Below are 72,089 nucleotides of genomic sequence, written 5' to 3'. Positions count from 1 at the left end.
GATCTGTATTTAGATTTTCCATGGCAAATCTTCAGTCTTAAGATTCTGTCCTTCTCCAACTCCACATGCTTTTTGACATCTGGCTCCATCATCAAGTGTTGCATGTTTAAAGAATGCAATTTTCCTAGTCTAACAAAAGCAGAATTACCAATATGTGTATGAACAAGTGTGTGTGTGTATGAATGTGTGTGTGCATGTACTCCAGGAATGTTCCCTGTAAAAGTATCCTAATGGATCCTTATTTAAACCCTTTTCCCCATAGTTAGCAAACCAGGCTCTTAGAATTGTATTCACTGTTAAAGAGGAAATCCAGTGTTATTCTGGTGAGCTAGATCTTAGGTAGCTCTGTTTCTATTTAGGGTATTCTGGTTATGAGTTTATCTTGGATGGTAAAGTCTTTCTACAATACAGAAAGGCTAAGAGAAAAGACAGCCAAATGTAAAATAGTGAGATGAAGACATTCCTCCATATTAGATAAAAAAGAAAAGAAACCTCAAAATGGTTTAAAGACCTAAATGTGAGAATAGAAACCAAAAAACTAGAAGAGAACATAGGCAGAACACCCTGAAATAAATCATGGCAATATTTTTTGGATTAGTCACCTAAGGCTAAAGAAATAAAAGCAAAAATAAACAAAAAGGACCTAATTAAGCTTAAAGGCTTTCGCATAGCAAAGGAAGCCATTATCAAAATGAAAAGACATCCTACTAAATAGAATAAAATATTTGCAAATGATATGACCATGACTGACAAGGAGTTAATGTACAAAATATACAAACAGCTTATACAGCTCAATATCAAAAAGACCAAACAATCCTGTCAAAAAATTGGCAGAAGACCCGAATAGACATTTCCCAAAGAAGGCATATAGATGACTAACAAGACATATAGATGACTAACATATAGATGAAAAAATGCTCAGTATCACTAATTATTAGAGAAATTCAAGTCAAAACAACAATAAGGTATCACCTAACACAGGTCAGAATAGCTGTCATCAAAAAATCTGCAAATAAAAGATGTTGGAGAGGATATGGAGAAAAGGGAACCCTCATACATTGTAAATGGGAATGTAAATTGGTGCAATCACTGAGGAAAACAGTAGGGAGTTTCCTCAAACTAAAATTTGAACTACCATGTGATATAGCAATTCCACTCTTGGGTATACATATGGAAAAAAATGAAAACACTAATCTGAAAAGATACTTTTACCCCAGTGTTCATAGCATATAATATTTACAATAGTTTTCATGGAAGCAATCCATCAACAGACAATTGGATTAAGAAGATGTATATACTATGAAATGTTGTTGTTGCTTACTCAAGTGGTGTCTGACTTTTTTGCAACTCCATGGACTGTAGCCCACCAGGCTCCTTTATCTATGGGATTTTCCAGGCAATAATATTGGGGTGGGTTTCCATTTTCTTCTCCAAGGGATCTTCCCGACCCAGGTATCAAACCCAAATCTCCTGCATTTACACGGGTTCTTTTACTGCAGAACAACCAGGGAAGCCCGCAATGGAATATTACTCAGCCATAAAAAGGAATTAAATTCTGTCATTTGAAGCAACATGGATGGATCTAGATGGTACTATGCTTACTGAAATGTCAGACAGAGTATGACAAGTAATGCACAGTATTTATTGTGGAATCTAAAAAGTAATATATATGAATGCATATGTAGAACAGAAACAGATTCATGGACAAGAAAAACAAAGTTATGGTAACCAAACGGTAGAGGGAAGTGGGAGAGAAAAATTAAGGATATGGGATTAACAGATAAAAGCTACTATGTATAAAAGAGATAAGCAACAATGATACTGTAGAGGATAAGGAATTATGGCCATTATCTTGTAAAAACCTATAATGGAATATAACCTATAAAATGCTGAATCCTATGCTGTACACCTGAGACTAATATAATTTTGTAAATCAACTATATTTCACTTTTAAAAAGAGAGAAAGAAGGTATAAACTTGTGAGATAAGCTATTCTTCTGTCACAAAATTTTAATGCTTCCATGTTGAGTGTCTGAAAAGGTAATAAAACTCCTTGATTCTGGAGCAGTAGACTCACACCAGTTCTACATCTTCAGAGCTAGCTCAAAGCATCTTGAGGCTTCCCTTACTCAGAATGTGCAGCCAAGCTCTCCACGAAAAGGCTGCACATTGCACTTTTTCCACCAATATGTCTTGACACAATGATAAGACAAAAGGCAACCTTGATGTGAAAATCTAGTTATATTCCTGGTCTATTTCTATTAAATCATTTAAATTTCTAATGTAAATATTCAATGTATGTAGGTACAGTATGTAATGTTTGAGGCAGTGATGGAGAATATGGGTAATATGTGAATGTCTGACAATTTAGACCAACAGACAAATATTCACACAGAGCTCATCAGATTTTAGAATACACATTATTAAAAGGTTCTTATTTCTATGAAACCTCAACAAGATTCTATATTACTCTTGTTATGTAGAATTCTTTGTTCCTCAGTTCTTTGTTATGAAATTCTTTATATATATCCAACATGAACAAATGCATAAATAGCCAGACAAAATTATTACATGCACTATAATTCTGAAAATTAGTTTAAATGCTTTTATAAAGAATAATTTTAAAAGATACCCAGATGTCAAATAATAATTTGACTCCCTCCCTCAAAAATCCCCCAGAGAATATACTGTCTCATATATTACTCATAAACTCAGTGAAAAAAGTTCTTATTCACAATAGCAATGAATATGAAAATAACCAGTTTTACCCTTAAGAAGCTGCTCAGACATGGGAAGGGCACAAAATGTATGCCCAACCAACAGAGACTGAGCCAGAACTGTGTCTGAGTGTCTCCTGTGGTGTACAGGTCAGCAGTGGCTGGCCGCAGGGCAGGGGCTCTGGGTGCAACAGACCCGGGTTTGGCATAGCCCTCTTGGAGGAGGTTGCCATTAACCCCACCATAGAACTACCAGAAATTACACAGGACTGGGGAAACAGACTCTTGGAGGGCACAAACAGAACCCTGTGCACAACAGGACCCAGGAGAAAGGAGCAGTGACCCCAAAACAGACTAACCCAGACATGCCCATGAGTGTCCAGGAGTCTCTGGAAGAGCCCTGCTGCAGGGTTGGGGGCACTGAGTGCAGCCTGGGACCTTTTGAAGGAGGTCACCATTACCTTCATTACCCCCACCATAGTTTGGCCTAAGGTCAAGCAACAGTGAAGGAACACAGCCCTGCCCATCAACAGAAAATTGGATTAAAGATTTACTGAACATGGCCCTGCCCATCAGAACAAGACCCAGTTTCCCCCTCAGTCAGTCTCTCTCAACAGGAAGCTTCCATAAGTATCTTATCCCTATCCATCAGAGGGCAGACAGAATGAAAACCACAATCACAGAAAATTAACCAAACTGATCACATGGACCACAGCCTTGTCTAAGTCAATGAACCACATTGTGTAGGGCCACCCAAGACTGACGGGTCATGACAGAGAGTTCTGACAAAACATGGTCCACTGGAGGAGGGAATGGCAAACTACTTCAGTATTCTTACCTTGAGAACCTCATGAACAGTATGAATGTATGAATGAAGGGGAAATGTATGACACTGAATGATGAACTGCCCAGGTCGGTAGGTACCCAATATGCTACTGGAGAAGAGTGGAGAAATAACTCCAGAAAGAATGAAGAGATGGAGCCACAGCAAAAACAACACCCAGTTGTGGATGTGACAGGTGGTGAAAGTAAAGTCTGATGCTGTAAAGAGCCGTATTGCATTGAAACCTGGAATGTTAGGTCCATGAATCAAGGCAAATTGGAAGTGGTGAAACAGGAAATGTCAAGAGTGAACCTCAACATTTTAGGAATCAGCAAACTAAAATGGACTGGAATGAGTGGATTCAACTCAGATGACCATTATATCTACTACTGTAGGCAAGAATCCCTTAGAAGAAATGGAGTAGCCATCATAATCAACAAATAGTCTTAAATGCAGTACTTGGGTCCAATCTTAAAAAAGACAGAATGATCTCTGTTCGTTTCCAAGGCAAACCATTCAATATCATAGTAATCCAAGCCTATGCCACAGTCAGTAATGCTGAAGAAGCTGAAGTTCAATGATTTTATGAAGACCTACAAGACCTTCTACAACTAACATCCAAAAAAGATGTCCTCTTCATTATAGGGGATTGGAATGCAAATGTAGGAAGTCAAGAGCTACCTGGAGTAACAGGCAAATTTGGCCTTGGAGTACAAATCGAAGCAGGTCAAAGGCTAACAGAGTTTTGCTAAGAGAACTCACTGATCATAGCAAACACCCTCTTCCAACAACACAAAAGAAGACTCTACACATAGAAAGCACCAGATGGTCAATACTGAAATCAGACTGATTATATTCTTTGCAGCCAAAGATGGAGAAGCTCTATAGAGAGAGCAGAAACAAGACTTGGAGCTGACTGTGGCTCAGATCATGAACTCCTTATTGCCAAATCAGACTTTAATTTAAGAAAGTAGGGAAAACCACTAGACCATTCAGGTAGGACCTAAATTAAATCCCTTATGATTAAACAGTGGAACTGATAAATAGATTCAAGGTATTAGATCTGATAGATAGAGTGCCTGAAGAATTTTGGATAGAGCTTCATGACATTGTACAGGAAGCAGTGATCAAGACCATTCCCAAGAAAAAGAAATGCAAAAAGGCAAAGTGGTTGTCTGACGAGGCCTTACAAACAGTTGAGAAGAGAAGAGAAGCTAAAGGCAAAGGAGAGAAGGAAAGACATACCCATCTGAATGCAGAGTTCCAAAGAATAGCAAGGACAGATAAGAAAGCCTTGCTCAGTGATCAATGCAAAGAAATAGAGGAAAACAATAGAGAAAAGACTAGAGATCTCAGGCACAATAAAGGACAGAAATGGTATGGGCCTAACAGAAGCAGAAGATATTAAGAAGAGGTGGTAAGAATACACAGAAGAACTATATAACAAAAATCTCCATGACCCAGATAACCACCATGGCGTTATCACCTAGAGCTTGAATGCGAAGTCAAGTGGGCCTTAGGAAGCATCACTACGAACAAAGATAGTGGGGGTGATGGAATTCCAGTTGAGCTATTTCAAGTCCTAAAAGATGATGCTGTGAAAGTGCTGCCCTAAATATGCCAACAAACCTGGTAACTGAGCAGTGGCCACAGGACTGTAAAAGGTCAGTTTTCATTCCAATCCCAAAGAAAGGCAATGCCAAAGAATGCTCAAACTACTGCACAGTTGCATTCATCTCACATGCTAGCAAAGTAATGCTCAAGATTCTCCAAGCCAGGCTTCAACAGTATGAGAACTGAGAATTTCTAGATGTTCAAGCTGGATTTAGAAAAGGCAGAGGAATCAGAGATCAAATTGCCAACATCTGCTGGACCATCAAAAAAGCAGGAGAGTTCCAGAAAAACATCTACTTTTGTTTTATTGACTACTCCTAAGCCTTTGATTGTGTGAATCACAACAAACTATGGGAAATTCTGAAAGAGATGGGAATACCAGACCACCTGACCTGCCTCCTGAGAAATCTGTATGCAGGTCAAGAAGCAACAGCTAGAATTGGACATGGAACAACAGACTGGTTCCAAATCAGGAAAGGCATACATCAAGGCTGTATCTTGTCACCCTGCATATTTAACTTATATTCAGAGTACATCATGAGAAATGCTGGGCTGGATGAAGTACAAGATGGAATCAAGATTGCTGGGAGAAATATCAATAACCTCAGATATGCAGATGACACCACCCATATGGCAGAAAGTGAGGAAGAACTAAAGAGCCTCTTGATGAAAGTGAAAGAGGAGAGTCAGAAAGTTGGCTTAAAACTCAACATTCAGAAAACTAAGATCATGGCATCTGGTCCCATCACTTCATGGCAAATACATGGGGAAACAATGGAAACAGTGAGAGACTTTATTTTGGGGGGCTCCAGAATCACTGCAATGGTAACTGCAGCCATGAAATTCAAATGCATGAAATTCAAAGCTTTTGTTTCCTTGGAAGAAAAGCTATTATCAACCTAGATCGCATATTAAGATGCAGAGACATTACTTAGCCAACAAAGGTCCGTCTAGTCAAAGCTATGGTTTTCCCAGTAGTCATGTATAGGTATGAGAGCTGGACTATAAAGAAAGCTGAGCACCGAAGAATTGATACTTTTAAACTGTGGTGTTGGAGAAAACTCTTGAGAGTCCCTTGGACTACACGGAGATCCAACCAGTCCATCCTAAAGGAAATCAGTCCTGAATATTCATTGGAAGGACTGATTCTGAAACTGAAGCTCCAATACTTTGGCCACCTTATGCAAAGAACCAGTTCGTTGGAAAAGACCCTGATGCTGGGAAAGATTGAAGGTGGGAGGAGAAGGGGACGGCAGAGGATGAGATGGTTGGATGGCATCACCAACGTGATGGACATGAGTTTGAGTGGGCCCCAGGAGTTGGTGATGGACATGGAAGCCTGGGGTGCGGCAGTCCATGGGGTTGCAATGAATTGGACATGACTGAGTGACTGAACTGAACTGAATTGAACCCTTAAGGAGACACATACCAATTTTGAGAAAACTATACTTTGGTCGGGGCTTTCCAGGTAGCTCAAGTGGTAAAGAATCCTCCTGCCAATGTAGAAGATGCAGGTTCCATCCCTGGGTCAGGAAGATCCCCTAGAGAAGAAAATGGCAACATGCTCCAGTATTCTTGCCTGGGAAATCCCATGCGCAGAGAAGCGTGGCGGGCTACAGTCCATGGGGTCCCAAAGAGTCTTTCATACACGGCTGAGCAACTGAGCAGAGCACACAAACTTCAGTAGAGTATTTACAGGAAAATTTCAATAAGAAATAAAATGTTCTTATTTGAAAAGGTGTCAGTAATCCCCCCAATTTATAAAGTGCTCTTATTAACAAAATCTCAGTGAAACTCTTTAAGCCAAAAGACAAAACTATATAATTTAGCTGGAAGAACCATATTTGCATCCATTCTTTAGAAGCATATACAGAGGTTGGCACCATTGCTCTTTGCTGCAGTTGTGGTGGGGGCATGGCTTCATTCTCAAAGGGGATTGTCTCAGACAATTAAGCAGGATCGGAAACTACCTAATAAAATAAAGTTCAATTCCAGGAAGGCAGGCAGAATTGGTGGTAAAGGAAAGAGTGGGAGATATCAAGTCCCAAGGGGCATGGCAGAACCCCCCAAATCCTAAAACGTAAGTAGGAAATAATATTTGTACGTAGAAAAGGATCTGTGGAAATTGTCTAAAATAGATACAGCTTCTTGTCACTCAGCTAATCAGGATGGAGCTTGTGATGGCTTGGCAGAGATATCTAGGAATGAGCAGGAAAAATGAGAAATCTGGGACTGAGAAGAGAGGGGGTGACTATGATTTGTTAAAACACATTAATAAAGCCATGTTAATTTCAGAAGCATGAAACAACTACAAAGACAGAATGATTCCAGTAAAGATAAATATGAAACAGAAGAAGCGTCACAATGTAGCCTCATTCAAAAGTGTTGAAAGGAATAGTTAGTGATTTCTATCTCACAGTTCATCATAAAATAAAATACATGTCAAGGGGCAAAAGAATTAATTACGTTTAAAAACAAATGAAGCAAACAAGAAAAAGAAATAGAAGTATACTAATTCTAACGCATACATACAGAGTGCCTCCTGTATAGCTTTGCTATTCTTACTGCTGGGGATACAACAGCAAACAAAACTGATGAAAGTCCTTGACTTCATGAAGCTTAAACTGTGATGGAGAGATGCATGCATTAAATGAATAGATAAGCAGAATCAAAGCTACATCCAGAGGGGCAAAGGTGAAAGAACTTTACAGGCAGAGGGTGTAGCAAGTGCAAAGGCCCTGTGACGAGCATTCCTGGTGGGCTGGGGACAGAAAGGTGTTTGGTGTGGCTGGAGTGAAAAAGTAAGGGGCAGGATGGTGGGAGATGAGATCACAGGCACAGAATGACATGGTATCAGGGTGGACTGTAGGACATGGGGGCCACTGTGAGGACACGAGTCTTTATTTTGAGTAAAACTGGAAATCACTGAAGGGTTTAAAGTAGAAGAGCGGGCTCATTTGAACTTATATTTTAAAAGATTATTTTTTTAAAGATTTTTCTGTCTACTGAAGTGAGAATAAACCAGAAAGAAGCAAGAATGGGGATTATTTAGAGAAATTTAGGTGAGAGACGGTGGTAAGAAGTATTCAGATTATGAATGCATTTTAAAGAAAGAGCCAAGAGGGTTTGAGAACAAACTCCATGATGATTTCCAGTTTTTGGCTGGAGCAGCTGGAAAGATGAGATGTCATTTACTGAGATGGGAAATCTGTGGGAGGACCATTTGGGGACATGATTAGTAGTTCTCTTATGGACGTGTTATTTTGAGATTCTGATTAGAAGTCCAACTAGAGATATCAAGTGGGATATTAGCTATAATTTGCAGTTTTGGAAAGAGGTTCTGGATTGGAGATACAAGTATTAGAGTTTTCAGAATATAGATACAGATATAGAAAAAGGTTTAAAAGTCTTGAGCTGCGAGTAAAGATGAGAAGAGAACCAAGGGATGAGCCTTGGAGCAGAAATTGAGGAAATGAGGAGAAATCAACCAAGGAGGCTGAAAAAAGCCACAGTGAAGTAGGAGGAAAATCAGGAAAGTGTAATGTTATTGAAGCCCAAAGCAAAAAAAAAAAAAAAAAGTGTTTATAGGAGGAGAGGTCAGTTAACCTCAATGCCCTGGAGAGGTCAAATGAGGTGAAACCAGAGAATTGTATGTTGCATTTTGAAGACTGGAAGATATGGTTATAGATGGAAGGGCTGTTTTGGTGAAACACAATTGGAGTGGGTTCCAGAGAGGATAGACTAATAGGGATTGAAGACAATGCACTTAATTAACTTTTTGAGGAGTTTTGCTCTATAGGAGAAAAGAAAAGAATAATATCTGTAGTGAGATATGGATTTAGGAGAGAAATTTTTATTTCCTTGCTTGATTTTTAAGAGAGAAATTACATTTGTCTGCCACTGAGAATTAAACAGTGGAGGGAAAAAATTGATGCTGCAGGGGAAAGAAGAAAAATTGCTGAGACAATGAACCTGAGTAGATGAAAGTAGATTCTACTGTACAAGTGGAGGGGGTTGACCTTCATCAGGTGTGAGACATTCATCAATATTCACATGAGGGAGTGTGGGCATGTGGGCACAGATATGGTTAAAGTGCTGGATGTGGTGTAGGGTATGACGAGTAATATTTAACTAGTTATGGTAGAGAGTTTTTGATTATATTTACCAACAGTTCTTCCCAACCCTGTATTCACATGCAGATTCTCACATCAAGAAGTGGAATCTCTTTTCCTTCTCTTGAACCCTCCCGTCCTTGGGCTTTGACCAATAGAATACTGTGGGAGTGACATTCTGGGCTTTCCAAACCTGAGCCTTAAGAAGTTGCCATCTTCTGCTTCCTTCTTCTTAGAACCCACAGCCACACACTAAGGAAACGTAAGACACCAGATGCTCACGGTTCATATGGAGAACCATGGAAGCTGAGAGGCCATCACAGTTCTCAATTAAATCACCCTCAGCTGCTATGCATGGAGCAGAACTGCCCAGCTGAGTCCCAACCAAGGTCCCATCCACCAGTTGTGAGAAATAATGAATCATTTTAAGCCAATAATTTTGGAGACTTAAATTACTATTGGAGTATGATAGCTGTTCAGTGTTATGTTAGTTTCTTCTGTACAACCAAGTGAATCAGCCATGTATATATATATAGCCATACATACACGCACACACACACACACATATATGTATATATATCCCCTCCCTCCCACCCCTCCTCCATCCCACTTCTCTAGCTTGTCACAGAGCACTGAGCTAAGCTCCCTGTGCTATACAGCAGCTTCCCACTAGCTATCTATTTTATACATGGTAGTGTATATATGTCAATGATGCTGCTGCTGCATTGTCAGCATGTCCCGTCAGCCATGTCCGACTCTGTGCGACCCCATAGACGGCAGCCCAGCAGGCTCCTCCATCCATGGGATTTCCCAGGCACTGGAGTGGGTGCCATTGCCTTCTCTGATGTCAATGCTACTCGCCCCCAAAGTAAGGAAGAAATAGTTCATTGAAGCATCTGTAGAATTTTTTAAAAATTCATTTGAAAGCGGGGATGGAAAAGGTATAGGAGTAAGAAGAGGAGAGAAAAAGACTTGAAAAGTCAAAGAGGAGGAGACTGAGATTTAGGAGAGAAACAGGGTGACTGGAAGCACAAAGGTGAATTTAAAGGGAAAACAGTGTGTCTGTGAGTTTTTCTCGAGCCACATTCATTTGCTCTGGTGCAGCATGGTATCTGGGGAGGGCTGGATTTCAGCTGGGCTGGATCAGTGCAGTGACAGATGAATTTGGAAGGATATTGAAGAGATGCAAGAATATTGTAATGAATGACCATGGAATTCCATCTCACTGGCAAATAAATCATTTTCAAACCACCTCTCTGCTGATTAAAAGAAACAACACACTTTATCAGTCTGCATAGAGCTCCTGGGAAAGAATCCATACCTGTGTTTCTATGGCTCCTCACACAATAGTACTTCTCTTTCTTAAAAGGAAGCCAGGAAACTGAAAGTAGAACATTTATTTTCTGCAATAATTTTTACCAGCTATGGATCATAAACTATTAGAAGACAAGCCTTGTACAGAACTTTAAAAAAAATCTGTAATTAAGCATAGCATAGTATAAAGCAAGATCATCAAGAAAAAATTATTTAAATTAATGAGTGAATAAATACGTCATTTACCTCTATTTGGGTTTTGTAAATAATTGTTCAGTAGGCAGGAAAGATGTAATTGAATGTCAATGAATCCAGTTGTGTGTGCAAGCTACTTAGAGTGCCTGATCTATCTCGGGCACAGTGTGAATGATTTTTCTGGTAATGCTCACATTCTCATGAATTGAAGGAAAATTTAACTTCTGCTAAAGACTTTTGACCTTTTATCCAATCATTTTCATCTACATTTATAAAATTCCAAATCGAACAAGGCTTTCCTAATACAGATTAACAGCCTGACATTCAAGCTTCTCTCCAAATCCCATTATATTGATTCAAGAAACTGTGCAAAAAGTTCACTTTTAGATCCATACCTTTATATTTGCTGCAATTTATTTACACTTTGTCCAGTAGTCTTGTGTGGATGTAAGAGTTGTACCCTGAAGAAGGCTGAGCACAGAAGAATTGATGCTTTTGAACTGTGGTGTTGGAGAAGACTCTTCAGAGTCCCTTGGACTGTGAGGAGATCAAACCAACCAGTCAATCCTAAAGGAAATCAACCCAGAATATTCACTGGAAGGACTGATGCTGAAGCTGAAGCCCCAATACTTTGGCTACTCAATGGGAAGAGCGAACTCATTAGAAAAGACCCTGATGCTGGGAAGATTGAGGGCAGGAGAAGAAGGGGAAGACAAAGGATGAGATGGTTGGATGGCATCAACGACTGAATGGACATGAGTCTGAGCAAACTCCAAGAGATGGTGAAGGACAGGGAAGCCTGGCGTGCTGCAGTCCATGGTGTTGCAGAGTTGGGTGCGGCAACAACAAATTTGTACTTTAGTCCTAAAAGCGCTTGGGCGTTTGGGTGAATCATGACAATGGATAAGCTGTTGGTCATACATCTTCCTTGGAAATGTTTTCTCTTATGCAGTAGTAAAGTCTGCCCTATTTTGAAGTGTTAAGACATGTTGACTTAGAACACTTCTTTTTTCTGGTATGAATGGATATAGACTTTTCCATTTTGTTCCAGAAAATGAGTAAAAGTCTACTAATGTGTCTTCACTTCAGGAAGATTGCAATTTCAGGACCTAGCCAAGAGGGCAATTAAGATTCCAGAGATAAAAAGTATTTAATCTGCAGAAGATAGGTGATTGATGTCCTAGTTCTGATATTGGACTTCGTTGTCCATTAATGCTTACTTTCTACAGAGAATTGCTGTTATCAAGCTTTTCAGTTATTTTCTCAGAAGAGTATTACTTACATATACTATCAGGGGGTAGGAAGAGTTCATTGTACAGCTACTAACATATAAAATGTTACTTAGTCCACTGGTTCCAAAATCTGGTCATATGAAGTACCACCTAAGCTGTTGTAAAATAAAAATTCCTGGATACTCCCTCCAAAGATTCTACTCCACGAGGACTGGAGAGAGACTCAATTGGAATGATTTATAACAAGCTCCTCAAGTGATTCTTCTCTAGCTAGTCTGGCACCATTTCACTGAAAGGTCTTTAAAAATCACTGATTTATTCAACTGGAATATATGTCAGATGCCTGTTTGTGTGACTCTATAAAGGGTGACAGGTAGTAAAATATGTCCCTTTCTCTGCACGAAGGTGGATGCATTTATGACCCTGCTGTCACCTATAAAACAACTGATACTTTTAATCCAGCGTTCACTTTACAAATATGCGTGACCAGCCTGTGCAGTCATTGGGTTTGTATTTACCTCACCTGAGATGAACTCTTCAATAACGCAAGGGTTTTACTCAGAAATAATTCTCAGTCATATACTGTTGTTCAGTAGCGAAGCCATATCCAACTCTTTGCAACCCCATGGACAGCAGCATGCCAGGCTTCCCTGCCCTTCACTATCTCCCAGAGTTTGTTCAGTCTTATGTCCATTGAGTTAGTGATGCCATCCAATGATCTCCTCCCCACTGCTCTGTTGTATTTCCTTTCCCAACTGTCATTCTCTATGGTGCATGCTACTTCTTCGATACCCAACCCTATGATTCTAAGTTGGATGGTCACATCCCTCAAAGAAGGGTATTTCTTCCAGTTGTAGGAAAACCATATGCATATGTTGAAAGCCACATTCAATGTTTTACTGTAATTTTTAATTGGGAAAAAATATTGGTTTTATAATATAACCTACAGAAAATAAGACTCAACTAAACTTGTATAGTGAAGATCCACAGAAGTTAATGGATTCCTCTGTGCATCATCCTCCAGAATAATGTATCTTAATTGGCAGGGGCTGCAAAAGCATTTCCATCCTGTAGGTACCAAAAAGAATATATCACAAAACACTGACCAGCCCTGTTTATATTAAGTGTATGTGCAATGTCATGAAGTGTGTGTGTGTGTGTGTGTGTGTGTGTGTGTGTGTTCAGTCGTGTAGACTCTTTTGTGACCTCATGGACTGTATTCCATCAGGCTCCTCTGTCCATGGGATTTCCAGGTAAGAATACTGGAGTGGGCTGCCATTTCCTACTCCAGGGGATCTCCCTGACCCAAGGATCGAACCCATGTCTCCTGCTTGACAAGCGTATTTATCAAAGCAACACCTGAAAAGCCCCTTGTTTATGCGATAGGATTGCTCAAACTGTTAAATCTAAGGCACCAGGGCCTTTTACTTTTTCAGCTGCTCTCTCTGATTCACTTCTTGCCTTCATATCATCATTTTCCAACTCCAATAGCCCTTTTTCACTTTTTTGCTACTTCTACCCAGATTCTAATGATACACTACTTTGCCCACGTTCCAAAATTCTCGGGATGATTAAGATTAAGGCCCTGCTGCCCAGAAGGAATTGGCACTTGAGCTCTGCATATTGACTTTCAAATTAATGAGATAATTGTACAGCTCTCCATTTCCCAGTCCCAGAATAGTCACAGACTGTATGCTGAAGCCATTTGCCCTGAAGCTTAATCCATAAATTTGTAGTAAAAATGAAATAAGGATCCAGTGAATTATGTGCAATGTCAAACACCTCTTACATTTGGCATTTGGAAAATGTTAAACCACTGTAAAATAACTGAATTTCACTTGACAAGCATTTTCATTACTATGATCATTTGGTAAAAAACGTCTCAAAGCTGGGCAGGGAAATTTAATGCTAAGAAGGCAACACACACACACACACACACACACTTCATATGTATTTAAGTCTCAACTACCAAAATGTCCCTTCCCCTTTTCTTTTCTATTTCAGCAGCAAAGATAAATGATTCTGAGAAAAATGTATGGCACGTTTCCAAGTCTAAATGTTCTTCTTTCTGGATTGGCCAATACCAACTTCTATTTTTCTAGCAGGAAAGGTGCCAAGGCAAATAAGCAGCATACCCAACACTAGAAGCTAGACCCTTCTTCATTTAGGAAATAATGTGGATTCCAACATGTGCCAGGCATGCAGGTGAGGGGTACGCCTGCTCTGACCTCCATGTGTTCATTATCCATGTGATGGAGGTGAATGACTAACAAGGTTGCTACAAGAGGGAACATAGAAATAAGCATAGATTCTTCTTGAGTTGAATAAAAGGGACTTCCTAGAAGAGGTGACCTCTAATGTGACCTCTGAGCTGTATGTAGGAGGAGTAGTATAGAAGAGCAGAAAGATATTTCCAGCATGAGGAGTACTTCCTCAGACTCAGAGGCAAGGAAGTGCATTCTTTTGGGGGAATTGTAGGACCTCCTCACGCTGGAGCACAAGACAGGGCTGGCAGGGAACAGGGAGAGATGAGACTGTTGGTGAGGGGTCTCCGATCTTGTCAAATTTAGAAATTTGGACATTATTCTGAAGGCAGTTGAAGCCTCACTGTAGGGATTTTGGCAGACTGATAGTACTATACAGGCTCCCAGGTGGCACTGATGGTAAAAAACCCGCTTGCCAATGCAGGAGACACAGGAGAAGCCATTCCATCCCTGGGTGGAGAAGATTCCCCTGGAGGAGGGCACAGTTACCCACTCCAGTACTCTTGCCTGGAGAATCCCATGGACAGAGGAGGCTGATGGGCTACAGTCCATGGGGTCGCAAAGAGTTAGACACAACTAAGCGACTAAGTGTGCGCTCACGAACGCACACATGCAATAGTACTATAGTCTGTATTTTAGGAGTAATGATCAGACTGTAGTGTGAATACTGGATTGGACAAAGAGACAGAAAGGAAGTCAAGGCCATGTTTGCCCTATGATGCACAAAAGGTCTTGGTGAAAATTTTAAAAAGGCACCCCTTCTTGTTGGAACATAACATACATACGGAGTTTATCAGAACAAGACTCTGTACTCCCATTTGCCAGAAAATTATTGACAGATATAGAAATCCCTATGACATGCTATGACACCCTTGTGCAAGGCACAGCCTGACGAACTGGCCCTTATCACACATTGTTTCCAGGGAACCCGGACCGGAAGTATGATTAACTTTGTCTACCAGTTGAAAATGGACAAGCAACTTTCATAAGTTATTTTTCTTACTCTTCCTGATAAGCCTGTGAGGATTAGAAAAGGTGGTATTTTCATCCTCTTACTTAGGTGATACATTAACAATTGGGCTGAGGAAGCCTGGGTGATTATTTTAGATTTTCTTTCTCTCTCAGATCTTCACCAGGGAAAAAGAACTCTACAGTGAGATTCTTCTGTTGTATGGCCAATTGGTACCTTCTTTTTCTAACTACTCCCAAAGGGAGTATACAAAATACAAAATAGTGGAATTGAAATCCTGTGGTTATTCAAAAAAAACATAACATGTAAGACTGTGTAAGTTATAATTGCCTGGGAGGAAAATTCTGGGTTAGGCAGACATCACTGTATTTATTCATGTCTGAGAGTCTGATTATGTCTCATACAGCATTTCCAAGCTGATTCTGAATGATGACCATGTACAGTACCAAAAGTTCCTCAAAATACCCAATCAGTGTCATCATTGCTTCCAGATGAAAGATGTTCCTGTGAACAATGCTGAAAACTTAAAGGCAAAGATCAAGGCAACACATGCACTGATTTTGGTGCATTTAGTGGTTTCTGTGCTCACCTTCTCCACTGAAATGGTAGATTTTCAACAATGAAATTTTTATATGAATTTAATTTTTAAAAATATTTTACCTAAAGATAAAAAGTGAACTTTCATCATTTTTCAACAAATTAATTACTCAGTAACATCTTGCTATCTCAAGAGATATGAAAGTAGGTTTATAATGGCCTAAATACCAGAATTCTCTGAGTTTCTGTTAATTGAACACACAGCTGTGAACTTTATACCATAATTTAAAACAGGCTGGAAGATACTATAACTTTACATAGATTATCATTTAAGTATTTCTAACGCCAGCCTTAGATTTCAAATGCTTTGAATTTTGCAATACACCACAGTTTTGCAATAAAATGTTCAGAGACAAGTAATTAAAAAATTTTTTTTTCTGTCTGAGGAAAAGGATGGGACATTTTTTTAGAGCTGAGTTGTAATTGTTTGATTTTTTTTTTTTTATTACAAGTGAGTGAAAATCCAAACCAAACTGGTTTGGATTAAAATAGAATTTATTGCCTCACCTAACCCAAAAGTTCAAGAATAAATCTAGTTTTGGTCAGAGCTTGACCAGACTCAAATGATATCATCAGGGGATGGTTTTTCTCTGCAGTTCACGGCTGTGCCTTCTACTTACTGTAGACAAGGTTGACTCCATGGTTGGAAGTTGGCAGCCATGGCTCTGGTTCTTCACACTTCCAGGGTCTCACCATGTAGGGGAGAGGGTCTGCTTCTCTGAGAGCTGAAGCAAAAAGCTGAGCTGCAGCTATGATTGGCTGCCGTGGATCCTACATCCTCGGATATTCACTATGGTCAGAGAAGGGGAGGAAGGCACTCTTCATGCCTCCCATGCTCTGGGTTTAATTCAAATACACCATTTCTGGGGGCTGGGGGAGGATTCGTTTTACCTGAGGCAAATGGTCTAAAAAGGCAGAGGGGTGGTTCTGCCAGAGCAAAAAGGAGGTGCCATTGTTGCTTTTGCTTTGATGTCCTGGTAGATTTTAAGTTGCATATGGTAAGGACCTTATCAACTTTTGCTCACTAGTTTATTAACAGCACATAGCACAGTGTCTGTGCACAGTGGGAATTCAATAAGTATATACTAATTAGATAAAGACAACAGTGACACGTTCTCGCTTCCACTAGGATGAATAAAGATGGGCTCCTGTAAGGACTGGGAAGTCCTGATGGCTCAGCGGATAAAGAATCCGCCTGCAATGCAAGAGTCACAGGAGACATGGGTTTGATCCCTGGGTAGAGGAGATCCTCTGGAGGAGAAAATGGCAACCCACTCCAGTATTCTTGCCTGAAAATATCCCATGGACAGAGGAGTCTGGTGGGGTGCAGTCTATAGGGTCACAAAGAGTCAGACACAACTGAGCGACTAAGCACGCACTGTAAGGTTTCTGCTGGTCTATAGCATTTTACATTCTTCATGCTTCCTCCTTCCTAAGACCCATCCTTCCTTGATTCTGATGGTTCTAACTGTTCAGAGTTGGCTCCTGACAACTGTGCATCCCCCAAGCTTCCCCGTGGGTAGCTCCCAGCCTGCCACTCCTGTTGCCACAGTGGTTGCCTTGACCTTTATTATCCATCACCTGTGAGAGATAATAATCTCCTTAGTAGCTTCCCTGCCTCTAGTCCTGCTCCTCTCTTCATCTACATTGTTTCAGAAGAATTTGCTTAAAGAACAATTTGAATATTACTTATCGGGAGTCACTTCCTTGCCCCAAGTGAAATCCAAACTCATTAGTACTCAAGGAAGATCCTGAACCTATTTTTAGTATTTATTTTCCTCTCCTGTTTGTTCTCAGGAACCCTCTAAATGCCTTAAGAGGAAAGATTATGTCTAATTCATTGTCTTATTTTATTTGATTACTTGCCTTTCTAGATCCTATATTCATGGTTTTGAATATAATAAATGATCAATAACTAAAAACTAATGAATAAATAAAATAAAAGACACAAAGCTCAATGAATGTACAATGTTATTTCTGGAATTTCATCTTTTGAGGATAATAGCAAATATATATCAAGTGAGTAGAAAGCTCTTTTATCTATAGTTCACTGAAGCTGGTTCAGGATAAAAATTTGCATTTTACTTCTTGGTAGATCTCAGAGATGGTTCCCTAAAATTGGCTTGAACTGCATAATATTTGTATAATGGGAAGAAGAGAGTATTTCCATCTTGGCCTTGAAAATGTTTTTCTTCTCAATTATGGCATCTGATCACATCTATAGCACAGGTTTTCATCTGATAACTATAAAGAAATCATTTCTGGGCAACTCACAGATAAAGATCAAAGTTGTTCAATAAATATGAAATGCTCAACCTGAATAATTGTGATAGAAATTCAAATTTAGATAGCAAGAAATTAGTATTTTATTTTTTTATTTATCAGATTGTGCATGTGTGCTCAGTCACTTCAGTCATGTCTGACTGCGATCCCATGGATCCCAGGCTCCTCTGTCTGTGGGATTCTCCAGGCAAGAATACTGGAATGGGTTGCCATGCTCTCCTCTAAGGGCTCTTCTTGACCCAGGGATAGAACCCGTGTCTCTTAGGTCTCCTGCACTGTCAGACATGTTCTTTACCACTAGCACCATCTGGGAAACCCTGAATTTATCACATTAGCTAAATATTAAAAGTTTGTTACTGGCCAATTTGACAGAGAAGCGAGCCAATTTGACAGAGTTCTCATAGTCTAGGTGGAATGGCAATCCAGCAGTCAGGTAGCCACATTACAAATTCATATTCCTTTAATGCATCTGTTTCAGTTCTAGTAATTTATTTTACACATATTCTACATAGTTTCATGAAAGCTATATGTGCAGGTATATACAATTCATCATTATTATTAGTGATTAATTCTAAAAAAAGAATTGGAAGCAATCCTATTACCTATCATCTAGGAACTGGAAAGTATTGCTCAGGCATGCAGTAGACGAGAATATTCAGAGTCAAATTTACAAAAATTAAATAGGTATATGTGTGTAAAGGTGGAAATCTGGGTAAATGTGGAAAAATTCTTCAAAAATATTAGATGAAATGAAACTATGTGCAAAATAGTACATAAAATATGAGCCCGTTTTTCTTTCTTTCTTTTTTTTTTTTTTACAAATAAACACGATTTTAGTAGCAATGCTAGAGACGGGAATGGGACCAGTAAGTAGAGGGGAAGACTCGTATATCCTTCTACTTGAATTTTCATCATATACAGTCACTGGTTTTACAATATGTACGTACAGTGTGGGGGGCGGGGGGAAAGGCACATACAAACACTCAAATGTAAAAAAAAAAAAAAAAGAATTCTTTAGTATTGCACACTTTAGTATTTTTTCATTCATTTATTCACTAAAGTGTTCAAAAACGATCTCTTGAGTGTTATTGTGGTCCAGACACTGTACACGCAAGGTGGACATGCAAGGTTCTTGTTTCCTTTTTCAAAATATGGAACTCAAAAATCATGTTGCACATAGGCCCCTGCCCACAAATACAGGTACTTTGCTTTTAATAAACATGTTAAAATACTATCTTAAATGACCAGAAGGCTCCTGCGGTATCCTGTGGGGATATTTCTACTCACATGTACAAAAAGCATGCTAATTCAATTGGCCATTTTCAGCTTTGTGCCCCGGGCTTCCCTTTGGTTTAGATGAAGAGCACTTTGTTTTTCTTGAAACATAAAATAATTTAAAACAGATTTTTGAGCGTAGGTTAGCTCCTTAAACAGTACAGCCTGAGGAAGCAGAACTCTGCTGCCCTCTGACTGATGACGCTGCTGTAGGTTATGCTGTGCCTTATGGAGACAGGGGGCAGTTTCCCTCAAAGCTCAGGTGGACAGGAAACAAGAGCAGTCCATTTGCATTGGACTTAATTTTGAGAACCAAGCTCAACTTTTTCTGGCAATGTAATGTCAACCATTACATTCTCCCGGAATCAAGATTGCTGGAGAAATATCAATAATCTCAGATATGCAGATGACACTACCCTTATGGCAGAAAGTGAAAAGGAACTCAAAAGCCTCTTGATGAAAGTGAAAGTGGAGAGTGAAAAAGTTGGCTTAAAGCTCAACATTCAGAAAACAAAGATCATGGCATCCAGTCCCACCATTTCATGGGAAAGAGATGGGGAAACAGTGGAAACAGTGTCAGACTTTATTTCTGGGGGCTCCAAAATCACTGCAGATGGTGACTGCAGCCATGAAATTAAAAGACGCTTACTCCTCGGAAGGAAAGTTATGACCAGCTTAGATAGCATATTCAAAAGCAGAGACATTACTTTGCCAACAAAGGTCCGTCTAGTCAAGGCTATGGTTTTTCCTGTGGTCATGTATGGATGTGAGAGTTGGACTGTGAAGAAGGCTGAGCGCCGAAGAATTGATGCTTTTGAACTGTGGTGTTGGAGAAGACTCTTGAGAGTCCCTTGGACTGCAAGGAGATCCAACCAGTCCATTCTGAAGGAGATCATCCCTGGGATTTCTTTGGAAGGAATGATGCTAAAGCTGAAACTCCAGTACTTTGGCCACCTCATGAAAAGAGCTGACTCATTGGAAAAGACTCTGATGCTGGGAGGGATCGGGGTCAGGAGGAGAAGGGGATGCCAGAGGATGAGATGGCTGGATGGCATCACTGACTCGATGGACATGAGTCTGAGTGAACTCCGGGAGTTGGTGATGGACAGGGAGGCCTGGTGTGCTGCGATTCATGGGGTCGCAAAGAGTTGGACACAACTGAGCGACTGAACTGAACTGAACTGAATGTCAACCATGCCACTGTGGGGCCTCCTCACACATTCATGTGTGCTTAGTCATGTCCAGCTCTTTGCGACCCCATGGACTGTAGTTCACCAGGTTCCCCTGTTCAAGAAATTTTCCGGTCAAGAATACTGGAGTGGTTGCCATTTCCTCCTCCAGGAATCTTCCTGACCTAGGACTTGTTTCACTTGCATCTCCTGCATTGGCAGGCAGACTCTTTAACATGGCAGCCTCGGGAAGCCCGTCTCACACACTCCAGTTTTCATCAAAAGAACACCAGAGATGGTCGACATTTTTTGTCCAAAATAAATTTTATTAGGGTAGATCTTGCCAGGACTTTTAAAAAATAATTAATTCTTTTCTTTAATATTCTTCAAGATGTTTATATAGCACTGACTGAACGAAAAATACATGCTTTATTCCTTAAAAGAGCAAAATACATAAAAGTACACCAATTTAATTAGAGCAGAAATGGAAATTCTCCTTACACAGCATTCATTTAATGTATTTTTGCCAGAATGAAGGAGTCCATGGCACGGAGCCCAGGCCACAGGCTAATGGTGGCCTTTGTATGGATCTGTAAGTACTGTGGCCTTAAAATGCTACATTAAGACAAAAGAGGTTTAAATACTAGCAAATATTTAATGTTTATACTTTATATATCAATATTACTAGGTAACCAGAAAACATCCGAGTTTTGCCTCGTGTCTCAGGTACATCCCAAATATTCCCTATTTCCTGACTTCAAGGGTGTCAGTGGCCGTGGTATCTTCCCACGGGCAGGGTTGGACCAGTGTGGATGGCTAATACAAGCTCCCTTGCCTGTGAGCAATATGTGAGCCAAAGAAGAACAACAATCCAATTTGTGCAAATTCCATACGCCCTGTTGTAGAGTTCTGAGTAATCTGTCTTTTTCAGATGCTTGAGTAATAGATATTAAAGATCATTACCTATTTCCAATACCTTGTACATGTTGTAAATAGGAATGCAAGTGTTTTTTTAATCTAAACTTGATACACCCTGATCCTGCAGAGTGGTGTACGTTAATGTTTCCTGTGAGGGCACCAGTTCAAATTTTCTGTCTTGTTTTACCAATACGCACATTTCTGTTTTTGTTATGTCATGTGTACTAATTTGCATTCAGAAAATATAGTGTAACCAAAAAGGGGGAATTATTGAATATCTTAGCTTATTTTATTTTGTACAGAAATTATTGATCATATAGCCTGTTAAAATAGTAACCTGTAGAAGCGCTGTGTACTTTAAAGCATACCTCTATTTTATGCCTCTGAGCACCTAAGATTTTCTTCAGTCCACTTATTTTTTAACAAAAATTCTCTGAAATGTCTGATTGTAATAGCTGATTTCTTCTCGCCCCTCAAATCTTAAGTCCAAACTTACAGTGAACCAATATTTTGTGTATGAAGAATGTTCTCTGTTTAAATTGGGTCTTCATCAGTCAGTGCAAGATTAAACAGTTCTAAAAATACCATATTCCCCTTGAACTACTAGAATTTCCACTAGAGGAAAATAGGGCATTTGCATGAAATATATTTAAATGCAACTTCCACAGTACTGTGAAGAAAAATAATTGGAAATAAAGTTGTATTTATTTTTTTATAGGTAGTTTGCCTTTCTGGTTGTGAAGCATGTTATTCTAAATGAAAGTATCCAAAAATACGAAGGAATAATATTACTGATGCCAACTATTACAGGATATATAAATACTTGAGTAAATCCTTATGAGAAGGAAAAACGCTTTCAAATCCTCAGCTTTTCGGAACAGAAAGAATGTTGATTCTGGCGCTGAGTGTAAACCACCTATGTATCACTTTTCACGAGCTACTAAAGATGAAACCAAAGGGCAAAAATGTATACTGAAATTCCCTGTTGAGAAGATGGGGAAAAAAGAAGAACCCCAAATAATGGAAACATTGTCTGCATGTTTAATAATTCCAGACTATGCCAGCCAAGAAAAGAGAATTAGAAATACTCAATCACATTCACTTCTTACATTTCATTTATTGTCTGTTTTGAAAAACACTTGGCAGCTGGATCTACATTTTATCCATGTGATTGACAGTATGAATTTGCCTGAGGGCAGCTTGAGTGAAATGAAAAAATAAACAAAAAACATTTTCTTTTTTTTCTGAAGACTTCTTTCCTTGTACCATATCACTAGAGAGAAGAGGAAAAAGATTAATGGCAAATCTCACTGTGCTTGTTCTTGAATACATATCCTTTTCAACTGCAAAGCCAGATTGCAACCAGCATAAAATGTTGTTAGTACAAATGACTGATTTTGGTTTTTTAAATAAAAAATTAGAAGGTTTTTCATATATTTATCTTTAGATATTGTATTTGCTTGACTCCTGTTAACGTACTGCTTGTTTCTAAGAAATATTGTCTCATTCCTTGTAGAACATAAGTGCTTCAACTAAATCTTTAGGTACCATCCATTCAGTTATCATGTGTGGTTTACAGATACTGCTTTTGCAAGGAGCTCTTCTCATCCATTTCTAGAAAACTATTTTATTTCATAGGTATTTAATGCTAAGAAAATTATAGTAAGTCTACCAACAGAAATATTATTCAATTACTGAAAAGTGGCTTTCCCTGGTGGCTCAGACGGTAAAGCGTCTGCCTACAATGCAGGAGACCCGGGGTTCAATCCCTGGGTCAGGAAGATCCCCTGGAGAAGGAAATGGCAACCCACTCCAGTATTCTTGCCTGGAAAATTCCATGGACGGAGGAGCTTGGTTGGCTACTATCCATAGGGTCGCAAAGCGTTGGACATGACTGAGCGACTTCACTATGCTTAAAAATAGTTTTTGATATTATGAAATAATGTCTTTTCCCTAAAATGATTCTTATGTCAAGCAGAAAGCAGAATAAATTATTTTAAATGTAGTATGAAGCTAATTATATACAAAATACACACAAAGACAAGAAAGAAATATTTCAAAATATAAATATCAGTTGCTATACATGTGGAACTATGACAAATTTGTGCATGTAGGACTTCCCAGTAGTTCAGTGGGAAAAGAATCTGCCTGCAATGCAGGAGATGAGGGTTCAATCCCTGGATCAGAAAGATCCCCTGGAGAAGGATATAGCAACTCACTCCAATATTCTTGCTGGGAAAATCTCATGGACAGAGGAGCTGGGCCAGCTACAGTATATCCATAGGATGGCGAAGAGTCAGACACCACTGAGCAACTGAGCACACACACACACACACACTTGACAAATTGATTTCATCTTTTTATCCATGAATCCTCAAACCCTCTTCTCTTCCTGTGTTACTATTTTTTTGTCCCAACCAAAGTATCTGACTTGTTTTCCAGTCAAAAACACGCCCTAGAATTTTTTTCTCCCTCAATCATGTTAAACCCCATCACTCCCTCCCAGTAACTTTACTTTCTACATATTTCTGCCGTCTTGTTCTTTCCCTCTCAATCTCTGCTGTCACTTTACTAGATCTCACCATGTCTGGTCTGTGTTGTGAGCCAGCCTCCTATCTTGTCTCCCTACCTCTAGTCTTGGGTCCTTTAGAAAGGATTCTCTTAATATAATGTAAAAAAAATTATTTCAGATGAAGATACAATGACCTAACTCTTCTTAGGTGGTGTTCTGTTGCCTATGGAATCAAGTCCTTTAGTGCAGCATAAAATAATCTTCCTATGACTCTGCCCTGACCTCCCTCCTCAACCCCATCTTTCTCTCCCCATATTTTACTGTGTACATTATGCAAATTCATTCTTTAAGGGTTTACTCAGGCTATGTCTCCTGTTTAAAATGCCCTGTATAAAACTCACTCCCTACTATGACATACTGGAGAAGGAAATGGCAACCCACTCCAGTAATCTTGCCTGGAGGATCCCGTGGACAGAGGAGCCTGGCAGGCTACAGTCCATGGGGTCACAAAGAGTAAGACACAGCTGAGTGCCTAAGCGTGCACTATGACATACAACTAAGGTAGCTCCCCCTTCCTGGAGTAACATTCTTTTTGGGACAAAATTGACTAAATATCTCTCCCATTACCTCTGGTGATTTTCAGTTCAGTTCAGTTCATTTCAGTCGCTCAGTCGTGTCCGACTCTTTGTGACCCCATGAATCGCAGCACACCAGGCCTCCCTGTCCATCACCAACTCCCGGAGTTCACTCAGACTCAAGTCCATCGAGTCAGAGATGCCATCCAGCCATCTCATCCTCTGGCGTCCCCTTCTCCTCCTGCCCTTAATCCCTCCCAACATCAGAGTCTTTGCCAATGAGTCAGCTCTTCGCATGAGGTGGCCAAAGTACTGGAGTTTCAGCTTTAGCATCATTCCCTCCAAAGCAATCCCAGGGATGATCTCCTTCAGAACGGACTGGTTGGATCTCCTTGCAGTCCAAGGGACTCTCAAGAGTCTTCTCCAACACCACAGTTCAAAAGCATCAATTCTTCGGCGCTCAGCCTTCTTCACAGTCCAACTCTCACATCCATACATGACCACAGGAAAAACCATAGCCTTGACTAGACGGACCTTTGTTGGCAAAGTAATGTCTCTGCTTTTGAATATGCTATGTAGGTTGGTCAAGATTCTCAGTTAGCCTGTACCTTATTATACTGATTTAATATACTTAGATATTTGCTTCTTCCACTACACTATAAACTTTTGAAGAGCAGAAGCTGTGAATAATTCGTAATTCCTTTACTCTCGTGCTTAGTATGGGTCTGGAAGCACTCAGTAAACATCTGAGGAAAGAAACTGAACTTTCAGTCACTTAAAATTAGGTTTAAATTCAATAGCTTGCTCAGAAAAGTAATGCTCAAGGATATTAAGAACAAGTCAAATTAATGTTGCATACTGCAAGGGATAGTGTTGTTGTTAACTTGGTACAATTACTAAAATCACAAAGAACTAGTTAATCTTTTGATGTCTTTGCCTTTTATTCTACCCTAGAAAAATTAGGTATTGACGTTTCAAAGAGATGTGAGTGTGAAGGAGTGTGTTCTTCTTTAAAGCTGCAGAATGAAACAGTAGGCAACAATAATATTTCACAAATGAAGTGGGCACAAAGTCAAACATTGTCTCAGTTCTATGTAGTTTCTGTGGCTTGGAAACTTCTTTTACAGGCATCGTATTTTTCCTAACACTTACCTAAGAGGACATACCTAAGGTTTGGAAATCAGTAGAGAACATCCATTCCTGAGACATTTCCAGTACTTTGTGGTTCTGGTCAAGATGGTCAAAAGCAGTGTGCCGTATATTCTGTTGGTCTGGTACCAGGATTAGCAAAAGAAGATCTCCCAAGATCCAGGCTCAGATTCCAATTAACCACAGGCTCTAGGCAACACCCATGAGTGTTAGGGCTTCAGCTTCCATCTCTGTGACATGTCAGAATCAATTCTGCTCTGTGAAGAAGAGGTCTGCTATCTCACATAGCGTGTCTGCCGGACCACTGCTTTCCCTGACCAGTTCAGTCTCAGAAACTAACTTGCAGAAGTATGGATCAGAAAGCTCTATCTTTCTGCATTCTATCCCCATGGACAGAGGAGCCTGGCAGACTAAAGACCTTAGGGCACCAAGAGGTGGACACAACTGAAGCTACTTAGCACACATGCATGCATTAGTTTTCTGGGATACTTGTCAGAAATTAGACCTAACACTTCAGTTTTTTTAAGCATGACTAATATTTGAGTCAAAGGTTTCACCTGAGTTTTACCTAGCCCCTGCTGTCTATACGATAAAAGTTATCAGGGCTTGTAACTTCACTTCTTTTACCTTCTGAGGAACAATTTGATGGCTTTTATTCTCCTTTTCTCATAAGCCAAATACTAGACATCTGTTGCTCACACATATTATTTAAATATACAATGGCATCCAATGTTAACAGCTGGAGAAGTGTCTCTGAAAGGTAATGAAAGCATTTGGATACTCTTCAAAGAATTAGGTAAGAACATAACAATTAACTCTTGGCCCCAAACTCCAGGACTTCATGAATATTTATCAGAAGTAAGAATCTAACAAAAATGGCTTAAATGCATTTAACTTGCTGTAATATTATCTGGGGTTAAGAGAATCAAATGAAGCTTTCATTATATTTTAAAGTAAGTATAAATGGTATGTGATTATAAAATGAGGAAAATATTGCCAATGATTATCTGTGAGGAAAGTACTAACCTGGAAAATATTTGGTGGTTCTAATCAGTCATGCATAACTTATGGAGAAAGACATAGAAGAGGAAGAAATTTATTTTAAATAGCAAAATCCAGTTCCATGGATCGATTACCACTGTTATATATTGGGGAGTTCCAATAAGTGTTTAATATAATTAGATAACAAGTGTTTACTGGATCTATCTAATGGCCTACTTTGCCATTTGGAGAATATTTCAGCTATTCAGAAATTCCCGATTATAGAAATTCTTAGAAATTTTAGCAGAGAATAGCTATCATAAAGTGAAGCTAGTAGTCAAATGTATTTAACATTCTGTAACTTAACCCCTGATACTTTCAGAAAATTAAGAAACCAAAATGTCCGATCAATCTATATCATATTAATGTGCTTAGTCACTCAGTCATGTCTGACTCTTTGTGACCTCATGGACTATAGCCTGCAAGGCTCCTCTGTTCATGGGGTTTCTCCAGGCAAGAATACTGGAGTGGATTGCCATTCCTTTCTCTAGGGGATCTTCCCAACCCAAGGATCAAACCCAGGTCTCCTTTACTATCTGAGCCACCAGGGAAGCCCAATTATATTAACAGAATCAGTCTATTCAAATAGTGGTGTAGTAAAGCTATTTAGAGGAAAACAGTTTTTGTCTTTAAAATTGAAACACACTAAGCATTGATGTGAATTATGTCATGCTATGAGACTCAAACAACTTAGGTCAATGTCGCTGGATGGTATGTTTCTGGCTTGCTAGAAGCCTATCATCTCTCCTCCCTATTTTGAATAATGAGTTATGGAGGTCTTTATAAGGTGCAATTGTCATGCACCTATTGAAGGATTCAGGCACTAGGATAGAAGAGAAAATTACATAATGTAAGGCCCACATTTTACAGTGAATAGATGGGTGGGAAAAATCTGAAAAGAGATAACACGGCACCTTTGATCAGGGGTTGGCCAACGTTTCTACAAAAGCCAGATAGAAAATATTTCTGGTTTTGTGTGCCGTCACTTTCTCTGTCTCGTAACTACTCAACTCTGCTATTGTAGCAAGAAAACAGACATAAACAAACTTTAAATGAATAACATGGCTATACTCTAATTTTACTTTACTTCTGGACACTGATATTTGATTTTCATACAATTTTCTTGAGTCATGAAATGTTCTTTTTTCAACTTGCTTTCAGCTATTAAAAAACATAAAATCATTCTTAGCCTGTGTACCATGCAAAAACAGGCAGCAGACCAGACTTGGCCTGCAGGCTCTTAGATGGATGGATGACTTTTTGTCTGGATGGAAAAAGAAGGTGAGGAACCAGAGCTGATGCTTGGGGAGTCTCCATTAGCCACATCTCAGCGCCTGTGGTGAATGCAGCCGGGAAGATCACACCCAGTTCTCTTTGGACCATCACTCAAGGACACTGTGGGTACAGGGTAGCGGCAAGCATTAAAAAGAAAAAAATCTTTTGAACTATAAAGACAGTTTTGGTTTTTAGGTCTTCATAGTTAATGTCTGTCTTCTCTGAAACTCAGGAAAGTAAGGGCTCTGTCAATCATTTCCCTACTCTAGGCCAGTGCTTATCATGATGTTTTATGGCATGATGCCACATAGCAACAACCCTTATATATTAGGTGATCTGAAACGAATGGACCAGAAAGCTCAAAGGGGTCCTGGGAAGGACATATTCAGTCTATTCCAAACGAATCAATTCAGCTACTTTCTGATACAGATTCCGATGTGGAAAACAAAATAAAATAATATAAAGTAAGAGCTGTAGCAGAAACTCTTACTTGTTTATTTAACTAGCTAAAAAGTCACATAACATCTTTGAGTGAACTTGACAGCTAACTAAGAGGTCAAAAATGCATTTCTTGAATGCAGTCTATGTATTTTTAATAGAACTTCGTAAAGTTGCTGAGTCTATACACATTTTTCTGTAAACTTTAGCTGATCTATAAAGGACAACAGCACAGTGAGGCTAATGAAGTGTGCCTGCTTCAGCTGGAGGGCAGACGCTCACCTCATTCTCTGCCACTGAATCAAATCAGGAGCAGATGGTAATTGGGACCAGATGAAGTTTCAAAGGGAAGAGATGTGGGACATTCCAAAGTGCACACTGAACTTTTTTCCACAAAGACTAATGTCAATTAGAAAGACATCGTATTCACTGAACTTACCTCGAAAGTGAAGCAATTCATTTTTATAGACTGACATCATTCAGTATTTGGGGAAATTTAATAGCAATCAGCAACTTCATAGGTACTTTTTTTTTTTTTTTGGTTGATTTTCATATGATCCATTTTACCAGAATGGATACAAAAGTATAGTCCTTTTGTATTTTGCTTTTATTTTTTTTTACTCCAATTAATCTTTTAGTTTCAGGAGAAACTAGTTAACCCAGCAAAATAAAATGTTCTGAAAAGTGTAAACAATGAAGCTTACTTAAAATTCTGTTATATATTCTATTTGCCCTGTTATACAATCCCAGCACATTCTTTACACTCAAATATTTAAGTTATTTTATTTAAGTTATATTTATATTAAGTTATTTAAATATTTAACTTATACTGCTCTCAACTTTAGTATGATCCAGAAACTCACTTTTTTTAAAATTTTAATGTTTACCAGAAGGACTTATAGCCACATGAAAATGTATTATTAATTTATTGATCCCCTGTGGTGGTAGCTATCCCCACACCAATCTGGTAGTGTCTGTGACCACCAGTAATTGGCCAGTCAGGGAGAGCGTGCTTGCCACGGGCCAATCACATTGTACAGAAACCACTCAGGACTATATTTATAAAGTGATACAGAATGTCAGGAAAAGCCAGTCCTGACCAGGAAGTAGCCACATTGTAAGTATTTAGGGGGCAGGTTCGGAGAAGGCGATGGCACCCCACTCCAGTACTCTTGCCTGGAAAATCCTATGGACAGAGGAGCCCAGTAGGCTGCAGTCCATGGGGTCTCTCAGAGTCAAACAGGACTGAGCGACTTCACTTTCACTTTTCAACAACCCACTCCAGTATTCATGCCTGGAGAATCCCAGGGACAGGGGAGCCTGGTGGGCTGCTGTCTATGGGGTCGCACAGAGTCGGACACGAGTGAAGTGACTTAGCAGCAGCAGGGGGCAGGTTGGATGGGGTAAAAGAGAATGCCAATGTCACTAACCTCCTCAATAAGGTTTGGGCATTACCCTTAAAATGGTGCTTTCCTGGTGGTTCTGACGGTAAAGACTCTGTCTGTAGTGAGACCTGGGTTTGATCCCTGGGTCAGGAAGATCCCCTGGAGAAGGAAATGACAACCCACTCTAGTATCCTTGCCTGGAGAATCCTATGGACGGAGGAGCCTGGCGGGCTACAGGCCATGGGGTTGCCAAGAGTTGGACGTCACTGAGCGACTAACACAGCATGGTGATCTAGCCAGTAGACTCCCCACTTCTCATGAAACACATCTTCTGCTTTCTGAGCTTGGTGCTTTTGCTCCCGCCACCCTGTCATCAACCTCTGCCTGAAGTATGCCTCACATACTTATCTTCTTTCAATTTAGAACCTGAATCTGTGCTAGCTGTCTTCCAAAGGTCCACAGCAGTTATTAGTTTAACACGGAGGTTGCAAATTTAGTTACAGGGAGATGATGGGATAGGGTTGGATGACTCTGCTTCATTTTTATACTGCTGTCTCCTTTCTAACTGACTCATGTGTGCCATATGGCGATGTGGGCCCAGTGTTGCCATGAGTTCCAATTTTTAAAAGATTTGGCAATGTAAACATGAAAATTTCTAAGTGTTCGCCCTAATAAATTCAAGTGATCAGATATCTGCCTGGCACACCCTGAGACTGAGTATGATTAGACTGAAAACTCTTCTTTAACTATCATTTGACGATCACTACATAAGCATCATAAATTTTTCTTTAGGTAGGTTTTAGTTTTATAATATTTAGTTTCCTTTATTTTATCCAAATAGAATCAGACTCCTTCAGATGAGATTATCTCATACACATTTTCACTTCAGAACCAAAAAGATGATTTACATATAAAAGCGATTTATATATGATCATTTGATTGCTAGTCTAATTAAATTTTAAAAGTGAAAATTAAGGTACCACAGAAAGTTATAAGGAACATAACTGAAATGAAATTCTAGCAATTTCTTAATAAAAATATATTTCAAGAGAGACATCTGCTTTTGGCCCAAGAGAAGTCTTTGTTGTAAGGCTCAGATGTGCTATGAGATCTGAAAACCTTTTGTAAATTACAAAGGTGTCTAGAGATATTAACTGTGCTATTGTTAAGGAAAAGTATATAGAAGCGTTTGTACTTCTGTAATACTGCAATTGATGGTTGACCATTGTATTTACTCATCCATTACTAACGGTGGATCATTGCATCTATTACTGGTTTATAGTTTGTAGTTTAACACATAGAAATCTTTTAGTAAAATCATTTTATCCCTCTGAAATATCTTCCCCATGTATTAAATTCCTTTCAAAACAATCCTATTTTTTAGATTTGAGGAAGTCCATATGTTTGAGCAGGACAGAAACAAATTGATAATCCCAGGGCTTCCCTAATAGCTCAGTTGGTAAAGAATCCAGCTGTAATGCAGGAGACCCCGGTTCGATTCCTGAGTCAGGAAAATCCCCTGGAGAAAGGAAAGGCTGCCACTCCAGTATTCTTGGGCTTCCTTTGTGACTCAGCTGGTAAAGAATCCGCCTGCAATGTGGGAGACCTGGATTTGATCGCTGGGTTGGGGAGATCCCCTGGAGAAGGAAAAGGCTACCCACTCCAGTAATCTGGCCTAGAGAATTCCATGGATTATTCCCATGGGGTCACAAAGAGTCAGACACAACTGAGCAACTTTCACTTTCAAGAACTTGCAAAGCAGAGCTATTTTTTGTTTGTTCTGGTGGTATAAGCTCTCTTGAGACAAGTTTTTTAAGTAAAAAGTTGTAGCAAGTGAATAACTTCTTAAGAGAAATAATGTCATTGAACAAAAATCGAAATTCTTACTCTAATAAAGATCAAAATAATACATAAAATAGAGGTTCTCTTTATATCTTCATTGAGAAGTTTTATGGTCCCAAATTTTGAAAAATAAAAGAGAATATGAAATGTTACCATTTTTATCTCAAGAAGCAAGAATTCTTCCTGACCTGTTTGGAATGTCAAAGAGGGAATTCAGTTTGCGGTGATAGGAAATTTATAAGATCAATTTCCAGTATGCATTACATTTTTAGAGGACATCATGTTCCATTTTTTTCCTTTTCCCCCTACAGGGTGCCTTCTTATGTTTGAAAGGGGTGCACTTAGAGTGACCTGAGGTTAACCCAAGCCTCTCTTTTCACATTCCTACTTGGGTTCCAAATGAAAGGCTTGCTTCTGCCATTGGCATCCAGGCACACCAATGCTGACTGCCAAATCCTAGTGAGAAATGGCAAGCAGATTAAAAAGAAAGTGGCACGAAACCCTTCCGTTGGTAACCAGGAGTAGAGTCAACAGTGAAAGGAAGTGTGGCTGGGAGCAGCCTGGTGGCTGGCCAAGGAAAGAAAGGACCGAGAGACTCAGTGCCTCTTTGACATGTGGTCAGTCATACAGTCTCATCTGTGAGGCTCTCCCTTTCCCCTACTCCACCCCCTCAGCATTTTCCAGTGGATTTTAAATGTGAAAAATACTTACGCAAACCAAAATGGAGTTTTGATCAATACTTTGCGTTTGATACACCAATTTGTTTAACTCTCAGAGTTACCTGCATTTCATGCCTGAAATAAAGAGATTAAAAAAGGAATGATTTTGGTTCAAGAAAAAATTCAGGAGAGAGTGAATCCTTCAGTTGAGAATTCTTCTGATGAAGACTAGCTTAATTGAAAGCTATTTGTGATGTTTATTAGCTTGCTGGTGGCACATATGAGCTGCCAGTATCTGAGGAATAGTTTGCTATAACCTTGAGAATGTGGGGACTTTGGGCACTTGTTCCTTCTGTAACTGATCATCTGGCTCTGAGGTTTTCACCTTGGCCTCTGGCTCTCACCTCAGTTGCCCTCTAAGTTCCTCCTGGGGAGCCCATAAAACTTCTAAAGGTCAAAAGAAGTGAGCAAGAAAAATGGATGCTTGGAATAGTCTAAGCAGAGGCAGGTAAAAGAAAATAGTGGGTTCAAAAGTTTGTAAGAAGCTACTGGTTGCTAGAGCCTAGAGATGGGAGCGGACCAGGTCAAGAAAGACTTTGCAAATGAGTTAAAGGAACTGTACTTATCCCCAGGACCATGGTGGCCCAGATGGTAAAGAATCTGCCTGCAACGCAGGGAGACTGGGGTTTGATCCCTGGGTCAGGAAGATCCCCTGGATAAGGGAATACAACCCACTCCAGTATTCTTGCCTAGAGAATTCCATAGACAGTGGGGCTGGCAGGCTACAGTCCATGGGATTGCAAATAGTAGGACATGACTGAGTGACTTTCACTTTTCACTTCCAGGGCCAGGGAAGGATGTTGATCAGGGGAGTACATGACTGGGTTTTCCTATGCCAGGCGTTGGATTTTCTAGAAAGCCAGTTAATCTCAAATTAGTTTTAACTGTAAAATGAGGTTTAAACAATGTTAAATTACCATCACAGAATATAGTACACAGAGTACATGAAGGTAGCAGAAAGGTATCTTTCTAGATCCCTGGTGCGACCCCATATGCACATATACATCTGGTCTGTCTTCATATGGAGACCTGCCTTCAAAGATGTAAGCATAAAATCAGTATTCTTCATTTGTCTTTCAGAACCACCAGGGATCAGGTGGCCAATCTGAAGAAAATGAGGGGAGTTGAGTGGGTCCCTTACAATAGGGAGAACAGAAAGGTGATTAAAGAGTGCAGAAGCACATTTAGTTTGATACAATCAAGCAAAAAAAAATATTAAATGCCTATTTTATTCTTGACACAATTACAATGCTAAAACTAACAAAAAGTAAAAAAGTCAGTCACAGTCGACCATGGACATACCACTACACAGTTGCTAGTCAATATGATGAGTGTTATAAACATGCCAAGAAAAGTTATGAAATCTAAATATATGTCTAAACTTATTTTCCAAAATACAGATGGTAGTATTGTTCATTATTAAGAAAAAGAAAAACAAACACAAACGTTTGTAAAACTGGCCAAGAATAAAGGGAAGGAAATAAAATTTTTTTAAATTTATTTACTAAATTTCCTTCCCTTCATTGATTCAATCAATTACTCACACATTTATTAATTTAATTAAGCCCTTAATCAGTTGAACAGTAAAATTTGTTTAATACTAAATACACTAGACACAGTGGTAAGTGCTAGTAATTGTAGGGGAATATAGCAAACTCCTTCTCCTCATGGATGCACAGATAAATAACACCAATCCTTGCATATATGAGATGTAGTAGTTAATTTTATGTGTCAGTTTGACTGGGACACAGAGTGCCCAGCTATTTGGTTAAACAGTATTCTCTGTGTCTATGAGAGTGTTTCTGAATGAAATTAGAACTTGAACCTGTAACTGAGCAAAACAGTTTGCCTTCCTGGTATAGGTGGGCCTCATCTAATCCACTGAAGGTCTGAGGACAGCAAAAAGAAGTAAGAGAGATTTCATCTCTCTGCCTGTCTTCAAACTAGGACATCAGTCTCTGTCTGGGACTCAGACCAGACCAGAACTTACACCATCAATTGTCTTGGTTCTCAAGCTGTTGGATTCAGAATATAATGATCCCCTTTGCTCTCCTGGGTCTCCAGTTTGCAAACCACAACTTGTATACCTGTAAGAGTTTCGCATTGTTGTTGTTCAGTAGCTCAGTAATCTGTCTGACTATCTATGACCCTATGCACTGTAAAACGCCAGTCTTCCTGGTCCTTCACCATCTCCTGGAGCTTGCTCAAACTCATGTCTGTTGAGTCTGTGAGGCCATCCAACCATCTTGTCCTTTGTTGACCTTTTCTCCTCCTGCCTTCAATCTTTCCCAACATCAGGATCTTTTCCAATAAGTCGGCTCTTCGCATCAGGTGGCCAAAGCATTGGAGTTCAGCTTCAACATCAGTCCCTCCAATGAATATTCAAGATTGATTTCCTTTAGGATTGATGGGTTTGACCTCCTTGCAGTCCAAGGGACTCTCAAGAGTCTTCTACAACAACACAGTTAAAAAGCATCAATTCTTTGGTGCTCAGCTTTCTTTATGGTTCAACTCTCACATCCATACATGATTACTAGAAAAATCACAGCTTTGACTATACAGACCTTTCTAGACAAAGTAATGTCTTTGCTTTTTAGCATGTTATCTAGGTTGGTCATAGCTTTTCTTCGAAGGAGAAAGCATTTTTTAATTTCATGCTGCAGTCACCATCTGCAGTGATTTTGGAGCCCCCCAAAATAAAGTCTGTCACTGATTCCATTGTTTCCCTATCTATTTGACATGAAGTGATGGGACCAGATGCCATGATCTTAGTGTTTTGAATCTTGAGCTTTAAGAGGAGAGCTTCACTCTCCTCTTTTACCTTCATCAATAGGCTCTTTAGTTCCTCTTTGCTTTCTACCAACAGGGTGATATCATCTATATATCTGAGGTGACTGATATTTCTTCCAGAAATCTTGATTCCAGCTTGTGTTTCATCCAGCCCATCATTTAGCATGATGTACTCTGCATATAGGGACTTCCCTAGTGGCTCAGTTGGTAAAGAATCCACCTGCAATGTGGGAGACCTATGTTTAATCCCTGGGTTAGGAAGATCTCCTGGAGAAGGGAATGGTTACCCACTCTGATATTCTGGCCTGGAGAATCCCATGGACTGTATAGATCATGGGGTCACAAAGAGCTGGACATAACTGAGTGACTTTCACTTCACTTCACTCCGCATACAAGTTAAAAAAGGAGGGTGACAATATACAGCCTTGATGTACTCCTTTCCCAATTTGGAGCCAGTTTGTTATTACATGTCTGGTTCTAACAGTTGCTCTTGACCTGCATACAAGTTTCTCAGGAGGCAGGTAAAGTGGTCTGGTATTCCGACCTTTTTAAGAATTTCCCACAGTTTGTTGTGATCCACCCAGTCAAAGGCTTTAGTGTAGTCAATGAAGCAGAAGTGGATGTTTTTCTAGAATTCTCTTGCTTTTTCTATGACCCAATGGATGTTGGTAATTTGACCTCTGATTCCTCTGCCTTTTCTAAATCCGGCTTGGACATCTGGAAGTTGTTGGTTCATATACTGTTGAAGCCTAGCTTGGAGAATTTTGAGCATTACTTTGCTAACATGTGAGATGAGTGCAATTGTGCAGTAGTTGAACATTCTTTGGCATTGCCTTTATTTGGCATTGGAATGAAAACTGACCTTTTCTGGTCCTGTGGCCACTGCTGAGTTTTCCAAATTTGCTGGCATATTAAGTGCAACACTTTCACAGCATCATCTTTTAGAATTTGAAAGCTCAACTGGAATTCCATCACCCCGACTAGCTTTGTTTGTAGTAATGCTTCCTAAAGCCCACCTGACTTCACATTCCAGGATGTCTGGCTTTAGGTGAGTGATCACACCATTGTGAGTTTCTCATACTGCAAAGTATTTTATTACACATATCCTAATGCAGGTTTTGCAGCCACATTGTATGAAGTTTATCATAATCCTTTGAGTTTTACACAAACTCAACTGTGCCATAAATGTAGAACTTCATACCAAAGTCCATCTTCTCTGCACCAAACAAGATTAAATGGAGTGACTTCTCATTGACAGAAAGGAGAAAATATCAGAGATGTGTGACATTTAAGATAATCAAAAGCACAGGAAAAAATGACCTATAATTTGATGGAGAAGATGAAAAATGGTAGGACTTGAATGGCTACAGATCAGAGGTAAGGACCCTCCAGGATGAGAGCATGTTACAGGAAGAAGTGGGATGCTGGGGATTACATCCAGTAATGCCATGTCTTCCCTTTTGTTAGGAACATATGGTATTTATAGGCCAGAGAAAGCATGGATGGATAAATATGCAGGAAAGTAAATTATCTGATGTCATAGAAATTGCAGTCTATATGGGTATGTGAATAAATCTCTTCAAATAGCTATGAAAAACAAGGAATATGGGAAGAAAGGGATCAAGATGGTGGAGGAGAACACTGAGATCAGCCATCCCCCACTCCCCTATGAATGCATTAAAATTACAACTGTCTGTGGAAAACGTCTCACTGAAATTGACCTAGAGACTGGTGGAATGGCTCTTCTACAACCAAGATTAACAAAAATCCATATGGCGTGTAGCTAGAAAAGGAGGAGAAGCATCTGGTTGAAACTCACACTCCTAGCAGGGAATATCATAGGCTGCAGGATGTTCCCTAAAGAGGAAGATGTTCTTCTCCATATTATATACCTTAACCTGGGGTCCAGGTTAAGGACCAAAGAGATGAGGCCCTTCAGCTGGGTTGAAAACCTGTGGATTACTGGAGGACTCTAAGAACCTGGACTCTACTCTTGAAGAGAATATGCACAGGTTTGCTTAATTGTGGTCAGAGCACAGAGGTCACAGACTGAAAATGCCTGGTGCCCTGACCAGTTTGCCAGGACTGCCTCAGTGAGTGCCCCAGCCCTCACCATCAGCATCACCCATCAGAGAAGTGAATGTGTTGCAATCAATGAACCTACACTAACACCTCATTATCATCCATAGTCCACAGTTTATCTTAGGATTCAATCTTAATATTATACATTATGTGAGTTTGGATGGCAATTCATATGGGGGCATTTTCCATAATTGAGTGAAGCATATCTGCAGTCCCAATGCTTCTTATTAAAAATATTAAACATGTGTTATATACATGACATTATTCTAAGAGTTTGAGATACATTCGTTTGAAAAAAGAAGCCCTCAGATTCTAGGGAAGATAGACAATAAACCTTAAATATATTAAGGAAGTAGATTATGTAGTCTGTTAGAAGGTGATGAGTGGTAGAAAAACAAAATGTAAAGTTGAGTAAAAGTGGACTGAAAGCACAGACAGGGAGGAAGTGGGAGTAAAAATGAAGTCAGAGACTTCATTCAGAAGTTTTCCCATATAAAAGGATTTCCTTAAAATGTTATTTTGTTAAAAATATACTTAATAGCACTTATTTTTCCCCAACTCTGAGCATTTTTTGTTGGATGATATGCCTCTAAGGGAAGAATGTGGTCATAATTAACAGTCATTTCCAAAGTCATATTAAGGACTTTGTTCATACACTTTATGGAAGACAAACACCTTTGCCATTTAATGAAAATTTTTTGTAAGTATTCCAGTTTCAAAAATCTTTGAACAAAAATCTAATTGAACAACTCAATAAAGCATTAATAGATAAGTTTTGATACTATGTTTTGGCATGCAACTCAAAAGTAATTTAAATAATTGAACGACATTGCTACAACAAATTCTATTTCTTCTTAGACACTGATGAGAACAAAGTTTCATACATCCCTTTCTATCTATTTATCCATCTAACTACCTATCTATCAATCTACCTGCTATCTATGAAAACTAAAAACAAGAATAGACTGATAGTGAATCTTATTTTATACTAAAATAATAGAGATAGATGAATTAGCTGAAAAAATGGCATAATCTGACTCATTAAAAATATATTCTGAATGTTCCTGACTATGCTTAATAGTTATTGCTGTTGTTCAGTTGCTAAGTCATGTCCAATTCTTTGCGGACCCATGGACTGCAGCACACCAGGCTTTCCTGTCTTTCACTATCTTCTGGAGTTTGCTCAAACTCATGTCCATTGAGTCAGTGATGCCATCTAAACATCTCATCATCTATTGCCCACTTCTCCTTCTGCCCTCAATCTTTCCCAGCATTGGGGTCTTTTCCAGTGAGTCAGCTCTTCCCATCAGGTGGCCAAAGTATTAGAGCTTCAGGTTTAGCATCAATCCTTCCAGTGAATATTCAGGGTTGATTTTCTTTAGGATCGACTGTTTTGATCTCCTTGCAGTCCAAAGGACTCTCAACTGTTGAGAGTTCCTTGCACCGCAATTCCTTCTCAAGCACCACAATTCCTTCTTTATGGTCCAACTCTCACATCTGTACATGACTACTGGAGAAACTATAGCTTTGACTATCAGACCTTTGTTGGAAAAGTGCTGTCTTTGCTTTTTAATGCACTGTCATAGCTTTTCTTCCAAGGAGCAATTGGCTTTTAATTTCGTGGCTGCAGTCACTGTCTGCAGTGATTTTGGAGCCCAAGAAAATAAAATCTGTCACTTTCTCATTGTTTCTCCATTTATTTGTCATGAAGTGATGGGGCTGATGTCATGATCTTAGTTTTTTTTATTTGTTTTAATTAATTCTTTCATTTTAATTGGAGGATAATTACTTTTCAATATTCTTATGGTTTCTGCTATACAGCAACATGAATCAACCATGGCCACACATGTATTCCATCTATCCTGAATCCCCTTTCACCTCTCTTCCCACCCCATCCCTCTGGGATGTCCCAGAGCACCAGCTTTGTGTGCCCTGTTTCATGTATCGAACTAGCATTGGTCATCTGTTTTACACATGATAATATACATGTTTCACTGCTACTCTGTCAGCTCATCCCATCCTTGCCTTCTCCCACAGAGTCCAAGCATACATTCTTTGCACCTGTGTCTCTTTTGCTGCCCTGTAAATAGGATCATGATTACTGTAGTGGGGTACTTTAATACCCCATTCACACTTATGGACAGATCAACCAAACAGAAAATTAACAAGGACAGAAAAGCTTTAAATGATACAATGGACCAGTTAGACCTGATTGATATCTACAGGGCATTCTAAACCAAAACAATGGATTTCACCTTTTTTTCAAGTGCACATGGAACATTCTGAAGGCTAGAACACATCCTGGGCTACAAATCTAGCCTCAGTAAATTAAAAAAAAAAAAAAATTGAAATCCTTTCAAGCATTTTTCTGATCAAAATGCAGTAAGATTAGACATCAACTACAGGAAAAAAATATTAAAAACACAAACATATGGTGACTAAACAACACACTGCTGAATAACCAACAGATCACTGAAGAAATCAAAAAGGAAATCAAAATATACATAGAAACAAATGATAATGAAAACACAACAACCGAAAACATATGGGATTCAGTAAAAGCAGTGCTAAGAGGGAAGTTCATACCAATACAAGCATACCTCAAGAAACAAGAGCAACATCAAATAAACAACCTCATATCATTTCAGTTCAGTCGCTCAGTCATGTCTGACTCTTTGCAACCCCACGAACTGCAGCACGCCAGGCCTCCCTGTCCATCACCAACTCCTAGAGTCTACCCAAACTCATGTCCACTGAGTCAGGGATGCCATCCAACCATCTCATCCTCTGTCGCCCCCTTCTCCTCCTGCCCTCAATCTTTCCCAGCATCAGGGTCTTTTCACATGAGTCAGCTCTTCGCATCAGGTGGCCAAAGTAGTGAAATAAACAACCTGACTTACACCTAAAGCAACTGGAAAAAGAAGAAGAACAACAACAACAAAAACACAAAAAACCCCACAGTTAGTAGAAGAAAAGAAATCATAAAAATCAGAGCAGAAATAAATGAAAAGCAAACGAAGGAGACTATATAAAGATAAACAAAACTAAAAGCTGGTTCTTTAAGATAAACAAAATAAAACTGTTATCCAGACTCATCAAAAAAAAAAGAAAGAGTGAGAAGAATCAAATTAATAAAATTAGAAATGAAAATGGTGAAATCACAAAAGATAACACAGAAATACAAAAGATGATAAGAAACTACTATGAGTAGCTGTATGCCAATAAAATGGACAACTTGAAAGAAATGGACAAATTGTTAGAAAAGTGTAGCCTCTCAAAACTGAACCAGGAAGAAATAGAAAATCTTAACATGCCAATCACAAGCATGGAAATCGAAATTGTAATAAAAAAATCTTACAACAAACAAAAGCTCAGGACCAGATGGCTTCACAGGTGAATTCCACAAAAAGTTTAGAGAAGAGCTAACACCTATCCTATTCAAAGTCTTCCAGAAAACTGCAGAGGAAGGTAACTCTGAAACTCATTCTATGAAGCTATCATCACCCTAATACCAAAACCAGACAAAAATGCCACAGAAAAAGAAAACTACAGATCTTAGCTTTTTGAATCCTGAGTTTTAAGTCAACTTTTTCACTTTCCTCTTTAACTCTCATCAAGAGGTTTTTTTTTAGCTCCTCTTCACTTTCTACCATTAGGGTGGTATCATCAGCATATCTGAAACTGTTGATGTTTCTCCTGGCAATCTTGATTCCAACTTCTGAGTCATCCAGCCCAGTATTTCACATGATACTCTGCATATAAGTTAAATAAATGGGGTGCATATAAGTTAAATAAACAGGGTGACAATATACAGCCTTGATGTACTCCTTTCCCGATTTGGAACCAGTCCATTGTTCCATGTTCAGTTCTAACTGTTGCTTCTTGACCTGCATATAGGTTTCTCAGGAGACAGGTAGGGTGGCCTGGTATCCTCATCTCTTGAAGAATTTTCCACAGTTTGTTGTGATCCCCACAGTCAAAGGCAATAATGTAGTTAATGAAGCAGAAGTAGATGTTTTTCTTGAATTTCTTTGCTTTCTCTATAATCCAACAAATGCTGGCTATTTGGTCTCTCATTACCCTGCCTTTTCTAAATCCAGCTTGCACATCTGAAAGTTTTTGGTTCACATTCTGTTGAAGCCTAGCTTGAAGGATTTTTGAGTATTACTTTGCTTCCATGTCAAGAGTACAATTGCACAGTAGTTGAACATTTTTTGTCATTGCTTTTCTTTGGGATTGGATTGAAAACTGACCTTTTCCAGTCCTGTGGCTACTGTTGAGTTTTAGAATTTAATAGTTATAAAAATTTATAAGTATGTTTATAATTTTGTGTAATAATGGCCTGCTGCTGCTGCTGCTGCTAGGTTGCTTCAGTCGTGTCCGACTCTGTGCGACCTCATAGACAACAGCTCACCAGGCTCCTCCGTCCCTGGGATTCTCCAGGCAAGAACACTGGAGTGGGCTGCCATTTCCTTCTCCAATGCGTGAAAGTGAAGTCGCTCAGTCATGTCTGACTCTTAGTGACCTCATGGACTGCAGCCCACCAGGCTCCTCCATTCATGGGATTTTCCAGGCAAGAGTACTGGAGTGGGGTGCCTGGCATGCTGCACTTCATGGGGTCACAAAGAGTCGGACATGACTGAGCGACTGAACTGAACTGAACTGAATGATAACTGTAAGGTTAAATTAATATGAAAACACATATAATATTTAAGCTTCATGATCACAAGCAATTAAAAATAGTACTTTAGTTTGTATTTGATATATTTTATTATGAAAATGAGAAATAGGCATTCAAAAAAGTTTATGAAGTTATAAATGCATGTTCATTAGAATTAAATTCTGTAAGATAAAGTGGGATGGAAATATAAGCCTAGTGATTAACAAAAAAGGATACAAAATTTCCAGTCATTAAAAAAAGATTTTTTATGCCTTATAATAAATGATAATAGGTATCAAATGACTGTTTTTTTTATAGTCCACTATAATAAATGATAATAGGTATCAAATGACTGTTTTCTTATAGTCCACTGAATATATTTAGACGAGTCCTATAACACTGCTTTATGACAACATCTATAATATGCTGCAGTGTATATTACCTCCAATTATTTATATTTATGTTGAAAATTTTGGAATGTTAAACATGTGAAGGAACACACAGTTTTCAAAAATTATTTAGAATCTCAGGAAATATTTTGAAGATCACAAAACTACTATGTTTTAGGACAAATGTAGTACTCCTTGGATTCTTTAATATTGCATCAGGTGTCTTCTAGTATCTCAGACCATTTTCCCTTTGCTTTTGCTCACTTCTCCATATAATTTCTAAGTTGTGGGTCAAAGATTCTTTTCTCAGTACTGTCACATTCAGGTTTCACATTCACACTCAGAATAATCTCATCTACAGTAAGATTTAACTCAGACCTTACTGTGGTTGAATTCTACCTAATCTGTAGCAGTACTGGCCTCTGTCCTGTCATCCCCAACAGCATGCTGGTGTTGGGATCTCAGAAGTAAGGGGTTCCAACTTCTTCTCATCAAAGAAAATAATCCCCTCTTTCTGATTTACTGAGATAGTCTTACCATTCTACCAGTAACACTAGCTTGAAACTTTATTTGATTTTCTTACTCTCCTACATCCCATAATTGAATATTGTTTTTAAAAAGCTCTGACCAGGGACTTCCCAGGCCGACAGCTCTAAAAAACTGTACTTCTACTGCGAGGGGTACAAGTTCAATCTCTGGTGGGACAATTAAGCAGGAATTAAGATCCCACATGCCTCACGGTGTGGCCAAAAAGTGAAAAAAAAAGGAAAGAAAGAAAAGAAGAAGCTCTGCCCAATATACATTGGTTTGGAGAAAATATATACAGACAGCAGTATGGCTCAGTAAATGAATATTGATAAATTAATAGATACAAATCTAATTAGTAGGGGCTTCATAATCAGTGAGTGGTTGATACTTTTAGTAACGGTATAAAGCATACGGACCAATATGTTTAGGGAATATAAAAAATACTTTAACTTTTAAATTACATTCTTAAATCCTGTCACATAGATTTTAAGTAAAAATCCTCTTGGTCTTCTATACTAGTAAGGTAAGGTAAGGTGAAGTCGCTCACTCATGTCCGACTCTTTGCCACCCCACAGACTGTAGCCTACCAGACTTCCATCCACGGGATTTTCCAGGCAAGAGTACTAGAGCAGGTTGCCATTTCCTTCTCTAGAGGATCTTCCTGACCCAGGGATCGAACCCAGGTCTCCTGCATTGTAGGCAGACGCTATACTGTCTGAGCCACCAGGGAAGTCCATACTAGTAGTTAAATTTAAAACCATTACACTTAGTAAAAGGAAATTGTATGGCAACTTACTATCTTAGTGTGTTTCTTTCATGAACAAGCTGCAACTTAATTAAAGACACTCTCAATTAACTTGGTAAGTAAATCAGAAAACCAAGTTTTCTTCCATTTTTAAAAAGTGACTGAGAGACAATATCATTCTGCTTCAAGTTCTGCAATCTATAACATAAAGATAAGAACTGCTAACTTGCCTTCACAAAAACATTGGGGGAATTAACCGAAAGTCCCATCAGATTCCCCTGTCCTTGAGATTCTCTAGGCAAGAATAATGGAGTGGGTTGCCATATCTTCCTCCAGGGGATCTTCCTGACCTAGGGATTGAACTCATGTCTCTTACTTCTCCTGTGCTGACAGGTGGGTTCTTTATCACTAGCAACATCTGTTCTATAATAGTTCTTCCTTAAAACAGAGTTTTCACAGCATAAAAGGCAGGCTAGGAAGAAATTGATATTGTGTATCATTTTTATATGCCTGCAATAAAACTTTATAGAGCTTTCTATGAAAACTTTGTTAGCATTGGTGTGTTTAGGCCAAAGAAAGCTACATAACTAATAACTCAGTCTTAATTTGTCTTTCCTGAAATGTATTGTATATTACATGCATTCTATATCTTAAGTTAATCTTTAGTGAAAATCCCAAAAGAAATCTTTTAAAGACAATGTGCAATCTTGCAGTTTTAATAAGCTCTCATGCAATGGCAACCCACTCCAGTACTCTTGCCTGAAAAATCCCATGGAAGGAAGGGCCTGGTGGGCTGCAGTCCATGGGGTCACTAGGAGTCAGACACGACTGAGCGACTTCACTTTCACTTTTCACTTTCATGCATTGGAGAAGGAAATGGCAACCCACTCCAGTGTTCTTGCCTGGAGAATCCCAGAGACGGGGGAGCCTGGTGGGCTGCCGTCTATGGGGTCGCACAGAGTCGGACACAACTGAAGCGACTTAGCAGCAGCAGCAGCATGTGGTCAAAATAATTCCTATATCAAGGAAATATATAAGCTCTGTGTGTCTGACAAGAACTTAAACATCACTTTTAGGTTTTTTTCTTTTTTTCTTGAATGGTATGAATTAACACAAAGAAGGGACTACTTGGTAATTAAAGAATTGACAGTTTAATTTACAAATTAGAAGAAACTTTATAAAATGTCTTGACCTGTCACAGTTTTCTTATATTTCAATATTTCAAAGATGAAGTATGTTAATTTTTAATTGTATGACCCATTTGAATAGGAAAAAAAATCTGTTTAGGCAGAATTCTGTAAAGAGAGCTGCTTCAATATCAGCCTGCTCTGTGCTGTTGAATATTTGCTCAATAACAGTTTGAAATATATTGCTGGATTCAAATGCCAGTCTTCAACATTACCTGAAGACAGATGTGTGTGCTTAGTTTGGGGGGATTATTTTTAACCTAGAATTCAATAAAAGGATTAGTAGAGACTAAACGCACTGCGTATAACTCAGATTCTCCATATACACGTACTCATATTCTCAGATATAATCATACAGCTCAAATAAGAGGTAGTATAGTCCTAGTGCTAAATCCAAATTTCTGGAACTAGAAAATGTGGTGAAATTCTTAATATCAGATAAGAAAAATATTTTCATCTTGGGGCTTCCCTGATAGCTTCTGATAGCCCCTGATAGCCCTTGATCTTGGGGCTTCCCTGATAGCTCAGTTGGTAAAGAATCCGCCTGCAATGCAGGAGATATTGGTTTGATTCCTGAGTTAGGAAGATATGCTAGAAAAGGGAAAAAGCTGCCCACTCCAGTATCCTGGCCTGGAGAACTAGTCCATGGGGTTGCAAAGAGTCAGATAGGACTGAGCGACTTTCATTTTCATCTTATATCTGTCCAGAATTTGATTCTACGTGACTTGTGAATGATTTTCTGTCTCCACACTTATTCACATCTACATTAAAATAGGTGCTTTCTTGTATCAGAACTAAGAAATTAATTATACACATTTCTGTATGGGTTCACAATTATGCAACATCTATAATGTAAGTCTAAGATTCTTATCATTTTGTTTTAATAGTTTTAGTTGCTGTACTTCTTAATTTGCCACTGTACATATCCTTAAAATTCTGGCTTTTAAGCAGATCTACACTCCTTCAGTGAGCACTGCAACATTCCCTTTGACTTAAAGAATTTTCTTTTTCTACCTCATTATTGGATGTCCCAGGTATCTCTTGGAGAAGGAAATGGCAACCCACTTCAGTATTCTTGCCTAGAGAATCCTGTGGACAGAGGAGCCTGGTGGGCTGCTGTCCATATGGTCACACAGAGTCGGACACGACTGAAGCGACTTAGCATGCATGCAGGTGTCTCTAGTGGTAAATAATCCATTTTTCAATAGTGCAGGAAATATAAAACATCTAAGTTTGATCCCTGGGTTGGGAAGATCCCCTGGAGGAGGGCATGGCCACCCACTCCAGTACTCTTGTCTGGGGAATCCCATGGACAGAGGAGCCTGGTGAGCTACAGTCCATGGTGTTGCAGTCAGACATGACTTAAGGACTTTGCACCACCAGGCACAAGACCACCTTAGTTATCCAGCCCAGCATTCTGCCTCTGTCTCTTTCTCTTTCTTCATCTACGACCCTGAGTTGACCTTTCTGGAGGGCACTACGTATCCTTCGAAAGGATAAAGAGGCTGCTTATAAAGCTCTAAAATGACAAATGAGTATCAGACTTGGGCTTCAGTTCTTAGAGCCTGGGTTGCTCTAAGAGTGGAGCTACTCTGGCCAGAAGCTTGAGTAGAGAATTTTGAAAGATTGAGGGCTAAAGCTTGGATCAGGTCAGCTGGGCTTTTCTACTGAGATATGAAGGGCTTGAGAAGAAAACAGAACAGGACAGGAAAGAGGGATACTAGGAGCCTGGGAAGGGGGACCCTGGAAGACAACAAGCAGCCTTGGAAGGGAAGGGAGGGTGCAGAGCTTGGGAACTACCTGCAAGGAGCTTAGCCACTAGGCCTTTCCATAGCACACCTATAGGCCTGCTCAGGGCCAGAAGGGAGTCGTTACGGGGACAGCGCTCCTGGACACCAGCTTTGAGCAAGGGACCCTGTAAAAATGTATTTCCACTGAGCCCATCTTTGACTCCAATCCACTTTCTGTGCTAAACCACTACGCATCCTTCATCCCTACACCAGTGGAGAAGTTCCCTACTACGCCATCAACATCTGGCTCTCCAGGGCTCTCTCCCTGGCTGCTATTTTTTATTTCTGCTTGTCCTGTATCTTAGTGCCCATTATCTTCTCATGGACCAGTGAGGTTCAGATATAGTTCAGTAGAGCTGAGAAAGAATTTTTAAAGGTCACGATCAATGAACCAAAACTAGGGTGGAGGAAATATTCAAAACATGTTAAATTTCATGGTTTTAGATAATGTGAACTTAGTTTCAACCCTCTGAGGATTTGTGAATTTTTATTTGGAAACTCTAAAGTACTGATTGGAACTTTACTGTTTTGCTGTTCTGTGACAGAGATGATGCCACAACATGATCTAGCCATTCTACTCATTTCTAATCAGCAGGTCTTTTGCGAGAAGTGTGTCATCTTCAAACTCCCCTCCCCTCAACGTCATGTTCTATTGTACAAAGAGCATAAAAGCCATCAAACATTTATTTTATTTAACACATATTTATTGAACATCAACTCCATGTCATGATCTGTGCTACATGTTAGATACAGTGGTTGGGTGACACAGGTAAGTAGGCACTTTTAATAAGTATGACCCAGTCCTGACTAATTAGACACAAAAACACTTCTAATGGGCTCCTGGGAAAGATGATCTCCTTGCCAAGAGACAAGGACATTGCAAAAGGAAAGATCTCGAAGTCCCTTCTCTTGTCCCTGCTCTGGATTCTATTGTTTGAAGTCAGATACCTGTGAGGATAAGATGGCATCCACCTCGCAATGAGTAGGGACAAGATAGAGTAAGAAAGTCAACATATTGATTGTGGTGAACCAGAAGGATGGAAGAACCTGGGTTTTTGTGAATATATTAAAGTTGCTGAAATAATATGATCAGGCTACCCCTAAGCTGTGGCACCCCACTCCAGCACTCTTGCCTGGAAAATCCCATGGATGGAGGAGCCTGGTAGGCTGCAGTCCCTGGGGTTGCTAACAGTCGGACACGACTGAGTGACTTCACTTTCACTTTTCACTTTCATGCATTGGAGAAGGAAATGGCAGCCCACTCCAGTGTTCTTGCCTGGAGAATCCCAGGGACGGGGGAGCCTGATGGGCTGCCGTCTATGGGGTCACACAGAGTCAGACACGACTGAAGCGACTTAGCAGCAGCAGCAGGCTGATCTAGACTTACATCCCACACACAAGCATTTAATGTTCTTACAATTTAAGCCACTGATAGGTTTTCTGTTACTTGCATTCAGAAGCATCTTGACTGACAAAATGTCGTGAGGGAGTTTAAGAAGGGTGCTTACTTCGGCCTTCTTGGAAAAGTAATATCTATGATGGAAACTGAGAATCTACTAGGAAATTGGTATGCCAAGGAGGACCAGGTTTGAGGGGGAAGTGTGTTCTAGCAGAGGTAACAGGACACAAAGGGTTCAGATAGAGAGTGAGTTAGATGGAGGAATTTCAAGTAATCAGTGTGCAAGAGAAAAAGGACATGAAGAGAGCCATCTGGAGTGATGATCTCACTCCTCTGCTCAAATTCCTGCAGGAGCTCCTCTGCTTCTTCTTATCAGAAGCCAGAATCCTTGGAACGAGTTTTAAGATCTCGTGGTCTGGCTCAAGACTCTGTTCTGGCTTCACCTCCTCCTCTACTGCATTTGCTCTTTTGTTTTAAGCCTCAAGAGCCTAATTTCTCTTCCTCAGATGTCCATAGCTTGATCCTGCTTCAGGACCTTTGTGCCTGCTGTTCCCACCACTGGGAATGTTCTCTTCCTACAAGTCTGCAGAACATGCTCTCTCTTGCCTTGTTTAGCTCTCTGCTGAAGGGTCACCTTTCCATGGAAACTGCCTCTGACCACCCTGTGTAAAATAGCAACTACTAATTACTTTCCCTGTACTCCAGACCCCCTTTATCTTGTTAACGTTTCCACTAAAGCATGTGTCTCTATTCTATGATGTGCTGAATGTGCTCAGTTGTGGCTGACTCTTTGTGACTCTATGGACTGTAATACATCAGGGTCCTTTGTCCATGGGATTCTCCAGGCAAGAAAACAGGAGTGACTTTTTCTCCTCCAGGGGATTTCCCCAACCTAGGGATTGAATCCACTTCTCTTGCATCTCCTGCATTGGCAGGCAGTTTCTTTACCACTAGTGCCATCTGGGATAACTTTATACATTTATTTATCATCATTCTGCCCTTGTGTAAGCAGGAATCTTGTCGGTTTTATTCAAGACATATCTCTAGCACTCAGATAAACTGTTTCACTGCTGCATCCCTGGCACTCCAGCCCTTATCAGGAGGCTCACAGCAAACATTTGTTGGTAAAATGAATGAATGAATGTGAAAAATGTGAAAGTGTTAGTTGCTCAGATGTGTTCAACTCTTTGTGATCCCAAGTTAAGCCAAATCATCCAAGTTTTTGCATGCCATGGTAGACACATTAATTACCTTAACTTGCTCCTTTCCTCGGCATTTCCAAACGTAACCAACTCTTCATTAATCCTTTCCTTCTGAGAGGGTTGTAGGGAGTGGTGGACAAGAGGCTAGAGAAGTAGGTGGATCACAGTGTATATTATGGTTGCATGAAGGACTCTGATTTTATAATGAAGGATTTTATAGCAAGAGAGTGATGCTTATCAATTCACATTTTTGAAAGGTAACTTTCCCTTCAGTGTAAAGAGTAGGTTTGGAGTGGATAAGAGTGTGGCCAAGGAGATTTATGTGGCAGGGGTTGCAAAAATACAAATGAGAAGTTTTTAAGGTCTTAACTAAATAAAAGGCATCTGAAATTGAGGGAATGACATTCATTGAGACCTGATTGTGAGGGAGATGAAAAAAGTTTAGTGTCAGATTAGATGAGAGGGTATGAAATAGAGGGCAAATCTGGAATGTTCCCAAATTTGGGTCCTGTGACCTACTTGGCAGTTCATCAAGGAGGGGAAGGTGGCAAGAGGAAGTGAAGTTCCATGAAATGACACAATGAACTCAGTTTTAGACATACTGAGTTCATGGTATCTGCAGAGATATTCATAGGCAGTTGGATGTGTTAATCTACATCTCATCAAGAATCAACCACTAATATCTAATGGGTGGTTAGATTTCTAAAAAAGAGAAAAAAGAGTTGCTGGGGACAAAGAGGAGAGCTTCATAAAATGAAGATGGACAACTGGGAAAAGTGCTGCATAGAAACCAAGGACAAATACTGAAAAGATATTACTGTATGTGATACCCCAAGAGCCCTGATGACATTTGAGGAAAAGATTTCAATAGACTTACAAGTACAGAGGTGGCTAGTGGTAAAGAGACTGCCAATGCAGAAAACACAGGAGATGCAGGCTCGATCTCTGGGTTGGGAAGGTCCCCTGGAGGAGGGAATGGCAACCCACTCCAGTATTCTTGCCTGGAGAATTCCATGGACAGAGGAGCCTGGAGGGCTATAGTCCATAGGGTCCCAAAGAATCAGACATGACTGAATAAGAACATGGGCACACACACACATATACACACACACAAACACACAAGCCAGATTCCACTTGGTTGAAGAATCATCTCAATTCAGTTCAGTCGCTCAGTCATGTCCGACTCTTTGCGACCCCATGAATCGCAGCATGCCAGGCATCCCTGTCCATCACCCGGAGTTCACTCAGACTCACATCCATCGAGTCAGTGATGCCATCCAGCCATCTCATCCTCTGTGGTCCCCTTCTCCTCCTGCCCCCAATCTCTCCCAGCATCAGAGTCTTTTCCAATGAGTCAACTCTTCACATGAGGTGGCCAAAGTACTGGAGTTTCAGCTTTAGCATCATTCCTTCCAAAGAAATCCCAGGGCTGATCTCCTTCAGAATGGACTGGTTGGATCTCCTTGCACTCCAAGGGACTCTCAAGAGTCTTCTCCAACACCACAGTTCAAAAGCATCAATTCTTCGGCGCTCAGCCTTCTTCACAGTCCAACTCTCACATCCATACATGACCACTGTAAAAACCATAGCCTTGACTAGACGGAACTTTGTTGGCAAAGTAATGTCTCTGCTTTTGAATATGCTGTCTAGGTTGGTCACAACTTTCCTTCCAAGGAGTAAGCGTCTTTTAATTTCATGGCCGCAGTCAATAGTAGCAGTTATATTTAGCATTTTCTACTTATTTATTGATTGCCAGGTACCCTTCTCAATCCTCTTTGTGTACAAATGTGTTTCAGCCTCACAACTGCTACGGGAGGTCAGTGCTACTCTTATCATCCATTTTTCTGATGAGAAAAATGAAGCACAAAGATAGTAATTTATGAACATCACACAGATTAAGACAAGCAGCAGAATTAGGGTTTGAATGTGGTTATTTGTGCTCAGAACCTGTCTTAACTCTCTTGCCTCACTATTCTCTGATGAAAGAAAAATAAGCAAAAGGAGGCAATAAGTACAGTGTGTTAGTCAATCAGTTGTGTTCAGCTCTTTGTGACCCCATGGTCTGTAGCCTGCCAGGTTCCTCTGTCCATGGAATTTTCCAGGCAAGAATCCTGAAATGGGTTGCCATTTACTTCTTCAGGGGATCTTCCTGACCCAAGGATCAAACCTGTGTCTCCTGCATTGCAGACAGTCTCTTTACTGTCTGAGCCACCAGGGAAGCCCAATAGGGTCCAGGTGAAGCTAGATTAGCTACAACTTTTCCATTAAAAACTGGTTCTGTTTTGTCACAGGAGGAAGCAGGGCTTGACTCAGAAAGACTGAAGCATGTTCTTCTGCCTCACCCTGGTGGAATGGCTCCTGATGCTGTGTTGTTCTCCCTCTCCTCTCCCCTTCCTCCCTTGAGGGCTGGGTAGGAGATATAATTGGGAGCTTCTCAGGTGGCTCAGTGGTAAAGAATCCACCTGCCAATGCAAGAGACACGAGACTCAGTTTCGATCCCTAGGTCGAGAAGATCCCCTGGAGTGGGAAATGACAACCCGCTCCAGTCTTCTTGCCTGGGAAACCCCATGGACAGAGGAGCCTGGATGGAAGCCAGCCCACAAAGTTGCAAAAAAAAGTCGAAAATGACTTAGCCATTAAGCAACAACAACAATGTTCATTTACAGATCATACATTTTTCTGCCTCTCCAGTTCTATGATAGTTAAGTGTCAGGCTTAAAAGCTCAATTTCAGTGTTTTCACAACACTCTTTTAATAAAATGACAGAGCATGGCACACATCCTCCTGTCGAAATTTCATTAACCAGCCTCTCTTTAGCCCCGCACTCTGCAATATAAACAAATGAATAAGCTCTAGAAAGCCTGGGAGCATGTTTGCAGTTCTAGCCCCCCCACACAGGAGAGCTTTCAATTGTTACTGGGTCTTTTTGCCCGCCTATGTCTGGGAAATTATTAAAGGCTAGCAAAATTCTTTTCCTATGGCTGATGCAGGATGGTCACAGTCATAGAATGTTCCACTGTGGGAGGCAGTGAAGCGAGTGGATGAAGTTACCTGTACTTCCTGACCCTCATCTAATATGTTCCAGGCATGGTGACCATCTCAGCAGTTGCCCAGGCGCTGCTAATTCCAGGCTTCCATCTGCTTTGCCTCAAGGTAATATTATTTTTATACCAAGTGTGAAAGTTTAACTATGCTGTCTTTGTGAAACTCAACATGTAGAAATAAAAGGTCAGAAAGATGTCAGGATAATAGTCTTAAAAACGTCTTGGCCATTATATACAATTCTTGGGCCTCTTTTTTGGGGTGTGGAACAGCTGGACAACACGTATGTGTTTCACACTTCTCACGCCACCCATCACCTTTTCTGTCTGTGCTGTCATACACCCACCTAGCACTGAAATAGCTCAGTAATTACCTTAAAAATTAAGCTATCTACCTTTGTTTCTGTTGTGGCAGGCCTTTTTGTTAGGTTTTCTGCTATTTAAGAAATGATCGTTTCACTTGGTAGGTGAGAAAAAAGTCATTCTTGATTTTTTTTTAAATCTTGGTTAGTGTCTCCTAGATTAACAGAAAATTTGAAGTTACCATCCTTACTTAGAGATCACTTTGGAAAGGAAAATGACATTTTTGTATAATGCCCTTAAAAACAGTAGGAAAATGGTTGGCTAGACTAAGACTGGATAATATCCCAATCTCAAAGACTTAAACTTGGCAGCTTTACAAACACACACACACACGCACACACACACACACACACACACCCAGTGGACCAAGCTGGTGTGTCCTAAATGTTCTTGGTCTGTCCCAGTATACTGGAGTTGAAGGCAGGCCAAGATCAAGAGCTAAGTTTTTGTTTCTAATTTTTTCCCGAATCTCTTTATCATGTTTCTTATGTTTCTCTTACAAGGAGGTGAATATAATGAGTAGCCTATATTCTTTATTTTCTTAGTTGCTGACAATGTCATCCCCCTTCAGCCCCTTTTCTTGTTTCTTGCTCTGTCTCTTCCCCTCTCTTAAGCAAAGGCGTTTCCTCCGGGAGAACTGCCTCTGCTACTGTTGCGGTTCCTTTCCTTGCCTGCCCTTCTGGAATGTTTTGTGAAAGGCCAGACAAGATGACTCAGGGACAACAGGGGGAAAAAGCCTGCGAGTCTCTTGGTCTCACATTGTGTATGTAACAGAATACTATTAAGGAGAATTCACTGTGCCAAAGTAACCAGAATAAGATGCTGATAATATTTTCCACTATCAGGCGCAATACCACTGGGACACGTAAATGATGAATGTGAGCGTGAAATGTCCTTAATGGCTGAACTCATGGAAGGAACATGGACGTCGGGTGTCACAGACTGGCTGGAAGTTCTGTGCACATCTAGACATAGAAAGTCATGTGAACTTGATCTAAGGAATGAGACCAAATGAGGAGCTACAGACTTCAGAGATGTGTGCTTCTCATTTAATGCAAACATACCCTTGAGTTCTGTCAGGGTAATTTTTAGTGTATCATTTAGTATTTGAAGTTTTGCCTCTGTTTCAGAGAATATCTTCAAAGATGAAAAAACTCAACAATTCCAGAAATCCCTTGACTTCAGTCTCCCCGTTTTCATGCTTCAGAAACATTTCCCTCTTGGGTGGAGACACAAAGGGGACCAGGAACAGGGAGGGACAGACAGCAAGGGCTGGGGCTGGAAGGAGGGATGAAGAAATATGAAAACATGAAGAAAACAAGAGTTTCCATACATAGGCCTTGGTTTTGCCAGGCTTTTCATCAGGAAGTCAAAAATCACTAGGAAGTAACTTTATTTTACTATATTTTGAAGTTGACTTCATGGCTAGAGAAAGATAATTTTATAGCTATATCAAAATTTCACAGTTTGATTTCCTTGTGTCATAACTGTTGAGATTATATTTTTAGGAGGAGGAAGGAGCAAATTAATAATAATATCATCTCATATTATATGATGATTTTAACTTCTCAAAGTAATTTTTTATTGGCAATCTTACTTTGCCCTTTGGGCTTTCCAGGCGGCACTAGTGGTAAGAACCTGCCTGCCAACGCAGGAGACATGAGACTCAGGTTCGATGCCTGGGTCAGGAAGATCCCCTGAGGTGAAAATGGCAGGCCATGCCAGTATCCTTGCCTGGAGAATCCCTCGGACAGGGGAGCCTGGCAGGCTATAGTCCATAGAGATGCAAAGAGTCAGATATGACTGAGGCGACTTAACATGAGCACATGTTGGCTAGAGGTTGCAGTCAAATGAAATGTGCTACCACCAGGAATAAAAGCTGGGCCTTCGGGTCTGGGCATAGAGCTCACTCATGAGGGGAAGTCATGGCCTTCAATCTCTCTGGACACAGTAGACCCCATGGAGAGACCCAGCTAAGAACACAGGATGGTAAATGTGCGTGTGGCTGGAGGTAGAAGCTCACAGCAGTCACACAAATGGTTTACCAAAAGATGTTTCTAATGAATGACGCAATTGTGACTCCCAGGCACAAGCTGATTTGAAAGTTTTAAAACAGATGATAGAACTCATATAAGTACTTGGATGAAACTCTTTACACTTCAAGTACAAATTTAAAGCTCTTTCCAGCTTTGTTCTATATTAATTTCACATCTGCGTGGATAAAAGTTTTACCTGAAATCTATTAGCACTATTTCTCATCAGTTTAAATTATGCAAATTGTCCGGAAGAGGCAGACTGTGGACTTAATGGAGAAGAGATGGGTTAAAGAGGAATGACATGGGTTTTGAGTCCATCTTGAGGCTGGATCTTGACTCTGCTGTTCACATGGACAACACATTTAAACTTCCAAAGCCTCTCCTTTCTCATACATTTAATGGGAATTAAAATACACTATAGGACTGCAGTGGTTAAAGAAGTATAGGAAAGGGATAGCACAATATCTGGCAGATAATAAATAGTAGGTAACTCTTATTGTGATAAATTCTAAATCTGATTACATATCAAATAACAGATTAAAAACTAGGCTCAACAAACTTTCCCTATAAAGGGCAGAATAGCAAATATTTTAGGTTTTTCAGACCAAAAGTTTTCTGCAATAACTATTCAAACTTTGCTGTTGTAGCACAAAAGCAGCTAGACAACAAAGAAATGAATATGTGTAGCTATGTGCCAATAAAACTTTATTTACAAAAATGGGAAGTATGCCAAATTTAGCCTATGGGTATAGTTTGCATACCCCTCAGGTAAAGTAGCATATTAATTTTAAGAAAATAAATACATTTCCCAGGTGGCTCAGTGGTAAAGAATCTGCCTGCCAATGCAGAAGATGTGAGTTCGCTTCCAGGATTGGGAATATGCCCTGGAGAAGGGAATGGTGACCCACTCCAGTATTCTTTCTTGGGAAATCCCATAGACAGAGGAGCCTGGTGGCCTACAGTCCATGGGATTGCAGAATCAGACATGACTTAGCATACATGTCTTGCCAAGAAAATAAATATTTAAATTAATTATGTGTCTAATAGTCTCTAAATGGAATATATCCAGAGCTAAAGTGCATATAACTTGACGTCCCTGGGTGAGGGGCACACATCAGGGTTGGAGGACAAACTTCATGAACTGCACATCACTTTCCTCACGAGTCAGACTTGACATGATGTGGCATTTACCACGTTATGTCTGTTAATCATTTTTGTTGACTAAATGCAAATGGACTCAGCTGTTCAGATCACATGCTTGTGTATATCAAGAAAATCTGGGATTCAGATCAGTTTACATGGCATTTCACAACAAACTGGAATCCATTACTGAAATGCCACACATATTTTCCAGCTAAGGGAGTCTTTGAAGCTTTTCTGACTGAATGTAAAATTTGACAGAGTACATCTTGGTTGAAACCATGAAAACCTGAGATATTTAAATGTAGTGCAATTAATAGTTACATTAATCATTCTCAGTTTTGTCCAAAGTTTTTAATAACTCAGTTCTATTTTTGTTAATAATTTTATCTTTGGTTCCTATGACAAGTTTTTATGCTATCAATTATAATTTTATGTGATCAAACTAAATTCTATTTGAACTGTGAAGTGTAAAAGTTGAATTGAAACACAATGCAATTTTATATGTGCAAACAGCTTAAAAGAACTAAGTAAAATCTAAAAACAAAATAACTATGAATCATCACTGACCAATTTAAATTAACAGTTTTATTAAATCAGTGCCTCTACTGAAATATCAACCTCATAGAATGAGAACTGTGATACTGAGTTCTCAGGAGCTTCTGTAATATTGGGGGTTTTCTTGGCTTCTCTTCTCCAGAGTAAAATGTGATTGGCCCTGAATTGCTAGTTTTTCCTGCCAGGAAGTCAGTCTTACATTCAGAAAAATAAAATATTCCCTATGATTAGCTATAAGCTAAATAGCTAGCTTTGGAACTTTGCTTATAAAATCTTTTTTTCTTCTTCTTTACATCATAATCTGAAAGTTTCATTAATTTTTCTTTGCTCTCACCCTATGTTACCTCAATTCATCTCAGTCCTGAGACTGACTACCTGGAATTATATCACATTGCACATTAAGATCTCAGTTGCATGAAATGGCACCCAATATCACTTCTGATACCAATCACAGGTCCAGGTTGTTAAGACTCACTGGTTATAAAATCAAAGGTTGCCACCACCACCTATTAAGGTATTTTGCTAGATCAGCCCACAAAACTCAGAAAAACAAATTACTTACTAGACTACCAGTTTATGATAAAAAGATATAACTCAGAAACACCAGACAGGAGATCTGTGTGTGGCAGGTAGGCGGGAGGGGCACAAGCTTCCCTGATCTCCCGGTGCCGCTTCCCAGCATCTCCATGTGCTCGCAACCAGGAATCCAGACCCTGCTGTTCAGGTTTTTTTTTTTTTTTTTTAATGGAAGATTCAATACATAGGCAAGATTGATTAAATCATTGACCACTGGTAATTGATTCAAACGCCACATCTTTTCCCCTCCTAAGAGGTCAGAGGAAGGGGTTGAAAGTTCTTTTTTTGTTTGTGTGTTTTTTTTTTTTTAGATTTTTTTTTTTTAACTTTACAATATTGTATTGGTTTTGCCCTATATCAACATGAATCTGTTACAGGTATACACGTGTTCCCCATCCTGAACCCTCCTCCCTTCTCCCTCCCCATACCATCCCTCTGGGTCATCCCAGTGCATCAGCCCAAAGCATCCAGTATCGTGCATCGAACCCGGACTGGCAATTTGTTTCATATATGATATTATACATGTTTCAATGCCATTCTCCCAAATCATCCCACCCTCTCCCTCTCCCACAGAGTCCAGAAAACTGTTCTATACATCAGTGTCTCTTTTGCTGTCTCATATACAGGGTTATTGTTACCCTCTTTCTAAATTCCATATATATTTCTTAGTATACTGTATTGGTGTTTTTCTTTCTGGCTTACTTCACTCTGTATAATAGGCTCCAGTTTCGTCCACCTCATTAGAACTGCTTCAAATGTATTCTTTTTAATGGCTGAGTAATACTCCATTGTGTATATGTACCACTGCTTTCTTATCCATTCATCTGCTGATGGGCATCTAGGTTGCTTCCATGTCCTGCCTATTATAAACAGTGCTGCGATGAACATTGGGGTACACGTGTCTCTTTCCCTTCTGGTTTCCTCAGTGTGTATGCCCAGCAGTGGGATTGCTGGATCATAAGGCAGTTCTATTTCCAGTTTTTTAAGGAATCTCCACACTGTTCTCCATAGTGGCTGTACTAGTTTGCATTCCCACCAACATTATAAGAGAGTTCCCTTTTCTCCACACCCTCTCCAGCATTTATTGCTTGTAGACTTTTGGATCGCAGCCATTCTGACTGGTGTGAAATGGTACCTCATAGTGGTTTTGATTTGCATTTCTCTGATAATGAGTGATGTTGAGGATCTTTTCATGTGTTTGTTAGCCATCTGTATGTCTTCTTTGGAGAAATGTCTATTTAGTTCTTTGGCCCACTTATTGACTGGGTCATTTGTTTTTCTGGAATTGAGCTGTAGGAGTTGCTTGTATATTTTTGAGATTAGTTGTTTGTCAGTTGCTTCATTTGCTATTATTTTCTCCCATTCTGAAGGCTGTCTTTTCACCTTGCTTATAGTTTCCTTTGTTGTGCAGAGGCTTTTAAGTTTAATTAGGTTCCATTTGTTTATTTTTGCTTTTATTTCCAATATTCTGGGAGGTGGGTCATAGAGGATCCTGCTGTGATTTATGTCGGAGAGTGTTTTGCCTGTGTTCTCCTCTAGGAGTTTTATAGTTTCTGGTCTTACATTTAGATCTTTAATCCATTTTGAGTTTATATTTGTGTATGGTGTTAGAAAGTGTTCTAGTTTCATTGTTTTACAAGTGGTTGACCAGTTTTCCCAGCACCGCTTGTTAAAGAGATTGTCTTTTCTCCATTGTATATTCTTGCCTCATTTGTCAAAAATAAGGTGTCCATAGGTGCGTGGATTTGTCTCTGGGCTTTCTACTTTGTTTCATTGATCTATATTTCTGTCTTTGTGCCAGTACCATACTGTCTTGATGACTGTGGCTTTGTAGTAGAGCCTGAAGTCAGGCAGGTTGATTTTGATCCCAGTTCCTGAAATAGCTCCAGAGTAATAAAAGTGAAATGCAAGTCTCTTGTTTTCCATCACAACTGAGTTTATCCTAATGAAGTGATTTTTGGAAAACTCCTTGGTAACCAAAGGATGGGAACTGGTTGCCAGAGGAACTAGTCAAACCCTTTTAGTTACATGATTGGTTCCTCTGGCAACCAGTTCCCATCCTTTGGTTACCAAGGAGTTTTCCAAAAATCACTTCATTAAGATAAACTCAGTTGTGATTGAAAACAAGAAACTTGCATTTCACTTGTATTACTCTGGAGCTATTTCAGGAACTGGGATCAAAGATTAAATATTACAACAAAAAATGGCTCTGTGGCTTTCGTCATTTGGTGAATTATAAGGAATGTTGGAGCTGTGTATCAGAAGCCATGGATGAAGACCAAAGTATGGGTTTATTATAAATCAAGATATCTCAGGTATTTTCTATATTATAGTAAAAATATTATCCATTGAGTTTAAAGCAGCAATAAAAGCTTAAACATCAGGAGATAAATAAGAGTTTGGGATTTTAATATACACACTATTAGGTATAAAACAGATAACCAATAAAGGACTTGCTTTATAGCACAGGAAACTATATTCAATATCTTACAATAACCTATGATATGAGAGAATGCAAAAAAAGAATATATTTGTAACTGAATTGCTTTCCTGAAACTAACACAACACAGCATTTTAAATAAACTATATTTCAATTTTTTAAAAATGGAAAAAATTAAAATGTAAAAGACAAATGTCAGTTAATTGTACATAAACATCCTGATTTATTGCTTTTCAGAAAATTATGATGTCAAGAACGTTGGGATGGCCTTCCCTCTTGCACATTTTAAGGGCACATGTTTGCTTCGCTGTTCGAGGAGGGGGGAAGCATTTGGTCCTGGGGTTGGTCTGGTTTTTGTGCTTAACTTGTACTGTGAAAAAAGTGGCAGTCTTTGAGTAAAATCTCGATAGGACTCTGAGAGTTCATACTGCAATGTCTTGATGTCTTTAGTTTTCTTCTGCAGTGAAAGGCTGGGGTTCTCTCTTTTCCTACAGACATGAGATTTGGTGTCACACTTGTTGCTCTGGCATCCTTGGTGACAAGAGATTTCTGCAGCAAGCAAGAATTGACGCAGGGAAATGCATTGCTCATTAGTGACCAAAGACACAACTGTGTAGCACATCTTTGGGATACACTTGCAGTTCCCCAAACCCTTGGGGGTAAGCGTGAGAGTGTTTTTTGTTTCTAAAGAAAATTCTACAAAACCTCTTGCTGCTGCTGCTAAGTCGCTTCAGTCGTGTCCAACTCTGTGCGACCCCATAGACGGCAGCCAACCAGGCTCCCCCGTCCCTGGGATTCTCCAGGCAAGAACACTGGAGTGGGCTGCCATTTCCTTCTCCAATGCATGAAAGTGAAAAGTGAAGGTGAAGTCGCTCAGTCGTGTCCGACTCTTAGCGACCCCAGCCTACCAGGCTCCTCCGCCCATGGGATTTTCCAGGCAGGAGTACTGGAGTGGGGTGTCATTGCCTTCTCCACAAAACCTCTTAGGGAACTGCTAATTATGATCTTTTTTTAAGTTTACAGGTTGGTGTAACTTAAGAAATATTGGGTATTTGTGTTCTTTTTTCTTTCCTGATGGCTCAGTGGTAAAGAATCCGTCTGCCAATGCACGAGACGGTTTGGATTCCCGAGTTGGGAAGATCGGAGGAGGAAATGGCAGCCCACTCTAGCATGCTTGCCTGGGAATTCCATGGACAGAGAAGTCTGGTGGGCTACAATCCATGGCGTCTCAAGAGTCAGACTTGACTTAATGACTAAACAACAATGATGATGTTCCTTTTACACTATCTGATACAGCTCTGATCAAAGATTTTCTTAAGGGTCACAAACAATTTACATTGCAAAAGAGTAGCTGATACCTGGTATAAATATGTTAATTATTATCATTGTCATTACTATCTTAGTATATTCTTCTACATTTTTAAAATAACAAGGTGTTTGAAACCTTCAGTCCTCAATGTAATTCTTGTATTCAGAATGCTAACAAAAGAAAAAACAAATCACTATAACATATATGGTAGAAGCTAAATATTAAATTTTATAATAAAAGCTTTTAGTACTTTTTGGATGAAGACAATTTCAAGTCCATACTTCTTATGAGGTCAATTCTTACAAAGAGTATTACTGAATGCTTGAGATTATTTAATCAATACTTACACAAATTTTGTGTGTTTAGCAACAGACTTCACCAAAACTGTGCTCCTTAAGGTACAGTTAGCATTGTCCTAAGATGAAGGAATTTGGTAGTCTTTAAAAATTTGAAAATACCAGTGGTATTGCTTCTGCAGACAGTTTCAGTCTTAGCACTCCGACCCATTAAATGCACTAGCGGCCAGCTGACAGACTGTTGAATAGAATTTCCTTTTCAGACTTCCATCTTAGTCAGCTAAATAATATGAAAGCTATTTGTCATGCCACATAGATCAAACATGAACTTGCAAAATAAATTACCTTTGAGGTCATTCACAGACAAATATGATCCTGGAAAAAATGTGTATATGGAAAGATAATACAAGTTGGTGAAAGGAATAACTGATATTCAGAGTGAAGAACAACTATTAAAAATTTTTTTTCCAAGTTGGAAAAAATGAACAATTAAAGCCTTTACCTTTTCCTTTCCATTGACTCTCTGTTGAAGGCAAGAACTGTGTGGAGATACAAGGGAAGTTGCTGTTTCCTAGTTTAGTATCTGATTTTGATGCTCACTATTCAGCAAAAAAGAAGATGAGACATTTTTTCCTGGTGAGGCCAGGTGTTTCTGTAGTTATATCTAGCCCTTAAAAAATAGGAAAAATTAACATAAACCATCCATAGAACTGAGTTTCCTAGATAGCACTAGTGGTGAAGAACCTGCCTGCCAAGGCAGGAGACATAAGAGAAGTGGATTTGATCTCTGGGTCAGGAGGATCCCCTGGAGGAGGGCATGGCCACCCACTTCAGTATTCTTGCCTGAAGAATCCCACGGACAGAGGAGCCTGGCGGGCTACAGTCCATAGGGTTCCAAAGAGTCGAAGACGCCTGAAGCAACTTAGTAAGCATACACACACACATCCATACAATTAAGGTTGTTATGTAATACGTACGTGTGTATTGTGATTATGTGTATAACTAATCCTACAAACAGAATTTTTAAAGTTGAAACATGAGGCTTCATGTGCAGATTGTGAAACATTTTCCCCAGAAATGATTGTAATATTTTTGTGCATGTGTCCTTGTGTAAAGCAGAGAGTTCCTTGAATCCAGGAACAGTATTCATTTGTTTTGGAATCTCAAATGCCAACCGAGTGGAGATATTTAATAGATCTTCCTGATAAATAAATCCAGTGGCCACAAATTCCAATAGGGAGCCATATTATACATGAATGTATGTCATCCAAGAACTATTATAGTTTCAGTGGCACTATAAATGGGAAAAAATAGATTCAAAGTACAAAATAATGAAAAGATCTGGATTCAAGTACTGCCCTATAAATCATTGCTGATTGGCCTAGAGGTGAACATTGTGTCCTCAATGGAAAAAAGTGGGATGATGAGATAATGAGGAAGGGTAAAAAAATTACTACATAAAAAGAGTAGAAGAGGATCATTGATGTTTAGCTAATTTTTTTCAGTCATTCAGAAAAATTTAAATTCTTACTATATGTCAGACACTGTAGTTTGTAGGTAAGGGAAGGAAGGTTTCATTCTCAAGGAGCTTACATTCTAGTGATCTATTAATTACATCACATTGTATTGTTCTATTATACATGAAATGTTATATTTTTCCATTTTATGCTATGTAGTATGCAATACATAGATAATATTGTACCAACTGATATCTTAAAAATACATTGATGCATACTATATTAAATAATGAGATATATATTATAGTAACAGTATGAAGAAAAATAAAATAATTGTAAGCCAATAGTGCTGCCATTTTAGATGAAGTGGTCAGGGAGGTGACACTTGAGTTGAACCTTGAATGACATATGACAGCAGGTCATGAAGGAAATAGGTCTGGAATATTCCAAGCAGAGAAAACCTCAAATAAAAGGTCCTAAGGAAACAACCCAGCTTTATTGCTTTAAGAAAAAAAATAAGTCCGGTGTGATGAAGGGTGGAGAGTCAAGAGAATAGAAGAAGGAGACAGTGATGGAGAGCAAGGCAGAGGCCAAGTTATGGAAAGGGCTTTTCCTGCTGTGCTGGCGACTGGAAACTCAGAAGAACAGTCAGCGTGGAAATAGTGTTTCAGAGTCATCAACTCCATAGATGGCAGTGAATGTAAACAGAGAAGAGTGATTTTCAATGACTGGACCCTGGGGAGCTTCTGAATTTAAGGTTTGGAATCTGGATGAGCCAAGGAGACTTGGGAGTGGCCAGCGAGGTGGGAAGAATAGGGAGAACGTGCCTCTCACACAAGCAAGAATTTGAAGAGGGATGAGTCACTTTCTGTGCCAAATTCCCCTGCAAGACTGAGGAAGGCGCGGACTGAAAACACTCTTTGTACTCGCGCCCTTCACAGGAACAGTTTAGTGGAGTGGAGACAAAAGCTGCCTGTAGCCGACTCAAAGGAGAACACGAAATAAGGATTTTGGGACAGAGAGACAATCCTCTCAGGAGTACGAGGGATGAAGAAACAGAGCTACGGAGATATGAGCATGTGAGGTAAAGGAAGAATTTCTTTCCTAGGATGGGAGCTATCATATCGTACTTTTAAGAAAGATAGCTGGCCAGTACAGATGGAGAGCGTGATGGGGAGAGGGTTGAGGGAGAGAAAACACAGGTCAGCCATGGTCACAGATATGGTGGATGCTTGGGGTGGGTGGAGAGTAAGAGCCATACTGTCCCCGATCTTATCACATTTACAGTCTTTAAGTTTCCAACTGTAAACGCTGCTGAAAGCACTCTGGATTACCAAAATCAAGATGGAGCTATGACTTAATCCTCTCTTTGCTGTTTTAAAATCGCACCCCGTTTAAACAACTGATAGGAGTAGTGCATGAGGAGACCAAAGACAGAGAGCAGTCTCTGTTCCTCCTCTGAGTCAGTTTTGCTCATAACCGGTAGAGTACTGGTAAATATTTAACCACCAACCATCTGGAGGGAAAAACACCCTAATTTGTAGTTTTGCCAATGATTGTAGTGTCAGTGTTCTCATCGGAGTCAGTTTCAAGTTACTAACTGTGTAATAACCAGTTTGCAAATTTCCTAAATATTTCACAAGCACCTCTGACAAGTCAGCATTCCACTGTCAGTCACAACTTCGAATTAATCTCCTTCCATTTACTCTAAGCTTCCTGAAGATAAGAAATGTATCTGGTCTACTTTCTATCTCTTAAAGCACTGAGCACACTGATTTATCTAAGAGATAAATTTGGTGTGTGGGTTTGGAGCCACACACCAAATATTTGAGGAAGAAAAGAAGAAAGGGCAGATACTCTGATCAATAGCTGAGATAAATGACATCTGTGAGTCACTGGGCTTAGAACACACCTCCCCATCCTGCCTGCCTGGTTCTTTCCCTCATGTGTCTTAGCTTAAAAGTTGCCTTGTTAGAAAACCCTTTCTACTGATTTTGTCCAACTGGTTCCCACAGTTATTTCAAATCTTTGCATTCTGTAGCTTTTTTTCATAGTACTCATTTTGATCTATCGTTTTCCACAATTTATTTCATCCCCTATCTACACCACCATACCCTAATTCCCAAACAAGACAGGTTTATTTTCTTCCTAGTGCATAACTAGCCCTAGGAACAGTGCCTGACTCATACTACACACTTAATAAAAAAATATACTTTGGACAAAAAAAGTGATTTTACATGATTTGTTAGTAAAATGCTAACTAATTGAACAAAATCCTAATCTTATTGGTAAAGTATTTTGATATCTACAATATCATTATGATGCTTTGTTTTGCATTTTTCTTATTTGTCAGTTATCAGAGTAAGGAGTTAGTGTTAGTGAAATATTCATCAACTTTGTTTTCTACACACAGGCGCCATTATCATTTTGAGATTATAATTTTACATGGCTTTATATTCAAGACTGTTATCCAAGTTCTCTGTGCTATTTATCTCAATTTACATACTCACACTAACAGCCATGCATACATTAAAGACAGAGACACATGCCAGGAGATAAAGGTGTGGACTCATCCTGCTAATAATCATGAAGGAGTGTAAATTTCTATATAAAAATATAATACCAAAGACTCCTTTCCCATAATATCATCAGTCCTTGAGCCTGTCTTAGATAGCATGTCTTACTTGCTTTTGTACCCACTGCTCATGCTGTTTGCTGTTTGAAACGTTCTCTTCACAGCTTTCACTCATTGAAATTCTATTATGCAACAAATTTCACCTCTACTGCTCTCTCTAAGCATGAAGTGTTTCTCATTTTCATATATCACTCCTTAAAGAGATATTTGCTGAGAGACTGTTGAATTTCTGGCATTAAGCAGGAACAAGTTGTGGTCAGTTGCTTCAGTGGTGTCTGACTCTTTGCCGTAACCCACCAGGTTCCTCTGTCCGGGGGATTCCCCAGGCAAGAATACTGGAGTGGGTTGCTATGCCCTTCTCCAGGGGATCTTCCTGACTCAGGGATCGAACTTGCATCTCTTATGTCTCCTGCATTGGCAGGTGTGTTCTTTGCCACTAGGGCCACCCGAGAAGTATGAGGTAGTCAGAGATAAATTGGATACAGTCCTGCCCCGGGGGAGCTGACTGTACAGCTGGGTGTCAGACAAGCAAGCCTAGTGGACTTTACACCAGATCAAATAAGAGGCTTTAGTCAAGAATGAGTTGTCAGAAAATGCTTCCTAGAAAAGACTGCCTCTCCTGTGTTACAGCTACTCTAAATGAATTTCCTCTTCATTCAGGTCCAAGAGGACATTTCTTTTTCTTATGGTATTTGTGTGCTTCGTGCTCAGTTGTGTCCGACTCTTTGCGACCTCATGGACTGTAGCCCACCAGCTTCCTCTGTCCATGGGATTCTCCAGGCAAGAATACTGGAGTGAGGTGTCATTTCCTCCTCCAGAGCATCTTTGCCACCCAGGGATGGGACCCTAGTTTGTTATGCCACCTCCATTGGCAGGTGGATTCTTTACCACTTGTGCTGCATAGGCATTTGTAGAGTTCATTAATTTATTATAGCTATTATGGGCATTTTTACATATTATGAATGTATAAATACCTATCTACCTATATATATATATGGATTATATATATGTATATATATGCATGTATTTGTTATCACAATCAATTTTATTTCTCATTTGTGTCAATTATTTGATAGGTAGCCAACCAGGTTATTCAGGGACCCAGGCTGCTTCCACATATTGACTGTTCCAAACACTCCATCAGCTCCTCTGAGTCTGGCCTGGAGATAAGGAGAGAGAGATCACCAGCAGAGAACTTTGGGGGCAAGTTCAGAGGCCACCTGCAATGCCATAGACATCCAATTGGCCAGTGATAGGCACAAAGTCCCAAGTAATTCATACCTGTTACCAAACTGTGAACTTAATAAGGCTATTAATTTATAATGAAACTATAATTCACTTCAAAATATATTTAGTACAATAACTTTAGCATTTTTCCCCTCTGGAAAAGAAGTCCAGAAAGTTTCATAATAATGTTCTTGTGTTTATGACTTTATTTGGAAATAGGGTAGTTGAAGATATAATTAAATAAGATGAGGCCATGCTGAAATAGGGTGGGCTCTTAATCCAGAATGACAAATGTCCTTATAAAAGATGGAGAAGAAACACAGATACACACAAGGAAAAGAAGACTATGTTAGAACAGAGGCAGAGATTGGAGGGATGTCTCTACAAGCCAAGGAAAGCCAAAGATTGCTAGAGGCCATAGGGGTAAGCCTTTTCCCTTATAGGTTTCCGCAGACGTGTGGCCCTCCTGACATCTTGATTTAGGACTTGTACACTCCAGAACTATAAGTCAATCAAGTTTTGTCGTTATGTTAAAAACATAATGTTCCTGTGTAGCATTTAATCTACACTTGGCAGATGATCCTCAGAACCTTCCATGCTGGAAAGTGAGGCATTTCTTCCTTGCATTAAATGTGAAGCCAGGCCCAGCGCTAACTATGGTTCACCAGAAGGCTTGGCTGTTGAACATAACCCTTTCTGTCTGCTGGTTTATAAACCCAATTCAACATTTTGAAGTGAGAGTTTGTTTCCAGAATTTTATGGCCGTGTGGTATTTTTCAAAGCATTCATCCAAGAGAAACCTAGCTAAAAACTACCTACGATAATACCACCCTGTCTCCCAGCTTTTGCCTTGAAAATCAAATGCATTTGTGTTACTATGCCCCCTAGGTACAAACTGTCCCCAGGTACACTCCAGTAATCCAGAGAAGGCCAGTGGCAGCTGAAGGACTATTTTTCCCGAACAACTGTACATTGAGAATGGATACAACCTCTAAAAATTGGGTAACCATATAATCTATCATGTTGTAAGACCATGTAAATTAACATCCAGTCAGTTTATCTACATAATCAGCAAGAATTGCATGTGAATTTGATGAATATTATATAGATATATGAGGTGAAGAATATCAATGTGTGCAATTGAAATATTAACAGAGAATCAGTGGTAGCTCTAACCCAGGAATTCTAATGCATTAATTAGGTACGGTAGTTTAAGGGAAGAAATGAGTGTGAGAGTACATGGCTTCCAGTTCCATTCAACTGTTTATATTGTGATCTTAAGGAAATCTCTCATCTCCACAGAAGCTTAAAATATCTATGACATATAGTAATGATTAATTACAAGGGTGTAAATTTACCTACAATAGAACCTGACACAGGGAAGCCCCTTGATGGATCTTTAGGCTATCATAACTAACTTTTAAATTATACTTTTAAAATATACACAAACACAGTAATGCACTTTTGGAAAAAAAAAAAAAAAAAAAATAAATATCTCCTATAAACTCCAATACCAAAACATGATCATTATAAGATTTTGTTGTATTTGACATTTTGTATGTATCTCAATATTTTATTTGTGTCAATATTTCAAAATATATATTAAATAAATGTGGGCATCATATAGTTCTGTATGCTTATTTTTTAATTTAGCATTAAGAATTTTATGATGTTTTCAAACATGATTTAAGTTGAAAACAAAACTTAGAGCACATCAAATAACCACAAATACTTTTGTCACCACAAATACTGAATTAAAAAATTGCAAATATAAAGTTAAAGGGAAAATATGAGTGAACGAACATACAAGATCAGAGGGACTCAGTTAGGACAGAAAGAAGAAATAATCAAAATATTTAAGAATGTAAATGGCATAGGGGACTGTATCTTTAAGAATCCATGTTACCAGGGAGACACTGGGCTTGGTGTTATGCTTTTATTTGGTCAATTGTTGGATCAGCTGTGAGATCCTAGAGGAAAGGCTTCGTTTGGTAGGGCAATGTCTATTCACAAACAAGTATAGGAGTGTAGGGGAGGGGAAACTTCCCCATGACCTTCTTGAGTTCTTTCAGCTGGTGGAATACTTACATTGACACAAGACAGATTAAAAGGAGGAAAAAATTTTAATTTGTGCACATGGAGGGCTCAAAGAAATAGACCCCAAAAGTATCCAAAGTAGGCAATTTTTATACTTTTTTAAATGAAAAAATATATATCTGCAACTGATGGGACAAAGAAATTTGGGGTCCTTAATTAGTAAAGAATCTAAGCAAGAACTTGGGCTTGGAATAGTCAATTAATAAGGAAGTAACAAGGCATGTTTTTATAGGTTTCTTGACCCCAAATTCCCTATCTTTGGTGACAAGGGTATTGTTATGTTTTACATAGGATATTTGCTTCCTGCTTTCAGTGACTCAGAAAGTAGGGTCAAAGTGTCCATCTTGCATTGGCTGTTTCTTAAGTAATCCTAATTCAAAATAATAAATATATTGCTTTTGCATATTTTGGGCTGGCTCTAAGCCCCAGTAGAAGTAATGAACTATTTTGACAACCAGAAGGTAGAACAGTACACCCTAGCATGGTCTCATCTATGGTAGGAACCAGACAAACCAGGGGAAACTTAGGAGCAGAAACTGCTCAAGGTCCTGTCTAGGGACCTACTATGAAGTGAGTAAGCTATGACTATCTCATTCTCTCTTCCTTTTGATCTGAAAATATTAAAAATTGAGGATAATATTCCACTGGCCTGCTGCTGCTGCTGCTGCTAAGTCGCTTCAGTCGTGTCCGTCCGACTCTATAAGACCCCATAGACGGCAGCTCACCAGACTCCCCTGTCCCTGGGATTCTCCAGGCAAGAACACTGGAGTGGGTTGCCATTTCCTTCTCCAACACATGAAAGTGAAAAGTGAAAGTGAAGTCACTCAGTCGTGTCTGACTCTCAGCGACCCCATGGACTGTAGCCCTCGGCTCCTCCATCCATGGGATTCTCCAGGCAAGAGTACTGGAGTGGGATGCCATTGCCTTCTCCCCACTGGCCTAGCTTATGTCAAAATGTCTATCCTGTGGCTAAGGGTGTGTGGAGCACCTAATCTCATGTTTTATGTCCAGTGAAGGACAGATTTTTGGACGTATAATACCTGAAACCAGATGGAATGAATATTGTCATTTGTGTGATATAATGATTCACTGAACTGTTTCCCGTTGTTGGACAAGTAAGATGTTTCTAATTTTGTTGTCTATGGAGTTGCACAGAGTCGGACACGACTGAAGCAACTTAGCAGCAGCAGCAGCATAACACCATACCACATTATAAATATAGAGTTTTCTAGACTGAAGGAAGAGCAAGTACAAATGACTTGAAGGAACAATTTTACCATGCTTAATGAAAGAAATAAAAGTAGTGTTGCTAGAGGTGAATGAACAAAGTTAAGCGTGAACGTGAAGTGAAGTTGCTCAGTTGTGTCTGACTCTTTTCGAGCCCATGGTCTGTAGCCTGCCAGGCTCCTCCACCCATGGGATTTTCCAGGCAAGAATACTGCAGTGGGTTGCCATTTCCTTCTCCAGGGGATATTCCTGACCCAGGGATAGAACGCTGGTCTCCCATACCGCAAGCAGACTCTTTACCATCTGAGCCACCGAAAATGCAGCAGCTTCTATGCCAGGGAAGAAGTTTAGATTATATTTAGTTACTGAAATATTTTAAACAGGACGAAGCATTTTATTCATTTGCTAAGTTTGCCATTACAAAGATCCACAAATTGAAGGGCTCAAACAACAGAAATTTAATTCTTCCCCGTTATGGAGGCTAGAAGTCCAAATCAAAGTGTGGGCAGGGTTCATTTCTTCTGAGGGCTTTTCCTTGACTTGCAGACAGCCATCTTCTCTCAACATCTTCTCACCATCTTTCATCTGTGTCTATGTCTTAATGTCCTCTTACAAAGACACCAGTTGTATTGAATTGGGATCCACCCATATGACCTTAATTTCTTCTTTATAAGTCCTGTCTCCAAATACACACACATTCTGAGGTCCTGGAGGCTGAGATTTCAATGTATGAATTTGGGGAGTCAAAATTTAGCCCATAACAGATGTGACCTGATTCCCAATTTTAAAAAAGTACTTCAAATACTTCTCTACTTGCTTAGCGGAAAACAGATTGTACAGAAACAGGAGCAGAAACAAGAAGATGAGTTAGATGTGTTCATAATAATTCAGGTGAAGGATAATAGAGACTTGAACAAAGGCTGTGTCAGAAAATGAAAAGTGTTGAACAGGTTTGGGATGAATGTAGAGGTAATAGAACCAACTGCTCTTCCCAGTAATAAATGCACTAGTTATAGTCGAGTAATGCTATGCTATGCTAAGTCACTTCAGTCGTGTCCGACTCTGTGCGAGCCCATAGACGGCAGCCCACCAGGCTCCCCAGTCCCTGGGATTCTCCAGGCAAGAACACTGGAGTGGGTTGCCATTTCCTTCTCCAGCGCATGAAAGTGAAAAGTTAAAGTGAAATCGCTCAGTTGTGTCTGACTCCTAGCGACCCATGGACTGCAGCCTACCAGGCTCCTCCGTCCATGGGATTTTCCAGGCAAGAGTACTGGAGTGGGGTGCCATTGCCTTCTCTGATAGTCGAGTAAAAGCAGTACCAAATAGTGTCATGTAGAGAGATTTAAATAAAATAGAACTTATTTCCCACTCATGCGCCAATAAGTATGTATATGGCTAATTATTTCCCAAAGCATGTTCTGTGGAATATAATTAATGGAATCCTAAAAAGAATTATTGAGGAAAATGTATGCTATGATCTCTTAGGTTGAAAAATTCTGGTTTAAACAAGACAGTCTGATCTATTTACTGACAGATTTCTTGGAGTCTTTAAATACTTTAAAATACCAAGAAACACCAAGAAAAGCCTAACTTTCTCAAAATTGCTAATCATGTCACTCCTTTGTTTAAGGAAACACCATGTGAAACCTGGACACACAAAAAACAGCAATTTAGAAAGCAGTTGTCAAGCTGGAATCAGGAGAAATATCAATAACCCTCAGATACGCAGATGACACCACCCTTACGGCTGAAAGTGAAGAGGAAGTAAAGAGCCTCTTGATGAAAGTGAAAGAGGAGAGTGAAAAAGTTGGCTTAAAACTCAATATTCAGAAAACTAAGATCATGGCATCCAGTCCCATCACTTCATGGCAAATAGATGGGGAAACAGTGGAAACAGTGACATATTTTTTGGGGGGGCTCCAAAATCACTGCAGATGGCGACTGCATCCATGAAATTAAAAGATGCTTACTCCTTGAAAGAAAAGCTATGACCAACCTAGTCAGCATATTTAAAATGCAGAGACATTACTTTGCCCACAAAGGTCCGTCTAGTCAAAGCTATGGTTTTTCCAACAGTCGTGTATGGATGTGAGAGTTGGGTTATAAAGAAAACTGAGTGCTGAAAAACTGAAGCTTTTGAACTGTGGTGTTGGAGAAGACTCTTGAGAGTCCCTTGGACTACAAGGAGATCCAACTAGTCCATATTAGAGGAGATCAGTCCTGAGTGTTCATTGGAAGGACTGATGCTGAAGCTGAAATTCCAATACTTTGGCCACCTGATGTGAAGAACTGACTCATTTGAAAAGACCCTGATGCTGGGAAAGATTGAAGGCAGGAGGAGAGGGGACAACAGAGGATGTTATGGTTGGATGGCATCACCGACTCAATGGACATGAGTTTGAGTAAACTTTGGGAGTTGGTGATGGACAGGGAGGCCTGGCATGTTTGCAGTCCATGGGGTCGCAAAGAGTCAGACATGACTGAGCGACTGAACTG

Source organism: Bos mutus, chromosome 9, assembly GCF_027580195.1.
Source record: "Bos mutus isolate GX-2022 chromosome 9, NWIPB_WYAK_1.1, whole genome shotgun sequence".
In the NCBI taxonomy this organism is placed as follows: domain Eukaryota; kingdom Metazoa; phylum Chordata; class Mammalia; order Artiodactyla; family Bovidae; genus Bos; species Bos mutus.
The sequence above is the reverse complement of the archived record's forward strand: the minus strand, read 5'-3'. Positions refer to the sequence as shown.